The following is a 72089-nucleotide window of genomic DNA, read 5'->3' as shown; positions in this document are numbered from 1 at the left end:
ACCTTTCATGAAGACATTATAGACATCTGAGAGGTGTCTCAAAAAAATATTGGGCTTTTTTGGTGATACAAAAGTAAGGGTTTTGGTTGCTGCAACCCAAGACAGAAATTTTGTCCTACGTGCAGAGTGATTCTTGACAGTGGATTTTGCAGAAAATCTAATAAATTAATGATTTTGAGTTAATGACTGATTTTTGGATATGTCATTAACTTCATATGAATAGATCTGAAAAAAATAAAATAAAAATATATTTCATTTTTTGTAAATCTTGAAGGCTCACACAAATCGTGAAAGATTCAAGATTTGGTAGAAAACCTTGATCTGAAACTGTCTCAGGCAAGGTCCGGTCTAGAAAACCTAGAAAAATCATAAAATAGATTTTTTCAACAAACTCAGATGATTATGAAAGCTAACATACATATCTTTCATGAAAAATTTTGGGAGGACGAAATCTCTCTCAGATTGGGTCTGGTGACTGCTTCTTTGGGAAGCAAGATTTTATTCTGTCAAGAACAGAAAAATAATTTTGGGTCCGTGAATTTTCACGGACAAATGAAATTATTTTTTTTAGATCTACCACTTGGAGTTAAAAGCTAATATCCTTTGACAAGATGGTAAATTTTTATAGAGTTATATCTATTTATTTTGATGGTCTGTTATACTTGTGAACAACATGCAAATTTTGATATTATACAATTCTTGATTTTAGATAATATCTTGACTTATAAAATTTTATCTCTAAAATCATGTGCTTGATTTTGATATGAGATGTTAATCATGCATATGTTAATGTGAAATTTGTCATAAATATGATGTATGTATGCATGTGAATTATTTTGGCATGATGACATATGAGATTGCATATTAAACATGAGAATTAAGCATGATAATTAGACCAAATGGTATGCATGATTATGCATGTATTATCTAATGAAATTTATGGTTCATGCTAAATTGAAATAAGTCTCATGCATCATGGGGTGTGGTATGTGGCATGTGATATATTGTAAGTCATGTGAAGCATGCGTATATGGAGCTCGAATGCGAGTCAGGTTCGATAGAACCAATGGGGTGCTTGTGAGTACCTGGTTTGGCTTTGTTATACATGCTCATATACACTCACACTCTAACTGGACTCTTGGGTATTCTTTAAGTTGAGTACGTACCTTGAGATACTCTTGGGCACTCTTTAATGTGAGTACATACCTTGAGATACTCTTGGGTTCTCCTTAAGTTGAATACATACCTTGAGTTGGGTTCAAATGAGCTATGTTAGGACACCTCAGTGACTATAAGAGGTGTGGATTTTTGCCTTGTGGTCACTATTCCATCTCAGAAAATGAACCTGAAGTTTTGTAACCAGTTCCGATTTTTAGCAGAATTGAGATAGCAAATGAGCATAAAAATTTATAAAAATTGACTGAGATAAACTAGACACAAAATGAAAGAAAACTCTTTTTACGGATTTTGAAAATGACTTTTCATTAGAGAGAACTAATCTAAACAAAATGAGATAAAATCTAAGTAATACCTAATGATATAAAATAACAGGGTTCTGATTTTTTATCTAAATAGAATATGAAATATCTATAAAAATAGTTAAAACAGAAGTAAACTAGACATGCAAAGGAGAAAAATTCTTTTTACAGATATTAAAAATGATCTCCCATTTGGGAGATCCGATCCAATCAAGTTGGCCCAAAACTAGTGTAAAGCCTGACAAAGAAAAATGATAGGGTTCTAGTTTTTTATGTAAATGGCATATGAAAAGAAAATGAAAATTTATGAAAATTGACATGCATAAACTAGACATTCCAAGGAAGAAACTCATTTTTACATATTTAAAAAATGATCTCCCATTAGGGAGATATGATTGCAACAAATCGATTCTGGGTCTGGGCAACGCCTGGGATTGCAAACAGACAGGGTCTCGGTTTTAAATGCAAAATAAATAGAAATCCACCATAAAAATTGATAAAAAAATTACAGAGATGAATTAGACGTACAGATGGGATGAAGAAGATCCTTTTTAGAGATCTTGAAAATGATCGCCCATTAGAGAGATATGCCTCTGACAAAATAGACAAAAATCTGAGCAATTAAAATGACATAGGATGACAAGGTTATGGTTTCCAACCAAAATTAGGCATGAAAATATCATAGAAATTGCTGAAATTTGTCATGAACAAACTAGATTCAATGTCAGAGACACACTTTTTATGGATCGGAGAGATCATCTCTGGTTAGGGAGAATTACTTTGGTCCGCTACTTTTTTCTTTGCATCGCAAAGGTAGGATCCCTAAACTAAATTTGTAGAATGTAAATTCATGTTATTTGGTATTAATCTAATATATTTCAGTACTATGTTGAGTAAGAATTATAGCATAGTACAAATTTAGTAATTCAAGTTAGAATTGCCTAATTAGATGGTTTTGCATGAATTAAATTAGCAATTTTGTTTACTTTGTCATTAGCAAGATTAGTGGTGTATTAACATTGTTAAGCATGTTGCATAATGCCGAAGTTTGAGTATGTCTTGATAATTTCGCTGCACGTGAAGTCTTCGGTGAAATGCTTATATGAGATCGAATCCTAGTTTTTGAATATAGTTTGTGAACAAGGTTTTAAAAAGGGTTTTCACAGGCTGCATACGTATGTTTGAAACTTTGTTTTGAAATAGGTTTTATACATGTTATAGGTAGACTTTTAACTTCGTAGGTGCGTCATAAACATATACTTGAAAGTGTGTGAAAGTGCATAGTTAACCATGTTAACATGCACATCGCTAATTTGGTCTTCGCATGTGCACATGCATAGTTTATGTTCGCAAATGGAATATACTTGGATTAAATCAATAGTTTTGTTGTAATAGTAAATAAATGCTTAGAGATAAATATATTGCATTATGCCAATTGATTTGCAGGTATGAAGATAAAAAAATAAATTGTACTTAATGCTAAGTGTCACTTGCGGCTAGAAAAGCCATGCTCCTTAAAATTAATGCAACTTGCAAATCGGGTATTTACCTGTGGTAGGTACATGGTGCAAATGCATCGCACAATGGATTTACTCTTATTGTATGCAACACTTTTTTGCTCACATGCACCACTTAGTTGTGGATATCTAGGATTGTAGTGATTGTAGTTTGGAGGTCATGCTAAGCATGATTTGAATATATAAGAATAGAAGTGCTTGTATACCACACCATTATATGCTCACACACCCACTTAGTTGTGGATATCTAGGACTCTTGTGACGGTAGTTAAAAAATCATGTTGAGCATGATTTAAATGTATGGGAATAGAAGTGATTTTATTATTATAGTTCAGAGATCATGCCCATCATGATTTTAGATAGTGGAATATAGAGTGTGTTTACTGCAGGTACATGTTTGAGCATGAATTATGTGAAATGAGTGTTGCATGATTGATATGTCTACCATAAATGTTTGTGTAATGTGATAATTTAATAAAGCATGTCACGTATATAAAATAAGAATTTTGAATGGATGCCTTGAAATAAATGAATCATATTGAGAATGCGAATACATTCTAACAAGTATCATGTTTGTGTGTTGAATTATGATGTGACATATAATAAATATGAATTTTTTTTAAGTCATCTATGACATGTTCATGCATAGAAATACATGTGGAAAAATTATGCATAAGGCAAGTTGTAATTATTATCATACATGAAAGCATGTTAAAAATGAATCATACTTAAGAGCATGTGTAGCATAAATCATGACATGATGGGATCATGCATGAAAGTAATTATGATTATATCATGTACATGCATGAGGGCTTGTAAGCTTTAGTCATACATATGGCATAAACTATTTTAGTCATGCTAGAGGTCTTGAATTGTTAATATCATGCATGAGGGCATGAGAAGGTTATCCTGTAAGATAATAACACTTGAATGTGATCTATGACTTGATAATACAGATAACCCTAGACTATGGATCCATTTGAGGCGCAGATGAAGCCGAGCTCTCTGAGATGGCTGGGTTCATCTCGATATCTTATCCTCCCGGGAGAGAGAAGGATGGTGCAAGCCTTATAGGATATATTGAGTTTTTAAGGGCTGAAGGCGCCTCTTGTCTGCATCCTACGAAGGTTACAGGACATGTCTATCAATGAGTCATAGGTGGTAGTTCCACAGCTCTACAAAGTTTGGGATGCATGCCCAATTTTTTGTCGACGATTTTGGTTTGGCGTAGGCCAAGACTTGGGACTTTGGGTTCATTCTCCCAATCTCTGCAATGCATGGTTGAATTGCTCTCGACGAAACTAGTTAAGACATAGGAGGGCAAATAAAATACATAGAATGACAAATACTCCTATCATCGTTTCTAGATGTCTATACCCTCTTTTATACCAAATGGGTTTGAATAAATAAGAGAAACAATGAATTAGATTTTTAGAATCACTGTTATCATATGCATGAACATATAGATGTAAACATGCAGAGACTACTAAGGTTTGCATAGTTATTGCATAGGAATTTTTATATGTAAATGAAAAAGACATGTTTATTTTGGTCATGTGATTGACTTGTTGATACAAGCCATGAGCTTGATTGTTGCACATTGAGGTGCTTGTGTGTGTCAGACACATGGTAAAGGTCGAATCAGGGTCTGTTTCATACTATATCTAAATATTAAAGTGCATAAATATTCTAAGAAATGACATGTGAATTAATAATTTAGATAATGCATATCTTAGTCATTAGTTGGATGTGAGTATGCTTTTTTTTAGGATAAAGAAAGTGAAAGTTTACATTTTTACGAACGGTTGTATTTTACTTTGAAGCATGCTATAAATTGTAAATTCTTATTTATTTATGCGAACACCTATCATGGATATGAATGAATGTAATGTTTAATATCATAGATGAGAATAAATGTGAGTTTGAGTTTTATGCATACAACTTATGCAATTATGAATTCTATCGATTGAATGATGATAAATATGATTGAATGTTATGTGCATGTTTTGATATGGATTCTCTTGAACCTCATTTTTAATGATGAGAATTACACTTTGATTGTACCAATACAAACTTGATATATATTCTCCAAGTCTAGTTTTGGGTTTCCTACGAGAAAGTGGTTGATGCCCTATAACCTTACAGATAACCTCATGGAGGACTGAAGCAAAGTGCGGGTTGTTGTACTCTTACCTATTACGATTCCTGGAGGACCTAGACAATTTTTTATGGTTATAAACTTGTAACAATTTAACCCTTACATGTTTGGATATTTACGTTTGAAGAATTGTAATATTTTGGAATGAGAATATTTCTGAATTCTGTCTTCAGTTATGTAATGGTTATACTTATGGTTTGAAAAATTGAAATCTTTATGTAACTCCTCAATTGTCTTAAACCCTAAATAAATTATGTCTTTCATATTTTTTTACATGTGAGGATCCTTAAAGTAATAACCTCAATCGAGTTGTGTTTATGAATGATTTTGTACTGAATTTGATACTAGAAGACTAATATACACTCGTGCTTACGCTCAGGTGGGCCATCTAGTATTTGAAATGGTTGGAATGTGGTCATGTACAAACTTATTGACTTATTACTTTTGAGAATCATATAAAACTTTATAATGAATAAAAAAGTTTTAAATTTTTCTTAAAATTTTGGGTTTGAGAAAGTTGTAAAAAGTTTGGATTTTTGAGGGATGTTACAATTGGTATCAGAGCAAGGATAAGAGTGACCTCAAGTCGTGAGCAAGACCGCCTTCGCAGGTATGATATCTATTATGTAGATGTTATTGATATGCACATATGTAATATATTGTTATAAATTATGAAAACATGGTTTGATGTTTGCTGAAAACCTAGAAATATGCTATGACTCACTATTGTGTTGGGTGTGGTTGTTTGCCTGTCTAGATGGCATTGGCAGGGTGAGTAAATGACCTCATGGACACTCTGGTCACCGTAGTTGGGGTAGTGCAGAGGCACTTAATAGTTATGGATGCCATGGGGGCCAATTTGCAGAATTTGGCAATTCATCGATAGAATGCAGAAGGAGAGGTCGGATATTAAAAATTCATGGATATGGATCCTCTAATATTCATGGGTAAGGTGGACCCTATTGTAGCTAAGAACTAGATTAAGGAAATCAAAAGAATTTTTCGTGTTCTCCAAGTTTTGGAGAATCAAAAGGTGGACTTTGCCACCTATCTATTGAAGGAACAAGCTTTGCAGTGGTGGGAGACTGTCCACCAAGTCAAGTCAAGAGCAAAGTAGTCACATGGGTGCAGTTCATGAATGTGTTTTTCGAGGCCTACTTCCCAAAGCATGAAAATGCCAAGAAATACAGGAATTTTTGGAACTCAAGCAGAGAGCTATGTCCTTTCCAGACTACATCTCTAAGTTTCAGGAATTAGAGTGCTTCTGCCCTCACATATACGTCACTGACGAGGAGAGAGCAATGAAGTTTATATGAGGTTTGCAGTCTGCACTTCAAACCAAGGTACCTATCAGGGGACCTGAGACCCTCGCCAAAGCCATTGAGGTGGCTATTGTGCTTGAGGAGGATTGGGCAGCCAATTCGAGGGTATAAGGTAGAACTGTGGGGCAGCAGTCTAGGGGAGGACAATATCATCAGAAGAGGAAGTTTCCTGGCAAGCCGGGATTCACATCGCCTGCAAAGAAGCCATTGGTGAGAGCTGGAGGTAAGCAGTAGCAACAATAGACTCTGAGGCAACCTGTTAGTGACGAGAGGTGCAGTGGGTGCCCTCATATTCATGTGGGCAAGTCGTGCCCCGCAACTTCAGCCACTTGCCATTATTGCGGCAAAGGTGGGCATTTCATTTAGAACTGCTTTAAGAAGCAGAACAATGAGAGGAGAGCAGCTGACCAGGTAGTGAAAGGCAAGCAACCTCAACATCAGGGAGAACAGAAGAAGGTAGCTGGTCATATTTACGTAGCATCTGAGAGTGCCCAGCAGGACAGTGATTTGATCCATGGTAGTATTATGATTGTGGGTTGAGTTGCTCTGATATTATTTGATAGTGGAGCTACACATTCATTTATTTATACTTGTTTTGCTAGTCAGTTATAGTTGTTTGTAGAATATTTGAAGCATGTGCTAGATGTTAGTAATCTTGTAAGCGATAACTATATATGTGCTTATTATTTACCGAATTTGTCAGTTGAGTTGGGTGGGCAAAATTTGCCTATCAATCTTGTTGTACTTGACATGATGGCATTCAATGTTATCCTTGGCATGGATTGGCTCTACAAGCACTATGTCATTATCCATTGTTGTGAGGACATAGTGGTCCTATCATGACCTGATTGTCTCGAGATTGCTTATCGTGTATTTAGACCTTCTTTGGGATATCGTGTTGTTTCATCTTTGAAGGCTCAAGAGTATGTGAGCAGAGGAAATATTTCTTTTCTTGTGAGTTTGACTTTTATGGAACCTAAGGTCTCATCTCTAGAGGAGTTGGTGGTAGTGTATGACTACCCAAATATTTTTTTGGATGAATTACCGAAACTTCCTCCACTTCGTGCCGTTGAGTTTGGCATTGAGCTTTTGTTGGGGACCACTCAAGTCTCCAAGCCTCTGTATCGTATGGCGCCAGCTGAGTTGGAGGAGCTGAAGAAGCAACTCTAGGAGCTTTTGGAGCATGGATTTATTCGACCAAGCATATCACCATAGGGAGCACCCGTTCTCTTCCTAAAGAAGAATGATGGATCTATGAGGTTATGCATCGATTATCAAATGCTTAACCAGGTCACCATTATGAATAAATATCCATTACCTCGTATCGAAGATCTCTTTGATCAGTTGCAGAGGGCAAAGGTAAAGTTTTACTTTAGATCTTTGTGTGTATGATTTGTAAGTGATGCTTGCTTGTGTGATTTTGTTGTGATATATGTGTTTTTATGATCTTTAATGTTTTCTCAAAGATTGATTTGAGATTTGGGTATCATCAATTAGGAATTAAGGCAAAGGATATATCCAAGATTGTGTTTCACACTCATTATGGGCATTATGAGTTTGTGGTGATGTCATTTGAACTCACGAATACGCCAACTGCATTTATGAATATGATGAATCGTATTTTCAACCATTCTTGTACTCTTTTGTGATCATATTTATCAATGATATCTCGATCTATTTAGAGAATGAGATTCAGCATCAAGAGCATCTGTGTATTATTTTGGAGATTCTTAAGGAGCACCAACTCTATGCTAAGTTCTCTAAATGCGAGTTTTGGCTCAAGCAAGTCTCTTTCCTTGGCCATGTAATTTTTGTAAATGGCATGGTCGTGAATCCCACCAAAGTTGATGCAGTGTTAGATTGGCAACAATCACAGAATATCTGTGATATTAGGAGTTTTCTTAGTTTGGCTGGTTATTATCGATAATTTATTTAGTTCTTATCTCGTATTGCTTTGCCTATGACGAAACTTCTATGAAAAGGAGTCAAGTTTGAGTGGTCAGAAATGTAACGCCCCAAAATCCCAACTTGGAAAATCCTTTAGATTTTTAGAGTAAATTTTTTTTTTTTTGAAAATATTGCGCAAAGCAAAAAAATATAAGAGAAATTGATTGGAAATTCTGGGCGAGTTACAGGGTGAACAACAAGAACATGAAACATTTTTATTATCACAATTTACAAAATGATACAGGAGAAATATACATCATTTCCCTTTTCAAAAGACAACTGCCAAGATCTCGAGTTCTAGAGTGTAGGTTCAGTCCTCCGCCGCACATCGAGCTCCATCGCACCATGAGAAGTCACTACCTGTATCCCCATAAAATGAAGTCAGTACTCTTGTGAGTTGGTGAGAAATCATCCACGACAGCCATTTGCGAAAATCATAGCATTTATAACATGATATGCATCAAATAACATAATTAACCAGAGAAACAGCACAAGTGAATTTATCATGATGGAATAGGTAAAATATTGTAAGCAATGCATATGTACAAGTGGGCATATATGTGCATCGTAGTGAGACAGTTAGCATATTTGAAGTGATTAAACAAGTGTAACTGCAATAAGTGAAGAAGCAGTACGAATTATTATCAAATGGCTAGCATGACTATGTAATTAACATTAGCAATCAATGGCAATAATGAACATCTCATTAATTATAACTAAGAGCAGAAACATACAACCCTAAAACACAGGATTGATATTAAATAATAAATAACATCATTAGATAGCAAATATGCATCTAGGTGCATAACTAAGGTTACTTGAGCATTTTAGCCCTTAAGCAATTATGTAAATAAGCAATTGAACAATTTAAGCAATTATGATGGTGGAAATCATTATATCATAAATCAATTGTTAATCTTAATTAGGCATATCTAGCAACATTCCCTATTTTTGAGGTACTTAGGCCCATCCAGCTTTGTTTTCCCCACAGGGCAACACGATCAAAATGTTGAGGTCACACTCGAACATTTAAGAGCTCTGGCTCTACAAACCAAAAGGAGTACTTTGTCGGTGAAGGCGATAACAATCATTTAACATTCAGAGTGTGATACTCTTAGATAAGTGTGCTTAGTTCACAACATGGGTCCATCGCCCATGCTTACTCGCCATAGAGTTCAAACATTCCACAACTGTCAAACCAATGTCAGAACACTAATATGAGGATTTATGAAACGTATCACACAAGATGTGAAAGTACGTGTAACCACTCATTTCTAACATAAGTGAGCTTGACTCATGAGGTGGGTCCACCGCCCACACTAACTTGCCACGGAGTTTCTGACATTCAAACAAGTCTCAGAAAACATAGCATTTATAACATAACATGCATTCATTAACATAAATGATCAAAGTAGCAAGACAAGCGAACATATATATGTGCATCATGGTGAGACAGTTAGAATATTTGAAATGATTAATCAAGTGCAACTACATCAAGTAACGAGGCAGTAATGGATAATGCTAAGTAATAAGCGACAATGCCAAGTACTAACATACTTAAATGGTAACATCAAATATTTAAGCAAATGAGTAAGGAAGATACTATTCTTGCATCATGATAAAAAACAAACAGTGTGTTCATGATAAAGTAACTAATAGGATTATGGAATTGACATTAGCATTCAACAATGAATATTTCATTAATTATATATCCAAAGTATGACACCTCTAGAATCATATCATATCAGATGTACTAAGAAGGAAAGTACATGTAACCACACATTTCTGACATAAGTGAGCTCGACTCACGAGGTGGATCCATCACCCACATTAACTCACCACGGAGAGTCTGTCATACAATCAAGTCTCAAGGATAAATATATTTCTACAATATGCTTCAAGTCCCCTTTGTACTTACGGAACAGATCAGGTGTCAAGGGTGAATTGTGCGTACAATGCAACCGTACACGAAAACATTCAATCATTCGTTGAATGCTAAGACACTTGAATTATTAACGTAATTCATTCAATACATCTAAATTTGGTGACAAGATGTGCAAGTGGAACGTATTCATTTGTGCCATAACATTGATATCACATTGTTTTCATGTAGTGCGTAAGCATACATAAATCAAAGCAATACGAGCATGATATCGCATGTTGGCTAATCAAAATTCAACCATACTTAATGATAAACAATCTTAATTAAGCCATTTGAGTTCAGTGACAAGGTATACCACGGTACACATGAACTCTTTATTCTATCAAGCATACTACCAAATTTTTGAAATGCCAAAGTGCGAACTACGTGCATTGAACATGTTCCATACACGTTTGACATAGAAACATCCGTTAAAAACTTGCAGTTTTACCAAAAACCATTTTATATATTTTTTTTTTATTCAAAGGCAGGTATGTAACTAAGCAAACCCAATGTGTTGGGTTGCTTGGTGTCTCAGCTGGAATGCACCCAACTCGGCCCTGTTATCATCATAAAATTTTTCCCTCCCTCTACAAGAGAGAGAAATGATTCTGCGAGTCAAACTCGACCAAAGTTTTGAAAATAGTTTTTGACAATAACTCGCCTCCATTTTTGAAATTTGTGGGAAAATTCTGTAGAATGGGACTCGTCTGTCGGTACGAGGTTCAACCGTTCCTGGCGCCTTTACCAGAGGTAATTGAACCAAGGATCAAAAGTGTGCTCAGCTATGCTCAAATATTTAATCATGCGCTATTTCCTAAAATGCACAGAGAATCAGGCATGTGCTATGAGATTTTGAAATATGCACATTTTGAGAAATATGATGTTTGCTTGGAATACTGGAAATATACTTGGAAAAATGCTTGAAAAATACTTGGGAAAAGTGATGATTCTGGGAAAATGATGAATTTCATTGGAAAATAACTTTTGAATGGAAAATGGATTCTCAGGAAAATTGGAACTTTAAAAATTTGATTTTTTTGGAATTTGATTTGAATGTTCTTTCTGAGGAAATTAATTTTTGAAGAAGATTTGGGAATTCTGAGAAAACCAGTTTCATAGATAATTCAAAGATTTTGAGAAAATCGATTTCTGAAAACTTGGGATTTTGAAATTGAGAACGTAAAAACATTGAAAAATCATGATTTGAACTGAGAAAATATGCTTAAAAAATCATTTGAAAACTCTAAATTTTGAGAAAATCAATTTCTGAGGACTTAAAAAAAATTGAGAAAATCAATTTTTCTGAATTGAAATAAAAGCATATGATTGTTTGAAATACTTTCATGATGCAAATTGAATGAAATGAATGAATGAATATGGATTTGAAAGATATTTTCTGAGGAAATTGAGAAAATCCTTTTATATTTTTGGGAAATGCAGTGTATTTTGAAGTTAGCCTAAGAGTGTAGGTTGAATGTGGCTAATATAAAGATCACAAATATGGGTTTCATTCATATTCTGACTATGGCCATAAATACGAATTCCACCGAGTTTGTCAACTCTCTAAGAGATTGTGCATGTCTCATTCGTGTTAACCATAGTGGATTTGGAAAAATATGCACATGCATCATACATCAGATATTGAAATTGCAAAGGCAAACTATATGCAATGCATCCTATTCTAAGCATAAATGTAAATCTTATTCCAAATATTATATTTGATATTTACATTGAATTGAATAATTGAATAATTGAAAAAGAAATAAAAGAGCTAAGTCTTCCACTTGAATAATCCTGCAAAACTAGAAAACAAGTTAGCACAGAAATGTAGGTTTATCTGGATTTATCCAAAAATATTGGAAAATTATCGAATATTATTTAGATGTAAACCCTGATTCATACCTCCCTGATATAAACATAAATGATGAAAATGGATGAAAAATATGAAAATAAGATTTGAATATTCGAAATTGGAGTGAAAATGACCAAAATGCCCATGATAACAAGACTATGGCCTTGAAATCAAGTTTTTTAGAAAGATATTTTATAAAAATAAGGATTTTGAAATTTAAATAAAGATAAAATCAAACTCAATATGATATGATATGATGAAAATATAAAAATTAAAGTTTGGAAATTCAAAATTGGGGTAAAAATGACCCTAATAGCAAGACTATGGCCTTGAAATCAGGGTTTTCAAAAATATTTTTTTGTAAAAATAAAATTTTGAAATTCTAATAGATGAAAATGATATGGAAATCAACTATAATATGATATGAGATGACAATATGTATATTAAAACCCTAAAAATACAAAAATATCATGAAGACACTGAATTATGCCTGAATTTCGCTTTTGATTTGGCAATTGAACTAACACATATGACAAATGAACTTGAAATTGAACCAAAATTGGCATGGACACCTAGACTAACCCTAATAACCGAATGGAATTTTAACATATATTTTTTTGATATTTTCTAATATGGGAATTCAATAAAAAAACTAAAAAAACGATGATTTTGCCTTTTAACCTAGACCTTAGACTAATAAAAACCTAATTTCAAATAGAAACCTACCATGGAAAAACACCAAATTTTAGGGGGTGACAGAGGACAGTTAGTAAAGGATTTTTTTCATTTACATATTTGGGATTCAACCTATGGTCGAAGATTTACAACTCCAGCAAGTTCGGTCAGAATCCGGTGACTCTAGAATTGGGGAAAGACTGATAGGTTTTCACAAAAAATCAGGTAAAAATGGCAAACAGTGGCAAAAATGGTTGAAATTTTAGGGAAATGTTACTGACAAACAAAGGAACAATTCCTCTTTTGACAGTTTTGGCATTAGACCTATGGTTATAGAGGACGCAAGGGATTATCAGACCTCTAATTATGATAAACTGGAACTAGCAGGGAATTGACAGGTGAGTATGTAAAAACTAAAAATAATAGAATCTAAATCCTAAAACTCTGAGAAATGATAGAGGAGTTCATGAGAAACAACTCCTCTTTTGATGGTTAAAGCATCCGACCTACGGATTGGAGTGTCGCAGCAGATTAAGGTCGGTCTAGACCCTGACAAGTCTGTAATAATCTTTTCACAGAGGTCTTCAAAACCAAAATTTTAACAGGGACTAAATCTTTCTAGAAAAATCCCAAAAAATACAGGAAAACAATAGATTTAATCATGAATCTACTATACTTTTTTTTAGTGAATCGGATCTCCCATGGGGGAGATCCCGAGTCCACAAGTCTGCTACAAGAATATTTGATATTTCCAGAGGGTTTAAGAATCTGGTTTGGTCTTGGATTTTTTTAATGGGATTTTAAAACCCAAATGGACTCAGATTTTTGGCAGGAAACCAATGACATGTGAACCTATTTACTATAAATTTTCTAAGATTTATTGACAAAAAAAATCACATGAAATAACAAATACACTGTACGCATGAAATAAAAACCATAATTTACTAAGCAAACATTAATTAGACTAAATAAACTACTTATATTAAAATTAATTAACTAAAATGCCTATAATATGCATCTAACATAAAAACAAAAGCCATCAGGGATATATGCATGATTTTTTTTTATGTGGCTATGGGAAGAGAGATTTGATCCACTCATTGGATGGATCTCTTCTTCATATAGCATCCTTATGAATCAAACAAAGGTTCATATTTTCCCTTTTTTTTTTAGATTCAATAATCCAAAACTCATATTATCACATACGCGAACATCAAGTTGGAGATTGAAGGCTAAAGATCTTCACCAAAAAGCCTATAACTCAAATGTAAAAAAAAATATTGGCAGGTAGACATGCTTAATAGGATTAGGCATATGCATAGCTGCACATCCTAACCAAACAATGGGCACCTCTCTTGCATTGGTGGTGGCCACTTCCGCCATGTATTGGATTCGACAAGAGATGAACACACTGAGACTTCAACAAAGACTAGTGAGAAACATGTAGCAAGAGGGCAATGGCTTACCTTGGGACCTTGTTGCGACAAGTGAAGGAGATGGCGTTGGACCGGCTGGAGCAAAGGTGTGAGCTGCAGTTAAGCTTGCTGCTTTGATGTGGAGAAGTTGGAGGTACTGTTGAACGTGATGGAGATGATGCTATTGTGGTGGTGGCTGTCACCGATTGGAGGAGGCTGCTGCTTCGAAGTTGAAGGAGATGGGGGAAGTGCTACAAGCTGGAGCAAGGTGTTGCCAAGGAAGGCTGAAGGTACTGTGCTTCACTTGTTAGAGAAGATAGAGCAGAGCTGGGTGTGTGATGGAGGTGGATCGGCTGCACCAGCTGGAGCTCCTGGAGGTTGGAGATGTAGCAGCAAGGTGGCTGGCTGCTGCTGTAGTGAGGTTGCAGCAAGGTGACTCCTTGGTGGAGGATGCTGCTAGGCGTGAAGGAGGAGTGGTCCCTTTGTTGCCTTGGTGAAAATGAAGAACCAAGAAAGGTTTGGTGGCTGGATCCAAAGAGGGATCAAGAGAGAGAGGAGAAAGAGAGTCAATGAGAGGAAAGGTAGAGTTTCAGCCGTGTAATGCCTTAGGGCTTTGGAAAGTGTAGAAGGGATCTTATGGTGTGGGTTGGACCAAGGAGGGAAAGGAAGGAAGGAGGGAAAGAAAGAAGGAAAGAAAAGGGAGAAGAAGAAAAGAAAGAAGGAAGAAAGGGAAAAGGAAAGAAAGAAGAGAGGGAAGAAGGAAGGAAGAGAAGAAGAAAAGAGGAAAGAAAGGGGGGTCGACCAAGGGGATGAAGAAAGAAGGAAAAGGAAGGAAGAAAGGGAAGGAAGAAAGAAAGGAAAGAAAGAACAAGAAGAAAAGGGAAGAAGAAAGGAAAGAAAAAGAGGAGGGAAAAGAAAAGGGAAGAAAAAGAGGAAAAAGGAAAAAGAAAGGAAAGAAGGGGGAAGAGGGGGTCGACCCCCTTGTGGGTCCCACCTCTCTAAAAAAAATAAAATGAAAATAATAAAGAAAAAGAAAAACAAATAAAAAGTAAAGATTTTTTTTTATTAAAAGGAAATGCAAATGGTGAAGCCATCTTGGAGTGGGCCCACTTTCAATTTTGAAATTTATTTTGAAGGCCAGGGGGTAGAATGGTCTTTAAGAAATTTTTTGTATAAAATGAGCTAGTTTTTTACAGTTTTTTAAATAAGCTCAGAATTCGAAGTTTCATACCCCGTTAAGGAGCAAATCCAGTTTGAAATTTAAAAAATCAAGTTCCAAAAGAATCCAAATTATTTTCTCAGGAAAATATTTCCAAATTTAGAATCCTGGGGGTAAAAATGTCAATTTTGGAAACCCAGAGTTTGAAATTGATTTTGAAAAGCTTTAAAACTCAAGTCCGGATTGAAATTTTCAAAACTGGAGTTCTGGATCTCGAAAATGAAAATGAAATGTGATGAAATGTTATGAAATGATAAAAAATGATGAGAAATGACGAGAAATGATATGAAATGCCATGCGAAATGCTAACTCTGAATGAAGAATTTTGGATATTAGACCCCGATTGGCAGTTGTACAAGTTTAGAAAGTGTTAAAATTGATAAAAATGGGCTAAATGATTCAAGAAATGATTTTTGTCTCTGTCGGGCCTAGAGTGGCACTAAAATTTTAGGTTTGAGCTGAATTGAACTGGATTGAGCTGGGTTCTAGGGTTTCAGAATTCAAATGGACTGACAAGACACTGACTCAACTGAACTCCTCGACTGAATTATCAAGAAAAGCTGTCATTTTTAGAGAAATGGTGAAAAATGGTCACTAGAGTGAAGTGAATTATGAACACGAGCTGGGTTTGAGTTGGAACAAAGGTCAGTAATACTGAGATGGACTAAAACTGAAGCTCAAATACTAGCTCAACTGACTGGACTCATCTCAATTTCAGTTAAATGAGCTGAAATGGGCTAAAATGGGCTCCTAAATACTTGAAAATGGATTTAAACTAAAACTAGAGCACTTAAACTTTTGATGAGCTCAAGCTAGACTTAGAGGAATATGACTGACTCGAAGACAAGTGGCTCAGATTTGAACTAGAAATGAGCTCATTTCTGAGGAAATAAACTCATTTTGGCAGGGATGACCAGAAATGGACATGACCTGCTCACTGTGAGCTTAGATGAGCTAGAAATGATTGACATTCTAATTGTTCTGAGCTTAAGAATAAGCTTGGTCGACTCTGACTGACATGGTTCTAGGATGACTTAGGGATAAAATGGTAATTTTCCTAATGAAAATGGGTAAAGTGGTAATTTTCTAAGACAGACTCGGGGTTAGACTCCTATACTGACCTACCAGAGTTGGCATCTGCATAAAGGGGTGTGACTAAGAATGGATGAGGAAAATTTGGGGTGTTTACAGATGCCCCTCTTTGCTACTAAGCCGGTTTAGGGCCGAGCTTAGTGACAAAGAAAAACACATCAAATTTGGTCTATATATATAAAAAATGCTCCAGTTAGAAGGATCTGACTGGTTACGAGAAGATTAGCCCTGATGAGAATGGTATATATGAAATGGAGAATGACGAAGAGAGATTCACTTCGTAGAAGTGAGGTTTAGGTTTTGCCCTTAACCTAGATGGGATGAAAAACACCTCGTGTAGAAATGAGGGATCGCAAAGATGGCAATAAAAATGATTTTTCCTAAAAGCTTTTAGAAAAATGAGTGATTTGGGCGTCTTATGACTGAGACTGAATAGCTTTTGAAAAATGGCCTTTTGCGAAGAGTGGCTCAGGCTTAGCCCTTACCCTGAAGGGGAGAATGAAATACTTCATCAGAATGAGGCTCAGGTTTAACCCTTAACCTGATTGGAAAATGATGGAATCCTCGAAAGAAGCGACCATGATGGAACCTTCGAACTTCCACACAATGAATCTGATAGGGGTTTTGCAAAAAGATGAAATTGGGGGTCCCTAAAGCTTGAAAAGGGGTTGATTTTGGGTGTCTCATTGTCGAGATTAAATAACTTTTGAAATTGATGACCTTTTGCAAGAAAATGATTGGTGGCTTAACCTCAATTCGAAATTGGACTGTCTATGGTGGGACAGTGGGGACACTGGGAAGTATGCGAATCTGAGAGCCCAGGCACTCAGATTATACCAAAGAAGGAAAAGAATCTTGAAAACTCTCGTTATCAAGTCCTAACAAGGGATGACAAATGACGCCAAGATGTGTCAAAAGCGGACAACAAGCTCTCACTTCACGTCAGGATAGCTAGAAAATATTGTCAAAATGTTGAAAATTGTTGTTGATTCAAAATAATTGAAAATGATGAAAATATTTCCTCTTTTCTACCTGAAGTATTACCTCCGATTGGGCTTAACTCCGTAGAATCAAGATTTGAATTCAAATTGCTTGCAATTGACTTTCTTTCAAGGAGGCTATCAATTTCCTTGATATGAACGGAGAAGAAAGAATTCTCATTGTGAAAGCAATTGGTGAAAAGATATTGATAAAAGAATTTCACAAAATTTAAAGAAGATTCTTGGCAGATTTGGCAGTTTGATATCCTGGATTTTTCTCATGATGATCTTTTTGCGGTCTTTTTTAGACATTGAGCTTTTTTGGGTCTTTGGGGAGTTTATTACATCATCCTTCATTTTGGAGATGTCCTGACTTTTCTTTCTTTTTTGGAAGGGTATGTCACAAACTTCTTCAATTTGGAGATATTCCGATCCTTCTACTTTTTTTTTTTTGAAAGGTTACGTCACAAACTCCTTCAACTTGGAGATGTTTCGAGCCTTCTTTATCTCAGGAATTATATTAATGACATTGTCTCTTTGATTGAAATCTCTTTTGATGATAGCATTGATTAGATATCTTTTAAGGATTGGCGGGAGGTTCATTGCATTTGCCTTCAACTTGACGATGATTTGAACTTTTTCTGGAAGGACCCGTCACAAACTCCTTCAACTTGGAGATGTTTCAAATCTTCTTTGCCCCTGGGGGTCTAACGCGTCCACTGTCTTCAACTTGACAATGATTGAGAGATCCCTTTTGCAGACAAATAATTGCAACTTGGTATTTATTGAAGACATATTAAAATTGAATGGATTTTTCTTTATCACCCAGGATATTTTCAATGCCTTATTTCCACAAGAATGATCTTTAAAAATGTGCCATTAACTGCGATCAATATCACTCACTTATGGCTTTGCGACAACAATGAATTTTCTTTGCTGACCATATCAAGGATTTATTCTTCATCCTTTTGGTTAGCCAATAAAAAGATTTTGAATTTTGAATCCTTCTTCATGAAAGCTTTGCTCTTTCGGAAGTAATGCTGAAGGTATTCTGAGGTAAAGATTTTGTGCAATAAGAGTTTTGAATCAACAAGTATTTTTGGTAACATAATGACAATATATGTTTTGGAATCCTTTTGTGAGAGAGTTTACTTGATGTCGGTTTGATAAATCCATGGCTAGAGTTTGGACCTTGAAGTTTGACCGGTGGGTAGACTGGATTTTGTTTTGACAGACCAGCTCGAAACCAGGATTTTTGTTTTAACTTACCAGCTCGAAAAACATCATTTCAAAACTCTGAATTTTGATAAAATCAATTTCTGAGGACTTAGAAAATTTTGAGAAAATCAATTTTTCTGAATTGAAATAAAAGCATATGATTGTTTGAAATACTTTCATGATGCAAATTGAATGAAATGAATGAATATGGATTTGAAAGATATTTTCTGAGGAAATTCAGAAAATCCTTTTGTATTTTTGGGAAATGCGGTGCATTTTGAAGTTAGCCTAAGAGTGTAGGCTGAATGTGTCTAATATAAAGATCACAAATTTGGGTTTCATTCGTATTCTAAATATGGCCATAAATACGAATTTCACCGAGTTTGTCACCATGACCAAGATGTTTAAGGATTTTCATGGCATGAAGAGAGATATTGAGTTTATGTTTTGAAGTGTTTGACTTGCCATCAAGTCAAGATCGAGCATCAGAGACTTGGTAGTCTATTGCAGCCTATAGAGATTCTGCAGTGAAAATGGGAGGAGATCACTATAGATTTTGTTGTGGGACTACCCAAGACTCGTCATCAGCACGATGTCATTTGAGTAATCATGGATAGATTGATCAAGTCAACGCATTTCTTGCCTATTCATGTGACTCAAACTCCCAAAATCTTACAAATCTTGATATCAAGGAAGTAGTTCATTTACATGGCGTACCTATATTGATTATATCTAATTGTGATACCCGCTTCACTTTGCATTTTTGGGGTCTGTTTCAACAAGCTTTGGATACGAAGTTGAAGTTTAGCACAGCATCTCATCCTCAGACGGATGGTCAGTACGAGAAGACCATTAGGACTGTCGAGGATATGCTTCGAGCATGCACCTTAGATTGAAAAGGCGATTGAGATAGTCACGTGATCCTCGCAGAGTTCGCATATAACAATAGTTATCATGCAAGCATTGACATGGAACCATATGAGGCACTCTATGGGAGGTCATATAGATCGCCTCTTTATTGGGATGATATTGGCAATCACAGTGTTGAGTCACCTATGGCAGTTCAACATTATATAGATCAAGTGTGGGTTATTCGTGATCATTTGTATACAATATAGAGTCATTAGAAGAGCTATGTTGATCGTCATCGTAGGAAGCTTACTTTTGAGATAGATGACCTTGTGTTCGTCAAGATCTCTCCTACCAAGAGTGTATTCTATTTTGGCAAAAAAGGTAAACTTAGTCCAAGGTATGTTGGTCCTTTCAGAGTCTTAAAAAGGATTAGCAAGGCAGCCTATCGCGTGGAGTTACCACCATAGTACTCACAGATTCATGATATATTTTATGTAACAATGCTTAGAAAGTATGTTCACGACTCTTCTCACGTCATTCAATATGAGGATGTGGATATTCAGGAGAATCTATCCATTATTGAGAGGCCAATTCGGATTATTGATAAGAAGGAACAGGTTCTGCGGACTAGGACCATTCCTTTTGTCAAAGTCCTTTGGCAGCATTATGGTACCGAGGAGTGCACATAGGAACCCGAAGCAGGTATGCGAGAAAAGTACCCTCAGTTATTTGTACCTGAGTAAAAATTTTGAGGACAAAATTTCTTTTAAGGAAGGTAGGATGTAAAACCTATAGATTTTTTAGATTTAAATAAATAAAGAATTCAGCTTTATCGATGAATTAGTGATGTATTCTCATTTTTTTTATTTGCAAGTATTGGTATTATACATGCTAAATTACTCAATTATGGCTAATAAGGGTAAAATAGTCATTTCAAGTATTAATTTAGACAAAATATTGATTAAAACATTTAAATTATTATTAAAACTTATTATTTTAGTAAGTCACAACTCATCTAGATATTTTGAGGTGTTTTGAACTGAACAAGACATATTTTAATGGTTTTCAAAAAAAAATCTTAAAAAGGGTATTTTGGTCATAAAATAATTTACAAGAAATACTCTAATCAATAAACTACTATTTTAGAAAATACCAAAACCCTTGAAATATTTAAAATTAGATGAGTATTTAATTCGAATAAAATGTGAGAAACTAAATTGAAAAAAAAATTGGAATTTTATAATGGATCCAGATGCTATACCGGTTGGACCTAGACGGATCGATCCAAACAAAAAATTTTAAAGATTTTATGCAATAAAATGAGTATTATATACTATTTTTTATCATGGCTTTGTTTTAAAACAATTTTTTGTCTAAAAATAACTATTATTAGTTAATTAAGTTTGAGTTTTAATTGTGTTTTAGAAATAAGTGTAGTTGGATCCAAACCGGATCCAAATAGGACCCGATTTACACTGTGGGCCTATGAGGGGCTGGGTGGGGCCCACTAGAGCACCCGACCCACGCTTCTCTTCATTTTCTTTTTCTCACACAGCTGAAACTCCATCTAGCGTAAACCCTTCTTTCTCTTCTCACCTAAGCCGACCCCCCACTGCCACTCATCACCTCTTCCCTCTCATTTATGATGGTTGTCTAGGCGACCACCCTTTTCATGCCTTTCCCCCTTCATTTCCTTCTTCCTCATGTTCAGGCACCGACCAGAGGCCGACCACCATCCTCTCCCTTCAGCGCCAACCACAAGGCCAGGTGACGAGTTGTTATAGCCAAGGCAGGGCCAGCCGAATCTTCGTCGGCAACCCAGCAACTGCATGACACCTCCTTCCCATTTCTCCACTGCCAAAGGCACTACGGGGGTTGTTTCCTCTTCTTCTTCTTCTTCTTCTTCGTTGGACGGCCACCCCCCCCCCCCCCGGTTTCCCTCTTTCTGCCGGATACCAGGGCCACAGCCGGAACCCTGCGCCACTTTGCTTGGAGCAACGAGTTCAACTTCCAAAATCCGTCTTCGGCGAGTCCCTTCTCAGTACCTCCTTATTTTTCCCCTTTGTTTCCCTCTTTTCTCTATTACTTTTGGGATAATTGATGATTAACTGATTTTGGTGTTTCCCTAATGTTTGGGTGCCACTTTCCGACCACCATCGACAGCCTCTGTGTGTTTGGATCTGGACTGCCCTATCAAATATACCCTATACTTTTCGGACTGCCCTATGTAAAAGTCTTTTTTTATGTATAATTCTAGCCAATTTCTATTCTTGTCATTGCCTCATTTTGCATGCTCAATTTCCAGTATTGGGAATCATACTGGGCTGTTGTCGGCATCACTATTAGCCATGACAGCAAGTGTATCCCTGGCTTCGCTAGCATTTCTTTATGTGTTTTCCCAGCTTTGGATTGGATTTGTAAGGGGATACAACTTTTCTCTTGAAATCATGGGCCTCGATTTTTGTGTCATCGATATGGTGATGCATTGGACAGCGTGCAAACCTATGGAGATACTCCACACCATTGTCCAAACATGTTTTGGACTTTTGGCATTTTGTTCCATGGTTTTTGCTAATCGGGTTACCGATTTATATTATAAATTTTGTCGCTTATAGCAAAAACAAATTTTGATAAGTTTTTCGTTATGTGTGCAGCACTATAGCACTCTTCCACTGTGAGAGGACGCCTAGCTGACCCTATTCTAGTGTTTTCACTTTGTGTTGTGTATCGTGCACCAAGTATTTGGTGTTTGGCCTACGCGGCCAATTGGTTGCAATTTTCTCTGGACTTCGTGGGTTTTTACTTCCACTACTTTTTTCTTTATATCACAAAGGTAGGATCTCTAAACTAAATTTGTAAAATGTAAATTTTTTTTGTTTTGTATTAATCTAATGACCATTGTAAATTTCTCTCTCGATTAAAGACCGCTTCAATGGATGTTTAGCCTGGCTCTTCGAATTGATGGGTTAATTAAAATACATAGTATAATAAACCCCCATATGATTGTTGTGTTAGGATTAGGTCATGAATGTGTACCCTTTAGGAAAGAAAAGAAAAACAATGCATTGGATTAGGTTCACTAGTAGTTAAATGATTCATTGAATATTGACATAAATTTTTATGCATGTCATGTGTAATTTCTAGTTCCTGCATATGTTGACATACATGAACCCTTTTATTATTGTTTATTGACTAATGATTATGTAGGTATATCACTTTATGGTAAGATTAAATTATTTTGAAATCTTGCATGATTAAATTATTAGTGTCGTGATCTTTAATTGTGCTAAGTTTATATGATATGGCATGCTATGATTTGAGTGTATTGGGAAAGATGTATGTTTTATGAATTTGTCTTCTTTCTCTACTTATGTGTAGGGTGTTTTCTTACTGAGACTATGGCTAATGCTCTTATATTTTAATATTTTAGGTAACGAATAAGCTAGAGGGCGATGACAGGAGGCTCAAGGTGGTGTCAAGAGACTCACATTCCTTTAGGCTTGTTGGAGGGACTAAATGAATTTATTTACTTTATTATTTTTCTTTAGTCCTGTAAACTCTGATGTTTGAAAGACTCGTATTTGATTATTGCAATTTAATTAATGATTTAGTTTAATCATTTTAGTCTTTCAAGTGTGTGTTGGTAACTGTAACCTGCTCAAGGTTTGAACCAAATCTAAAAAGAGTTTTTGTTGTGTTCTTAAAAACTGTGTAAAGGGATTTTAAAAAAAAATCCCCAAAATTTTCGGATTAAAAAATTGGGGTGTTACATACCAAATTACAGCTATATTTTCTTTATAGGCTTTGCGATAATAGGTGCATGTGTGCGTGAGTGAATGAACTAATTGCACGTATTTAATACTTTAGAACATTGATGCATACTTGCTCCTTTTTATCTTTTAGGAAGGAAGAATAATTTAAAAACAAGCAATATCATTAAATAACTAATAGGCATGGAAGTATAATGCAAACTATCGGTATGCACATTTTCTTTTTGTTTCATTCTTTGAATATTGTTTAAATCAAACAAAAACACCCAAATATTATCATGCACCAAATATAAATTGTAAAACCATTTTTTTTACAACTCTCTACACAACTCGGATCACACGCAAAGTGGTGTGATTCAATGTGACACCTAATATGTCACCGATAATATTCACATTCATTGAACCAGTTTAGGTGTGATCGGGACCCAATCAAGCTATTTCAATGTCAGTACAAAGGAACGATCAGATCTGCCAATGATGACAGATCAGATCCGGCTTCCACGCAGATCATACTGCCGCAGTGTGCACTCTAAACATTAAAAACAGCAAGTACTACGCAATAGCAACTATATGATGTTGAAATAGTTTTACGCTATTCTATATGCAACAAAACTGCATAAAATAACCTACACTATATGCAATGCAAGAACGCGATTTTATGCATTAAATAAAATAAAATAAATCTAAACTAAATGCAAAACAAATAAAGATGTGAAGGAAAAGAAGCAAACCTCGAAGCCGCTTTCGATGGAGGGGTCGAGAAAAAGTGGTCATTCTGACGGTTGAAACACACGCTTCGAAAACAGGATAAGAAGCATCGACGATAGTAAGGATCAGAAGAAAGATGAAATCAAGGAGGAAGAGATGGGAAAGAACCGGTGATAGAAGGAAAAGAGAGAAGGAAAGAGAAGAGAAGAGAGAGAGAAGGGGCTCGCATTTTTCCCTGGTTGGACGACGACCCCCTTCTCTATAATGCTATTTATAAAACAAAATTAAGTTAAACTAATTATTTTATAAACACTCTACCTATTTTTTGAAAATTCCTAAAACTACCTTTTCTAAAAAATATTTTCAAAAAAAAAAAGCTATTAAAAAATCAAAAATTCAAAAACACTCAGGTAAACTTGTTTTGTGCCATTTTCTTCTTTTTGCAAATTAATCAATGCCCTGAAAAAGGTTGATAAGTCTAAGTATTTATTTCATTTTTTTTATGAATCATGCATAAAAACGTGACTCTAATATCCATAAACTGTGCATGATCGGAGGCCAACTCATTGTCTGAAAAAAAAGCTGCATCCACTGCTAGGCCAATGATTTGCACCATATATCACATATTTTTTTTTATACAAGCATTGAAATCCTTGGATTAGAAATAGGACTGATTCTCATAAAAAACTGAATTATCATAAAAATTTTAAAATATTACCAAACTGAAAAATGTCTGATAGCAAGTTGATAATATAATTCAATAAGAAATGGGAGTGACTGGTTCTTGGTGATATAATTCAATGAATGAATCTTCAAGTTCAACCAACGGAATATCCAGTTTGATAAATAAGAATCATGAGGAAGTGTTTCATCTACCCATCATTAACGGAAACAATCTCATCTAGAATCAATGAACGTAACATAGCTCAAACTCATTCCAGTGAATATACCCCAAACTCCCTAGAAATTCTTAACTAAGCACCACAAATGGTCTCAAAGTCTCCACAGGAATGCAAAATCTTCCATTACAGCAAATAAACATATAATTAGAAGCCATGATCTACATGAGAAATTCCAACAAAATGTTAATGTGTTCACAGACGAACTCCCTGATCAAACTAAATCCTGATGTACCAAATGCTACAATGCTAAGAGGGCCTCAATCTTTGCAATCTGATCTTCTTCATTCTTTGGCGGACTCCTGTTTGCTTCATCAAAAAGATCGTGTTTCCACTTTTCAACCCGGGGCCCAAAAGAAGAGTTCTGGTTCCTATCAACTCTGTTATAACTTCCACTATATCTGTCTCTTGCCCTGATGCCACTGCTGAAACGGAAACCGCTCTTTCGTTCGTCTCTTGCATTTCTTCCCTCCTGTTCTGAATACTGCCTGTTCAGCTCCTCAAGTCCATGCAGATCTTGGGCTCCCCTATTCTCCTCTCTCCTCACACGAGAAATTTGAGACAGATCTGATGGGTTTGGGTTATCGTTTGCATGTACATCAGCCCGAGGATCATCTGCTACTGGCAGCTGCTTCGTTTCTCTGAATGCAGGTCTTTTCCTTGAAGCAGGCGGTGGTGCTGCAGTTTGCAATTCGAAGAAGCCATCATGGCACCAAACATTGTTATCTTCTTGCTCTTGAACATTGTCATTCCTTGGTCTCTTATCAGACGAGGCCATGGCTTCTCCAGGTTTATCACTGAATCTTTCCTTCGTATCTGTATGCCTCCCACGCTCTGAGAGAGGAAGAGAAAGTATAAGAGGAACACCCAAGAAAACAATTATAGATTCATCTGATAAAACAGAAGGATCACTGATGTGAATAGATGCATCACCATAAGGCCCGCGCATGAAGCTTCGACCACCTTGGCCAGCACTGCCTCGTTCATCGTGCTGTGTAAGACAAGCATAGGCAGCCCGAGATAGTTACATATTGAGGCAACTGAAGGTGAAGATTGAAACAATCCCGCTAGAGAAGGGGAAAAAAAGGTTTTGCATTCACTGAATAACATCAATGAGATTTGAATCAACAAGGAATATCATAATCAATACTATGATCATGCAGACTTAAAGAAACAAATGGACTCAAAGGATCAAATAGATCCAGCATCAAAGAGGAAGGTAGAGTGGTGCATCATTAATTTCAGGTATTTGTGCCCCGGCGAATAAGTATTTATCCTTTTCTTTCCACAAAACTAATTGCATAAATCAGTCAGGCAAAGCTGTAAACATGACTTTTTTCTATATAGGCAGACCTAGCAACCACATAAAACATAACAGAAACAAAAAGGAAAAATAAACACCCGACACTGATACTAATTAAGGTTATCTGCCACTGCCCACAGACATGCTTTCGCACATTGTGACTCATTTTTCTTCCAAGAAACAAAGATAATAGGTTGACAACCTGTTTATGAGGCAGAAACATGGAACAGTTGTGGTCTACAAATTCTCAACTGGTGTTTGGATGTATTTGCAAGCAGGTGGAGTTTTTTTGTGTTTTTTTTTTCTTTTTTTGGATAGACGAGCTGGGGTGACGCAGACCCTAACCATAAAGCTCAGATATTACAATAAAACTCAAGCTTCACCCTCTGAAGGGAACCAATATGGGGATTTATCCTTCCACGGCCGATCACAGCCTAGGACTCCTAATAAAGCTAGCCATCTAGGAATATAATTATATTCTTTAGGAATCAATGTACAACAAACAAAAATATTCAGATTTATAGAAAATCAAATGATATTATCATCCACCATGACTGCATGAAATCTTGCATCCATTGCACTGGAAATCACCTGTACCACATTACACCTTAACAATCCCAATATCAGCTTGGAAACAGGAAGGTCAGTTAATAGCTCTTGCCACCAGATCCATTATCAAACATCATGTTTGGTTGGTCATAATTACCACCCAACCTTGAGGAAGGTACCCGTGTGATCCCTGATAGGGAATTCAATCTGCCATTGATGGAACATATATGCTGTAAATTGACAGCATCATCCAATCTACAGGAGGTGGTTTCCAACTCTGTACATAATGCCATTTATCATGTGCGGAGTGATTAGCCCCTTGGAGAGTAGGTAACATAATTCTCTAATGCCACTGATAATTTTTGCAATGATTTGCTCTGGCTGGCCTATCTTGAAAAATAGGAGAGTTAGGCAGCTTCCATACGTTACAGATTACCATCTAGAATGTCACTGCCAACTGACGCAGACATGCTTAATTGTTATATGAACACTGCCCCATCTATGTAGATGTTGCTCTGGTGTGCACCAAACACCACATAGTCTGCATATGCACCACAATACCTTCCACTGTTCCACGCTACACAGCAATCTATGAAGAGGTGGCGAGTAGATCCCACCTCCTTAAGGCAGAGACAGCATTTGAATAGTAATCTGGAAACCAAGATGCTGTAAACTCTCGTGAGTAAGCAGCCTATTAAAAAGTGCCAGACTGAGGGTTGATGGTACCCTTTGAATATGGTTCTTGTTCCACACATACTTAAGATGGCGTTTTTAACATATTTTAAATAAAGGTTGTAGCAATGTTTGGAAGCACTAATATTGTTTAGTGTTTAGAAATTTTACTTGAAAATAAACAGAAAATCTTCCTTTTAAAAAAATAAGGGAAGAGTGTTTTTTACCTCTATCTATTTGGTACTGATGGACTGATTCTTCTTCTCCATGTTCCCTCTCCTCTACCTACTACCTGCCATAACCCTCCCTCGTCACAGACCATTGATATGGTTTTCTTCCTATGGCCCATCCCCCACCACCACCACCATCTCTCCTCCCTGTCCACTCTCATCTGGCCACTACCACCATCACCCTCAATCACTACTCACTAACACAATCCTCGATTTACTGCGACCACTATGTGATCATTCACCATTTCTGCCATATTTTCCTTCAGCCCATTATCCTCTACCACCACCATCCTCTTCACTCTCTGACCACCTCTGGCCACTACCACCATCTCTCACTCCCCAACCACCACCATCGTCTTCTTCCTCTTGACACCACCAACATCCCCATCTTTCCACCAACCATTGCCATTCTCTTCTCGCGGACAAGATCCCCCTTTCTCCATCCATCATCCATAATCACCATCTTCTTCTCCCTTTTGACACTGCCACCATCCCTCACTCCCCAACCACCACCATCGTCTTCTTCCTTTTGACACTATCTCTTTCTCTCCACCGACCATTGCCATTGTCTTCTCACTATGCACATTGCCAAGATCCCCCTTTATTCCTACCCATCTTCCTCTTGACACTTCCACAGTCCCCCTTGTAAGGAAATGAGGACCTTTCAGGAAAGTGCAAATGCTTGTATTAAATACACTACAATCATGACCCACAAAAGGGTATAAATGAAATAACACAAAGATAAAATAATAAACTTTATTTCATTCACATGAAAATGCTTAAGAAGCATTTATACAAAGAGAGGGGAAACACCTCTATTTAAATACATTGAGAGAGGGAGAGAGAAAGGCTTAAAGAAGACTTAAGAGAGTCATTGGAGCTACTCCAAAGGGCTCTAATTGTAGCTGTTGAACTAGCTCCAATGGCTATTTCAAAACTAGTCAAAGGTTTGACTAGTTTTGAGTCTAGTTCAATATAAACTAGATTTGCCTAAAATTACAAAACTAAATAAAAAAGAAAAATAAATAAATAAATATAATTATTATATATAATAAAATATATTATATTATATATAATTATATACACTTTTTAACACTTCCCCTTAAACTTACGGTATAATAAGCAAAAGTTTGTTTAAGAAGAAATGAAATCTAAGAGCAGCAAGAGGTTTGGTGAAGAAATCTATTAATTGGTATTCCGATGTAACATACAGCAAATCAATGGTTCCATGTAGACACTCTTCTCTGACATAGTGACAATCCATTTCAATATGTTTGGTGTGTTCATGAAATGTTCTGTTGCTGACAATATAAATCGCACTCTTGTTGTCACAGCACATGCGTGAAGCTTGTGTCACTTCATATAATGCCTCAATTTTTTAAACCGAAAATTTAGAAAAAAAAAAAAATTTAACCCCTATACACGATTTTCATGAAACACAGCGGAACTATTTTTAAATACGATTCAAGCCTTTGGCAGGTTAGAAATACAACACACATAAAAAGACTAAAATAACTAAATCAAACCATTGTTTGCATTTAAAATAAATCAAATACTAGTGTCAAACATTATCAGATTTAATTAAATAAACAAATAATAAAATATCAAGTCCTCTCAAAGCAGTAAAGAATCATGACTCTTTTGGTGTCACCCCTTCCAACCTACTTATTACCTAAATATTATAAATAGAGGCATACGTCCACAGTCTCAATAGGTAATCACCAAAACACGTGAACACAATTATTTCAATCACATAAATAGGCATTGATACAATTTCAGATATCATCTAAATCATGCAACATCACCACATCAGAATTAAGCACAATTTACATCTACATAACTAATCATGATTGCATTCATTTTACAGGATAAACATGCTACAATGCATCATGCCAATGAAATAACAATTTATGCACAAACTGAAATATTTCAATGATTCCATTTTGATTTCTTATGTTTCACTTTTACTCCTACCCGAAGATAAACTCTCGGGTTCCTAACTTCGAATCAACAAATCCAATAAGAGGTACATTATGAAATATATTTTATTAAACTCATTGAACTGAAAAATCTGCAACCTTACACCGAGGTTCCACTGGAGCGATCCGTAACCGAGAGAAACTCTCAGTGATCCTGCGCGAAATCGATTCCTATTCTTCAAAGATTTTGAGCATACCACTTAGGACACATGGTAGTCCGAGCCCCCTACGACCGGAGACAGAGGACCAAAAGACGTCGTCGCTCTCCAAAATAAACAACGGTCAACCGATCGTGTGTACTCTTATTCTATCCAAAATGGGCCTTAGTCCAAAGGACTTGTTCCGAACAGGTCATGGGTGTTATTTAATTATTAGGCTCATAAATTAAATTACATGTGTTAACCGCATACGCGCTCGGGCTCACAAGCCCAATCTCCCTACTGGCGATTCCATAAGTTTATTTTGACCCATCTAGATCCCACAGTTAACATTGTAAGCACGGCCTCCACGAGGCAAATTATGTGATTATGTGCATAGATATCTCTTTTGTTACCCATAGGTTCCACCGAACCCTGGTTCACACCAAGCCACACATGCTCATATCACACATCATTATCACCATGTCATATGTTAATATACATAAATAAAAGTTGCAACCATGTGCAATTCATGATCATGATTAAACAAGCAACAACAAGTGTTATAAATCAAGAATAACATGGAATACATTAAGTTTGCATGTATATCAGCTCAAATTTCAAGATAAACATTCATAACCATGCATAATGTAAAATACACTTAAGCATCCATATATGTCATAATGTGTAAATTCGGATCCCTGTTAACCCATTTTTGAAAAACGCACCGAAAATCACAGGAACCGAATTGCACTTTCCCAATTTTACAGGAGATGCCCCCATGTCTCAGGAAAACAGTCCATGAAACAGAACCGAAAAATTCATTGTAATAAAATCAGAAAAAAATTTGAGACAAAACCCTGTTCAGGAAAAATATAAGACAGATCCTGTCAACTGCAGAAATTTATCTCGGTTTGGGAAATTTCTCCAGAGCTTCAAAAAAATCTTTTGACAAAACCCTTTTTACAAGATCTTCTTATACATATTACCTTTCACCCAAATTTTTCTCAATTTATTTTGATCAGTCTTTGTTGGGTCTTTAGAACCATCAAAATCGTGGGTCGGAACAGTCCTGCAAACAAGGCAGAAAAGTTGTGCTCTGTTGCAATAGATGTTTCAGCATCAATATTGATCCAAACGAAGTTAAACAAGATTCTAAATTCAAGCTCTAGATGTATAGAACACTCCAGTATTTTTATTTTAATTTATTGACTTCGTTTTCATAGGGATATTTTTTTCTGAAACAGGTCAAAATCAAAATGAAAGTGCAAATGCTTGTAATCGGTGTCTATTAAATACACTACAATCATAACCCATAAAAGGGAATAAATGAAATAACACAGATAAAATAATAAACTTTATTTCATTCATATGAAAATGCTTAAGAAGCATTGATACAAAGAGAGGGGAAACACTCCTATTTATATACATTGAGAGAGGGAGAGAGAGAGGCTTAAAGAAGACTTAAGAGAGTCGTTGGAGCTAGTCCAACGGCTCTAATTGTAGCCGTTAGACTAGCTCCAACGGTTATTTCAAAACTAGTCAAAGGTTTGACTAGTTTTGAGTCTAATTCAATATGAACTAGACTAGCCTAAAATTACAGAAATAAATACAAAATAAAAAGAAAAAGAAAAAATAAATAAATATAATTATTATATATAATATAATATATAATATAATATATTATATTATATATAATTATATACACTTTTTAATAACCCTATCTTCCAACCCACTGCCATCCTCATCTTCATCTGTCCCACTACCAATATTGTCATCTTTCTTCAAAACTGTGAGAAAGGTGTGTATGTATGTAAGGGTATTAGAGTCTTTTGAGTTATAAGACTCAATTGTCCTTTTGTATATGTATCAAGGGTATTCTTGTAATTGATCTCATGTTTTAATATATAAGGAGGGGCGACCCATATGAAAAGTGTATCGACTATCGACCCATTCAAACCTCTTTCTTTCTTTCTCGTTTCTTCTGCTTTCTTGTACCACAGGGCACAGCTCCCAAGGGGACTCTTTCACATGGTATCATAACGGGTCGAAAGTAAGTCATCATAAAGTCTTGGCTGCCAACATCTTCTTACTTTTTCTCGTTCTCTCTTTTTTTCTTTATTCTTTCTATACTCTTTCTCTTTCTATTCTTTTTCTATTGGAAGCTAGAGGTTTTAAGTTGAGTAAGAGTAAGACTGAATATATGGAATGTCGGTTTAGTAAGCAACGAAGTAGTGATGGGAGTGTAGTGAAGCTTGGTGAGCAAGAAATACCGGTGAATGATTATTTCAAATATTTGGGATCCATCATTCAAAAGTATGGAGAAATTGATGGAGATGTAAATCATAGGATAAAGGTTGGGTGGATGAAATGGAAAAGTGCAACTGGAGTGTTGTGCGATCGTAGAATGCCATTGCGGTTGAAGGGAAAGTTTTATAGGACGACTATTAGGCCCGCTTTACTATATGGTACGGAATGTTGGGCTGCCAAGAGACATCATATTCAAAAAATGAGTGTAGCTGAGATGCGGATGCTTAGATGGATGTGTGGTAATACAATAAAAGATAAGATTCGGAACGAGGAGATACGTAAGAAGGTAGGTGTTTCACCCATTGAAAATAAGATGCGAGAGAATCGTTTACGGTGGTTTGGACATATTCGGCGAAGGCCTAATGATGCTCCAGTTAGAAGGTTGGAGAAATGGGAAAATATATTAGTTAAAAGAGGTCGGGGTAGGCCTAGGAAGACTTGGATGGAGATGATAGGAAAGGATATGAATGCTTTGAACCTCACCGAGGACATGGCATTGGATAGAAATGATTGGAGGAAAAGGATTCATGTGGAAGACCCAAAATGAATTTCTTTTTTTGGTTCATATCGCTGACCCCAATTGTTTTGGGATGAAGGCGTAGTTGTTGTTGTTGTTGTTGTTGTATTGTCTATCTCTCTTTAACATCCTTTTATTCTCTTACCCAAGCACATCTATAATATTTACTCTCCTTGTGATCATCAATATTTCTGTTTTCGTGACCAAAGTCTGTATTTGTTTAGATCTGATTGTCATATTCATATCTGAACAATTCAGATTCAAATCAGGTCATCGTTCTTCATATTGGATTTGCTTTATTGTCAAGTTAATGGTTTCATATCTGATGACTGAGTTCAGATTTGATTAATCAGTTTTATTGTTTCCCAAAATCAGGAAGAAAAAGGAGACGATACTCATATCTGTTGCTTTTTTTATCAAAAAAAGGGTTTACCTTGCTGACATCATCTGATGATGCCAGCATCTTTACAATTTGTTGCATCGATCTGAACTGCTCTATTGTTGTTTACCTTTCAGATTTTTCTTGTTTATTTTCTTCCTTTTCTTGCTTTTCCTGTCGATTTCATTTTCATGGCTTCATCTAGTCCTATCAGCTCTTCCTTCTTGAGTCAGTTAGTCATAGAACATCTTGACGAAACCAATTTTATCACCTAGAAGAAACAGATTATTCCTTTCATTAGCAGTCATGATTTGATGAGACACCTCGACGGGTCTGTGTTGGCTCCTTCGGAATTCATGCTTAAGGTTCAAGAAGGATCTAATGAGAAAGAGAAAGATGAGGATAAAGGTGGTGCTCCAAGATCAGCCATCTATGTCAAAAATCCAGCTTATGTTTCATGGCACAAGAATGATCAAACAGTAGTTGCATTCATTACAGCAACTCGCTCAAGGCAGGTGCTCCTTCACATTCCTACTGGTGTTTTCGCGCGTGATTTGCGGCAAATCTTACACCAATGGTGCGAGCAGATTTTCAAGCCCAAAGTACCTCAAGTCTGAATTTGGAGCTCTAAAGAGGGGCAACTCTAGTGCTATTGAGTTTCTGAATAAAATGTGGTAGATCAACTTGCTGCAATTGGGATTCCAATTTCAGATGAAGATATTTGCTCTTTATGGCAGCAACCCATCACAAACTAGTGAACGTTTTCATGAAAATCATAACAGCACCAATCATATCAGAGCTAATAAAAATATTCAGCAATCAACAGATTCAGAAAATATTCAGCAGCCAACAGGTCCATTTAGGTTCTATCCTAATGTCTATCAAAGGCGTAAACCAGTCACACTGCAGTAGAGTCTGGTAGTCAATCAGATTCAACATTGAAGGTGCCTTCACAGGAACAGGATAATGTCTAGTTAGAAGGGCAGTTGAGGGCTGATCCAAGACAAGAATTGAATATGCAGACAGATTCTTGCAGATGTTACTTCCACTTCCAGGCAGGTTACAAGATCAACAAGGCTCAAACATCCTTTGCAACAGTGGGTAAGCTAAGAGTCCTTTACCGTAGATTTTCAAGTTTTTGCAGCCACATTGAATGATCAAAAGGAGTCTAGGTTCTATATGGAATCATGTAATGACCCTAAGTGGGTTAATGCCATCAATGAGGAGATATCGGCAGTCCATGAATGTGATACATGGGAAGTTGTGCCTCGTCCTAATGATAAAAATGTAATGGGTTGTCGATGTATGTATAGAATAAAGTACAATGCAGATAGCAACGTTGAAAGATTTAAAGTTCGCGTTATGGCGAAAGGATATACTAAAAAATATGAGTTAAATTTTGATGAAACATTTAGTTCTGTTGTCTGAATGGAAACCATTAGAGTTGTCCTCACATTAGTGATTGCGCATGGCTAGGAGTTGAGTTAGATGGATGTAAAGAACGCCTTTTTACATGGTGATCTACACGATGAAGTTTACATGGAGCATCTTCAAGGGTATCCAGAAGGAGATGTCCATTTCACGGTTCTTCGCTTGAAAAAGGCCATCTATGGCCTTAGGCAAGCTTCTCGTGCATGGTTTCAGACTTTCAGTGCAGTTGTCAGGTCTTTGGGCTTCATTCGGAGTCAATGTAATTATTCTTTATTTGTTTACTGTGATGAGCTGCATATTGCTGTTATACTTGTTTATGTTGATGATATAGTGATCATAGGAAGTGACTGTGGGAGAATATGGAGACTGAAAGACATGTTGGGCAGCAAGTTTCATTTGAAGGATTTAGCCGTGTTGAGATATGTCCTTGGTGTGGAAGTAGATCATGATGAGAATGCTTTGGTTATCACACCACAAATATGCTATTAATTTGCCCACCAAATTCGGTATGATTGATTGCAAACTTTACCAAACTCCTATAATCATGAATGTCAAGTTGATTAATGACCAACTAGGAAATGAGTAGTTGGACCAACCAAAAAAGTACAAAAGTTTGATCGGGGCTCTACAATATCTTACTTTCACTCACCCAAACTTGGCTTATACAGCAAACCAAATCTCAGATTTCATGCACTATCCATGAAAGAGTCATATGGAAGCAACTAAGGATATCTTGAGGTACATAACGGGAAAGGTTAGTTTATAAAAGGTCATTGAGAGATAAGTCTCGTGATGTATCATTGGTTGTGGTTGCATATTCGGATGCCAATTGGGCCAACTCTTCTACCAAGAAATCTGTGCCAGGATATGTGGTATTTTTGGGGAGTCATCTTGTTTCATGGTCCAACAGAAAGCAAAAGACAATTACTCGATCGAGTATAGAAGCAGAATATAGAGCAATGGCAGCAATGCCTGCTGAGGTTCCGTGGATACAACATTTGCTTATTGCTTTGCATCAAAAGATCATTTGGTCACTACTATTTTGTGATAATAGAAGTGTTGTTGCCATCGCTATTAATCCTATTCAGCATGGGAAAATGGAACATGTTGAATAAGAACAACATTTTGTGAGAGAAAAGGTGAAGAGCAAGGCCAGATATTGCACATGTCGTACACTCTGCGAGTCAATTTCAACATGCGCTCACGACAGTCCACATGAGTACAATATTAAGAATAGTTCGATACATCAAGAAAACCATATCTAAAGGGATATTCTTATCATCTTCCTCGTCCTAGAATCTTATTGCTTATATTGATTCTGACTGAGGAGGAGATCACAATAACCGTCACTTAACGACTGTCTTTTGTATATTTTTATGTGATTCCCTCATTTCTTGGCGATGCAAAAACAACAGAAAGTATCTTTATCCTCTACGGAAGCTAGGACAGGACAATGGCTACCACAACTACTGAAGTCGTGTGGATAAGAGAACTCCTTTTTAATATGGGTGTTGATGTCTCTGAATCTTCAAAACTATGTTGCGATAACAAAAGTGTCATCTATATAGCCAGTGAAACATATTGAGATGGATTGTCACTATGTTCGCGAAGAATATTTGAAGGGGACTATTATGTTGCCTTATGTCCATTCTGAATTTCATGATTGGAGACTTCTTCACCAAAGTTCTCCCACTGCCCCGATTTTTGTATCTTCTTAGCAAACTTTCAGTGATTTCACCGTAAGTTTGAGTAGTGTTAAAATTATATGTATACAAATACCCAACAAGGGTATTTTTGTTTTTTTGTATGTAGTACAGTCCACTGGGGACTTAAGTATAATATTTCTTTTTCTTTTTAGTTTTTTGTTTTTCTAAAACTATGTAACAGTCATATTATGACTGTTGGGAGACCGTCCTCACTCCCTAATTGAATTACAATGCTCTTTGAAGCAATTTGGTATTATATATAAAGGCTCTCCCTCTCTTTTCCAATAGGTTGTTTATGCCTTTTGTTGTTTTATATTTCATCTCGTATGAGATTGTAATTAGTTTATTTGAACCTCAATTCATGTGTGTATAAGCCCTTTGTTGGCATTATATTTGTTCACCCTTATTTTATTTCAGTACATCCATCCTATGCAAAGGGCTCAAGCCTTTCACGTGTTTTCTTTCAAAGATCCAAGAAAGCTACACTGCCCGGGAAAGCGATTTAGAAGTCTCTGCAATCATGGCCCTGTTGTACAACTTTCTCTGAAGCCTAACTCAAGTACTCAACCCTAACTCTTTTATATTAGTTTCCTAGACCTAAGCAAACATTAGGTTGCATTAGATTACTTTTCTTAACCTTAGAACCAAAACCGCATCTACCCAATTAACCTGAAAAGTCTTGTTTTCACTGTTTGACCTTCTCAGTCTTTCAACGACCTTTTCATTGTTTGACCTTCTCAGTCTTTCAACGACCTATTTTACTATTTCATGACCTATTGCAGCCTATACTAACCCTGACACACATCCCTAAGTGACCAACAAGCACTTGGTTCAATCTATATCAGATCGAAACTGAACTCTCTCCCGAGAGGCCTCTAGGGCCGTTTTTAGCCTACCCCGATTTCCCTATTTTTGTTAGACTTTTCCTACGGTTACTCGTAGACCATTGTCCCATCGTGTCCAACAAGGATCCGCACCCCAGACACGTCAAGTCAGCCTCAGAGGGCCAAGAACGTCAAGTTTGATCCTCTCACTTCTGTCAAGCTGAGACTAGAGTACCCATCTGTTGCTAGTCTGAGGCCCCCTTCTAATCAAAGTTCAAAACCTTCAAAACTGGATCTAGAGGAGGGCGTAACAATAACTAAATCAAGGTACTTCTAGGTTCAATAAAAGAGGCCCAACATGGTCTTGGAACAAACAAAGTAAGAGCAAGTCTTTTAGCCACTTTTTCCAATAGGAACCGACATGTGAGCTTTAAAAGCATAGTTACCAATATCACCAATGTTTTGAAAATACATATTATAAGGCTTTTATGGTAGCCGATAAAAACTTCAAAATGTCACAATATTGTTACGACAATGAAGCCGTACACGATACTTCAAGTACAAGGTTTTGATGATGAACAAGTGAATCAACTGCATTTCAGCTAAGGCAATGAAGAAAGATACAAGAATTGAAGAATTCAATGAAGAATCTTTGTGCAAATGTAAATTTCATTAAATGTCTTAGATTCTTGTAAGAGCCTTACTTAGAGTGCATATTTCACCTAAAGAGTTTTTAGAAAAACTTTTCTAAAAGAACCCTTGATGAAAATCATTTTAGAGAACTCTTTACTTAATTTTTCATGTTTATTAGTCGACCAACAGACTCACCAGTCGACCAACTTTTTCGCGCCAAATTTTTCTAAGCGAAAACATCAACTTTCTGAATTAGTCGACTAATCGACTCTTAGTCAACCGGACAGAATGTCTGTTTTCTGAAAAATTTAGCAGCAGTCGACTGAAAGGTTTTTCAGTCTACTGATGATTTTATCAATCGACTAACTTTTTCTTTAGTTAACTAAGTTTCAAACTTTAGATTTTCAAAGGATTTTGTTAAACACGATAACTGTCAGTCTGCTAATATTTGATTTCATTCAACTAACTATGGTTCCAGTCGACTAATTTTATCGTTTTTCTGTAACTTTTAAAAGGTGTGTCTTTTCATTTTTTTAAACGAATTGACCGTTCAAAAGTAACTGTTTTGACACCCTTTCGTACCCTCAACGTATGGGATGTTTCAACTATAAATATGAGTGCATTCCACACTTAAAAATATCAAATCCAATCGAATTACATTGAATTATTCTTTGCTTTTCACTCATATTTGTTTTCTCACTCACTTGATATTTTCACTCCAGTTTTTCACTCAAATTCTTTTGAGAGATAGTGAATTCGTGAGTTGGGTATTTCAACAACCTCAAAAGCCAATTGCATTTCATTTGCATTCATAAGAAGGGCTCGTAGGTTGATTGTAAGTTGATTATTTCATTTTTCTATAAAAGGAAATGACTCCTTGGTTTAAAGGAGTTGTTTGCCTTCAGTAGGGTTGTTACTGAAAGTGAGACCGGATTTTGTCTGTTCTTGTGATTACACAAGGTTGATAGTGAAAATCTCAAGCGGGTTTTGCTTGTGGACTGGATGTAGGTCTGGAAGACCGAACCAGGATAAATTTTTGTGTTCTTTGTGTGATTGCTTTGCGAATCTCAAAATCTTTCAAAATTTCAAAGACGTTATTTAAAAGCACTATTCACCCTCCTCTAACGCTCGTTGCCTCGATCCTACAGCACTTTCATTTGATATCAGAGCAGGTTTTGTTATATTTTGATCTTACCATCATCTAGCATGGCAACAACATCATCTCAGTACAAAGAAGGATGCTCATTTGTTCGTCCTCCTCTCTTCGACGGAACAAACTATGGATATTGAAACGTAAGAATGACAATATTCCTACAATCCATGAATCTTGAAATTTGGAGAGTTGTTTCAGAGAAGTACCAAACACCATCAACTGATTTCAACCTATGGACCGATGAAGAAAAGAAGACTGCTTCACTCAATGCCAAAGCTATGAATACGTTATATTGTGTCGTTGACAAGGTAGAGTTCAATCGCATCTCTCAATGTTCCACAGCAAATGAAATTTAGCATACTCTTCTCGTTACTCATGAAGGTACGTCAAAGGTAAAAGAATTCAAGATTGCTTCTTTAGTTCATAAATTTGAATGGTTTAAAATGAAGCAAAATGAGTCTATATCGGACATGGTAATAAGAATGACTGATATTACTAACACTTTAAAATTCCTTGGAAAAGAATATTCAGAAGTGGATTTAGTTAGAAAAATCCTAAGGCGTTAAACTCCTGAATAGGAGAGAAAAACCACAGCAATAGATGAAGCAAATGATTTAAGCACCCTTTCTCTTGAAGATTTGATTGGTAACTTAATGGCATATGAAGTCCAACTTCACGATAGACAAGAAAAAGAACCCAAGAAGAAATCTCTTGCTTTCAAGACCACTTCTGACTCTGAAGATTCAGAATGAAGATGAAGATATTGCCCCCATCACTAGGCAATTCAAAAAATTCATCAAAAAGGAAAGATTTCAAAGGAAAGTAAAGAAAACTGATTCTTCCAATCCTAATGAAGTCAAGTGTTTTAACTGCAAAAAAGCTGGACACATCAAGAAAGATTGTTCTCTTCTCAAAATCAAGCTCAAAGACCAAATAAAGAAGAAAAAGGCATTTCAAGCAAGTTGGGATGATAGTGACTCCTCTTCCGATGAAGAATCTAATAAAGAAATCGCCAATATGTGCTTTGTAGCACAAGAAAAATCGATAAGTCAATTTGAGTATGATGATTTATTAGAAGCATTTAATGATTTATATGTTAAATTTAAGAGTCTAAGTTCTAAAAACAAAGAGTTAAAAACTGAAAATTCAACTCTTGACTCTCAAAACAAAGTGTTACTTCAAGAGATAGAAGATCTCAAAAAGGAAAACTCTTGTCAAGCATCTGAGATAAAAAAAATTGGAATTAGAACCAATATCTTACAAGAAGAAATATCAAGTCTGAAAGAAAAATCAAATGATCTTCTTTCTATAGTGACCAAGTTCACTAATGGCCAAGATAATCTAGAAAGACTTCTTGGTTCTCAAAGATGCTCGGTTAACAAAACCGGATTGGGATATAGCTTCTTTGATACTCAAAAGAGACCAAACTATGTGGTGAAGAATCAAAGACAAAATTCTCAATCATTGATTCAAAGAACTCAATTTTCTAGTCATAATAGAAATGCATCTAATCATGGTACTTATAAAGCTTATAAGCCTAGACATGATTATTTTAAAAATGATAAATCTTTTTATAGAAAGAATATTTATTCTCAAAGGAAACCAAAATCCAAATAGATATGGGTTCCTAAGACTAACTCTCATGGACCCGAAAATAGAAAGGGGTCAAATGCTTTGTCTTCCAATTTTGTTGTAGGTATACAAAATAAAAAGCAAATGGATCTTGGACAGCGGTTGTTCCAAACATATAACTGGAAGGCCGGAGTTATTTTTCACCCTCCAAAGTAAGGATGGAGGAACCGTCACCTTTGGTGACAATAACAAGGGAAAAGTAATCAGTATTGGTAATATTGGTAATCCAAAATTTCTCTTGATAGAAAATGTTCTTTTAGTAGATAATTTAATGCATAATTTATTATCCATTAGTCAATTATGTGATAAAGGTTTTCTCATTTCTTTTGAACATGATTTATGCTTAATTTCTGGTTTTCATTCTAAAAAAATCATTTTTAAAGGTAAAAGAAGGAATAATGTATATGAACTTTATCTAGATGAGTTACCCAGTTTTAATGAAAAATGTTTTATTGTTTTAAATAAAATTCAATGGTTATGGCACAAGAGACTTGGACATGTTAATTTTAAATTAATTTCTAAGTTATCCAAGAATGATCTTGTTAGAGGCTTACCTAGAATACCATATAAGAAGGATCACTTATGTGATGCTTGCCAAATGGGTAAACAAATCAAAAGTTCTTTCAAAGCAAAAGATATAGTTTCAACAAAGCGTCCTCTTAAACTTTTACATTTAGATCTATTTGGACCATCTAGAATTCAAAGTTTGAATGGTAGCAAATATGTTTTTATTATAGTAGATGATTATTCTCGATTTACTTGGGTAATTTTTCTAAAAAGCAAAAATGATGCTTTTTTCTGAATTTTCTAAACTTTGTAAAAGAATTACAAATGAAAAATCTATATCTATTATTACAATTCGTAGTGATCATGGTGGTGAATTTGAAAATGAATCTTTTCTAAAGTTTTGTGATTTACATGGTATATCTCACAACTTTGCTTTTCCTAGAGCGGCTCCACAAAATAGAGTTGTTGAAAGAAAGAAAAGAACTTTGCAAGAATGTGCTAGAACCATACTTCAAGATAAAAATTTACCAAAATACTTTTGGGTTGAAGCAGTAAATACAGCATGTTATGTTCTAAACGGTGTTCTCATTCGACCATTCTTACATAAAACATGCTTTGAATTGTATTATGATCGTATACCAAAGATCTCATATTTCAAAAATTTTGGTAGTAAATACTTTTTGTTAAATACCAAAGATAATCTTGATAAATTTGATTCAAAATCAGACGAAGCAATATTTCTTGGATATTCTTCTAGAAGCAAAGTTTATCGTGTTTTTAATAAAAGAACATCTTGCATTGAAAAATCTTTATATGTTGCATTTGATGAGAATTATGAGCAAATTATACCTTTAAGCGAAGGAGAAGAAGTCATACTTCAAGGAGAACCTTTGATAGAGAGAACTTCTCAAGAAAATATTTTTCTTCCATTGGTTTGGAAAGAAGTTCCCAATCATCCACATGAGCATATTATTGGAGAAATAAAGAGTGGTATTCAAACTAGAAGGCAATTGCAATATATTGCAAATATTGCTTTCATATCTAAAATAGAACCAAAGAATATCAATTACGCTTGTGATGATGAATTTTGGCTTTTAGCCATGTTTGAAGAACTTAACCAATTTACTATGAATGATGTATGGGATCTAGTTGATAGACCAAAAGATCATCCGGTAATTGGAACAAGATGGGTATTCCGAAATAAGCTGGACGAAAATGGCGAAGTCATTCGAAACAAAGCAAGGCTAGTAGCATAAGGCTATAATCAAGAAGGCATAGATTTTGATTAAACCTATGCATCAGTGGCTCGATTAGAGTCAATTCGAATGATGCTTGCTTTTGCTAGTTACATGAATTTTAAGTTATATCAAATTGATGTTAAGAGTGCATTCTTAAATGGATACATCAATAAAGAAGTTTATATAGAGCAACCTCCAGGATTTGAAAATGAGAAACGCTTTGTACGAACTCAAACAAGCACTAAAAGCGGGACATGAAAGACTATGAAATTTTCTAAAACAATATAGTTTTTCCATTAGTCGGGTAGACTCCACTTTATTTATTAAAAATCTAGATTCAGATATTCTTATTGTGTAAATTTATGTTGATGACATAATATTTGGTTCTACTAATAATTCTCTTTATAAAGAATTTGCTAAAGCTATGCAGGAAGAGTTCGAAATGAGCTTGATGGGCGAATTGAACTACTTCCTTTGACTTCAAATAAAGCAAACTGAAGAAGGAATTTTTATCAACCAGGCTAAGTATACAAAAGAACTTAAAAGATTTGGCATGGACTCATCGAAATCAAGAAGAAATCCTATAAGCAGAACTACTTCTCTTGACAAAGATTAAAATGGTAAAAATGTAGATACTAAGCTCTATAGAGGTATGATCGGATCTCTATTATACTTAACTGTTGGTCGACCCGATATAATGTTAAGTGTTTGTATATGTGCTAGATTTCAAGCTAATCCGAAAGAATCTCACTTAACTGCAGTAAAACAAATTTTTTGATACTTGAAAGATACTTCAGATTTTGGTTTGTTTTACCCGAAATCATCTTCCTTCGATTTAGTTTCATATAGTGATGCAGATTTTGCTGAAAGCAAATCTGATCGCAAGAGTACTAGTGGAACTTGTCATTTCTTAGGACATTCCTTAGTCTCTTAGTTTACTAAAAAGCAAAATTCAGTGTCACTCTCGACAACTGAAGCGGAATATATAGTGGCTAGTTTAGCGTGTTCACAAGTACTATGGATGAAACAAACTTTAAAAGATTTTGGTTTGAATTACTCCACAACAACTATTTATTGTGATAACACTAGTGCTATAAATCTTTCAAAAAATCCTGTTCAGCACTTAAGAACTAAGCATATTGAAGTGAGACATCATTTCTTATGGGATTATGTGTTAAAAGAAGATATTTCTTTAAATTTTATACACACTAATGCACAACATGCCGATATCTTCACTAAACCACTTAAAAATGAAGATTTTATGAGAATTAGGAGAGAACTAGGCATTTGCTCATTTTTAGATTTATAAATTTATTTTTTAAAACATTTTGTTTTTGAAAAATCTCAAAATCGGATTTTTTTAGTCGACTGATGGTTATTTTTTAAAAAAATTTAAATTGAAGGGACCTGATACCCCTTGGTTTTGTTTAAAAGGGGCAATCGTTATTTTTTTACGCCCGTGTTGTTTTTCCCCTCTTCAAAAGTCGAACACTCCCTCTCCTCTGTCATTTATATCCATCTTCTACAAACCCTAAATGTGTCGGACAAACTCCTCGCTGAAACCCTCTTGCCGCGACTTGGTGCTTCTACAGCAACTCACGTCTGCGATGCCTGACGACTATTTCTCTGCACCAGCAGCCAGACGACATATGTTGCAGCGTTGGAAAGCCGTCATCCACAGCATCTTCGCCTGCTCTTCTCTGAGACCTCGTCGATCTCTGTAACAGTCGAACCCTCTACTGCCTATTTCCTAAAACCCTTGGAAATTTGATATCCCTCTTCCGGTGGACTGCCCTCGGTGCTTGTTTTGGCCACTAATAGAGACCATGATCGTAGAAGGCATATTGTCCGCATTGCACGAAAGCCACTCCAGTCTCTTCGGCAGCAAGTTACCATCTTCCACTCACCAGAATCTTCTTGACTCGTCTGACATCCTCACTGCCTCGTCAGAAGCCATCCTCAACAGCATCTCACCCTAGTCGATCAGTCATTCCCTGCGGCACCCATTACCTTTGACAGGTTCATCCATTTCATTTTGTTTCTTGACAACGATGCCTCGTCAGAAAATAGCCTCCGCACAAGGTTTCCCTCCATCTACACCACAAGCACGTCATGGATTTTCTCTTAGACTACTCAGAAATCCCCTTCTATACAATACTTTTGGATCGATTTATGCACTTCCTATATTACCCGGTAGAAATGTTTTTTTCCACCTATTTTCTTGATACAATATAAAAGAACTATTCACAGGCATTTCACATCTTTTTGACACCGGTTCCGACCGATTTCATTATCCTTTATTGATCCATTTGTTTTACACTAATTTACAAATTGATCATGAAATTGGATTTCTTTCCTCTCTTGTTCGCGATATTGAAATTGAGTTTGATTCTAAACTTCTTGGACAAATCATACATATTCCACCTTCAGAAACTCTTTTCAATACTATTGAACTTAATGATGAAAGAATTTTTGAACAAATTCTTATTCCCGGTACACCTCATTGTCCTCCCTTCAAGAATATCAATCTTCAAACTCGCGCTCGCATTGCTGGACGAATTCTTGCCCACAATGTCCTACCTAAAACTGGATCTTTTGATTACTATTTCACAGATATCTCTATGGCTCTTTACGTCTTATTTGGAAATATTTCTTTAAATTGGGCCAACATGTATTTTACTACATTGTGGAAGCAAAAAACCTTTGTTCCATATGGATGTCTTCTTCCCGTATTTTCAAATATTTCGAAGTACCCCTAACCAATGAAAAATCTATTGAACAAAAGGAATACTTTGATCAAAAGGAATACTTTGATCAAACTGCTTTTAAACGAATGAAACTCACCTATCTACCTCCTGCAAATTTTGGATCTCCTGAATCCTCTGAACCATCACCAACTCCTATGACACCCCCATCTCAAGTAAAACGAAAGAAAGTCACTATTGATCAAGATCATAATGAAGTTTTGCAATGAATAGAAGCTTTGGAGCTACGTCAACACACTTTTCGTGAGGATGTGACTCAACAACTTTCGTCAATTCAGAATGATATTGTTGAACTCAAAGAGAAGATCAAGCAACACTTCTCTTGAACTTTGTTTACTGTTATTACTTTGATAAAACAACATTTCTTTTGTTGAACTTTTATAATTTCTGGGTTGTAATATTTTGGACTTGAATTTGCGTTTTGCTTATGCTATGACTGCACTTACTCCTTTTAATTATGACAAAGGTGGAGAAAAAAAAATTGCATGTGAAAGCATTGAAAATTGCAATGCATGAAGTAATGATGGAAATGCAAAACAATCAATAATGTGATATATATATATATATATATATATGTATATGTTGATTGTGCTAACTTCTTATGTTTTGCAGCATATTGATAGGAAGAGTAAAATCTTCATCTATGCATCTAAATGCTTCATCTTTGACTAATTTGTCATCATCAAAAAGGGAGAGATTGCTACGACAATGAAGCCATACACGATACTTCAAGTACAAGGTTTTGATGATGAACAAGTGAATCAACTGCATTTCAGCTACGGTAATGAAGAAATATGACCAGAATTGAAGAATTCGATGAAGAATCTGTGAAGACTAGTGTGCAAATGTAAATTTCATTAAATGTCTTAGATTCTTGTAAGAGCCTTACTTAGAGTGCATATTTCAATTGCATTTCGCCTAAAAAGTCTTTAGAAAAACTTTTCTAAAAGAACCCTTGATGAAAATCATTTTAGAAAACTCTTTACTTAATTTTTCATGTTTATTAGTCGACCAACAGACTCGCCAGCCGACCAACTTTTTCGCGCCAAATTTTTCTAAGCTAAAATGTCAACTTTCTAAATTAGTCGACCGGACAGAATGTCTATTTTCTGGAAAATTTAGCAGCAATCGATTGAAGGTTTTATCAGTCGACCGGACAGAATGTTTGTTTTCAGAAAATTTAGCAGCAGTCGACTGAAAGGTTTTTCAGTCTACTGATGATTTTATCAGTCGACTAACTTTTTTTTAGTCGACTAAGTTTCAAACTTCATATTTTCAAATGGTTCTGTTAAACACATTAGTCAACCGACGATAACAGTCAGTCGGCTAATATTTGATTTCAATCGACTAACTATTGTTCCAGTCGACTAATTTTGTCGTTTTTCTGTAACTTTTAAAAGGTGTGTCTTTTCATTTTTTTTAAACGAATTGACCGTTCAAAAGTGATTGTTTTGACACCCTTTCATACCCTCAACGTATGGGATGTTTCAACTATAAATATGAGTGCATTCCACACTCAAAAACATCAAATCCAATCGAATTACATTGAATTATTCTTTATTTTTCACTCATATTTGTTTTTTCACTCACTTGATATTTTGAGATAGCGAATTCGTGAGTTGAGTATTTCAACAACCTCAAAAGTCAATTGCATTTCATTTGCATTCATAAGAAGGGCTCGTAGGTTGATTGTAAGTTGATTATTTCATTTTTCTGTAAAAGGAAAGGACTTCTTGGTTTAAAGGAGTTGTTTGCTTTCATTAGGGTTGTTACTGAAAGTGAGACCGGATTTAGTCTGTATGTTCTTGTGATTACACAAGGTTGATAGTGGAAATCTCAAACGGGTTTTGCTTGGTGACTGGACGTAGGTCTGGAAGACCGAACCAGGATAAATTCTTGTGTTCTTTGTGTGCGAATCTCAAAATCCTTCAAAATTCCAAAGACGTTATTTAAAAGCATTATTCACCCCCCCCCTCTAGTGCTCGTTGCCTAGATCCTACAGCACTTTCAAATATTTGAAAAATACTAGTGATAATATAAATACAGTGACAATGTCAGGATATTTTAAACAATTATTATTTGTTTTAATTATATATTTTTCTGATTTTAATTGGTTTATTTTATTTTAAAAAAATCTGACTGACTATTTATATTTTCATAAAAAAATAGTATTAAAACCTATTCTTTCTTATTCTTTTTAATTTTTAAAATATTCAACATTTTTCCGATATTTTCCAGAGGAAAACCAATTAAAAAAAACTCCTGAGAAAAGCCCAGCTGAGAAATTCCTAAGAACGAGATTGGTGACGGTAAAACATATGCCAGACTTTGTCAGACAAAACAGAGAAACAAAAAAAAGAAGAGGGGAAGCAGACTTTGTCTGAGCACAAACAGAAACATAGAGAACCTTATTCCTTTTTTCGCTAAGGAATAATTACTATATGAAAATGATAAATCTAAGTAGAAAATAACTATAGGCCAAATAAACATGAACCTGAAAATATGATCGAGACCGAGGTACTTCAGTTGGATCAGATGAATGCTTAAATCCATCAACTACTTGATCAGGCTTCTCGTTGACAAATCCTTTTACAGAAGCATCAGACTGTGCCTTAGAATCAGGTGTTTCAATTGCAGCCTCAAGGGGTAAAGCATCCTGTAACCGTCTGCGATGTGTCTGACCCCTTTCTGTATGGTCTATAAGCTCCAAATTTTGATTATTATATGATGATCTTTCTGGTGCAGGCTTCCCATCTCTCCTTGGCCTTTTTGGACTATAAACAGCATATTGAAACACAAGCAACATTTGCAAATAAGCATTGGAAAAGAATGGCCAGATTTTCCAAGAATAGATATTCTCAGCTTGCAACATGATCAGAAAGGTACTAAAGAATCACATGGAAAAGATATTTCATATTGAGATATTATTCAATGTTTGATATATTGACAAGCATATAAGATACCGTGCAACTTTTCTGGAGGAACAAGAAGCTATAACATCTCACGCTATCAGCATTTCAAAAGACACTGAACTGTAAACCTCCACATGACGTTAACATTTCAAGACTCACAAGTGCAGGCAAAAGAAGAATTAGTAAAAAACTAGTAAAAGTACACTCCACAAATTGAATGTTAGCTTATACAATGTCTGATTATAGATGGGTGGAATCAGGATGATACAAAAGGAAGAAATAATATCAAACCAACAGCTCCAATCATGCACTCCTCTCACCAAACTAGATATGAAGGGCCGCCTTATAAGAATACCATGTCATAAGAGGAAAATATCATCATCCATTATGTAAGAAAGAACTGAAGATGAAAACTGTAAGATACAACAAATAAGTACACTTAATGTCCACACAAATGGAACAACATCGCAAGGAGATAACTACATAATCTGAAAATTACTAAATTTAGATATGTCAAATAAGCTTAGGTCACGTGTGGCGCCCTGTCCTGGACTCAGGAAGATCTTCCAGGACATGGGCCCCACGTTTTCTAGATGGGAAGGCGTTTGGAAGCCTTAAATAAAACTCCTTCCCATCTATAACAGTGATCCAGGAATGAGATTTCAGGAAGGAGAAAAAAGCTCCTTCCCGTAGGAAGGAGCGGGATGAAAGTTTTTTCATCGTCAGGATGGAGCGATAATGACGAGCTTGGACATCATTCCCATTAATTACCTATATGCCACATATAAAAATGTGGCATTAGGGTTACTTTCATGGATGCTTCTCATGTCTTGCTTGTGTGAACACCATTGACCGCAGCCCCACCATCGTCTTCCCTGTGTGAACACCATTGTCGCCTCCTCGACACTTCACCATTGACGGCAGCCCCACCATTGATCTCGTCTTCCATGTTTGAACACCATCGTCGCCTCCTCGACACTTCACCATCGACGGCAGCCCCACCATCATCCTCCCCGTGTGAACACCATTGACAGCAGCCCCACCATCGTCTTCCCTGTGTGACCACCATCGTCGCCTCCTCGACACTTCACCATCAACGGCAGGGTGAGCTTCATACTCTCTCTCTCTCTCTCTCTCTCTCTCTCTCTCTCTCTCTCTCTCTCTGGTTAGGGGTTTTTTTTATTTTGTTTGGGGTTTTTACTAGTTTTGCTGACTTTCTACAGGGAGCAGAAGATCTCTAGGTCAAACATTCTAAAGTCCAAGCCTCATAGAAGAGGAAACTCATCTTGTAGAGCTATCCAAAAGGTTAGCTTACACTAGTTGTGGCTTGGATTTTTTGGTATCTGTAATGTACGGTACTGTGAGTTGTATCATGAGATGTGCTTATGAAATTTATTTGATTTTTAATTTTGATTTCCCTCAAGTTGTTTATTTAACATGTACGGCTTAGAGAAGCAGGCTTTTTGGTTTTACTAATATATTGGTTTTAAGAGGGCATAGACACTTTGTCCTCTATCAAGTTTGCATATCATTAAATTGGATCTCTGATAAAGCTGGAGGGTTTTGATTAGTTCTATAAACATATAAAACATGCATCACATTTTTCATTTTCTGTACTGGTATATTCTTATAATAGTGTGATGTTTGATAAATGCCCTAAACATAAATTTGATTGGTCTCGAATGGTTGATTCTGTAAGCAGATAGGTTTATTCTATGTTATGTTTCTTCAGTCAGTTTACAGTCTTTGGGTAGGCAGAACCATAGTTAGATCCATTTCGAATCGTAGATCACGTAGGAGATCTGTTTTATCGAATTTGGATATCGTTTGGTTCAGAAAATGCATTTTTCTGATTTGACCAGCCTCTATTTTTGGGTCTTCTTTTATTTGGATCGGACTCGACCCACTTCGGTTATAATTGGACTGATGTTAATATGGATCTGGACCTAGTCCAGGATCCATATTGACTAGTGCCAGGTATGGGCTAAGATCCAATTGGAAATGGATATGGATTTAGATCATGGGTCCAACCCAGACCCATAACCAATCCATACTTTTTTTTAAAAAAAACAAAAATGTATTTAAACTTTAAGAACATGAAAGTGAAATAAATATGTATTTTAAAGTGGACCTGATAAGGTAGAGTTCTACCTTGGGTAGAACTCTACCCCACTTGTATTTATCTAGTAGGGGGCATCCCCCCTTATGTGAAAACTTTCACAAGATAAGATAGAAAAAAAAATAAAATATAAAATATAAGATAATTATGATAAGAGGTAGGTAGAGTTCTATACCCCTACCCATCTAGAAGGGGGTGTCACCCCTAAAGATCCCTCTCCATTATAAGGAGAGAGACTCTCTCTCTAAAATTGTCACTTAGAGAGAGAGAGAGAGAGAGAAAAAGGAAAGAGAAAAAAAACATTAATAGAGGGAGAGGAAGAAAGAGAAGAAAAAGAAGAAGAAGAAGAAGCCTTTAACGTTTTTCGCGAATCTTCAAATCAAGGTACAGGTTTTTCTTTCTATTCTTATGAGTGGGAAGAGTAGCATGGATTAAATCAAGTATGGATTTGAAGGCAAATCAAATCTATATATTTTCATACAGATTCATGAATTTTTACAAATCTCAAATTATTTTTAGTTGGGTCGATTTTCCCTTCCGGCATATATATATACATATATATAGATGATGTCTATGTCACACGGACTCGGCTAGGGAGGTGCCGCACCCGAGTCGACACGCCTCGACACGGTTGTTGCTTAGGACACGGCCCGGACTCGGTCAACGCTGAGTCGGACTCAGTCAGCGAGTCGAGGCCGAGTCAGTCCTCATTTTGGACTTGGTCAACGTTGACCGAGTCCAAAAATGTCCATTTTTGAAATATGTTTTGGGTCTGGACCCGACCCAGATCCAAATTTTCTTTCGAACCCTAAAAGGGGTTTACGACAAGGGGAGGGGGCTTACCCTGTCGATTTTGCCTCCCCCCTATCCCCTGCAGCTTCCTAACGCCGGCGATCCACTCCGACGACCATAACCGCAGGCGACGCCAGCAACCGTCTCCCCCTTTCCTGCGTCAACAGGTATGCCCCCCATTCCCACTCTCTCCTCTTCATCCGGCAGGGAGCTCCCCTTCCTCATTTTTCAGCAGGTGGCGGAGCCCCTTGCCTCCGCCCCCTGCCGGGAAAAAAAACGAGGGTGGGTGCTTCCCCCACTCCTCCTTCTTACACCTGTCGGGCACCCCTGCCAGAAAAAATAACGAGGCAGCAGGCTCTGCCCCTGCCTCGTTCTTATTTTTCGACAGCCCCCCCCCCCTCCCTGCACCCTCTGCTCGCAGAAGAGGGGCTCGGCAAGGTTCAGCAGGGGCTTGAATTAGAAGATTCTATTTTATTTACTTATTTTCTTTTCAATTTTCACTTTTCAGATATAATGGCAAGTTCTAGCGGTAGTGTCAATACATTTGGTTCAAGTTCTAACCCAGAATTAGAAGATTCTCAACCACTTTGGAGGCTTGTGACAAAAGGGATGAAAGCTGGTGGTGGTGGTGGTGGGAATGTGCAGTTTCATTGTAATCTATGTAAGACTTTTTTCACAGGTTCTTATACGCGTGTGAAAGCACATCTTTTGCATATTCGTGGTCAAGGAATTATGGTGCATTCTGGGGTTGACAAATACATGTTAAAGCAATTAAAGAAAGAACAAGAGGAAGCTGAAAAGAAGAAAATTGCAGAGATCAGAAATGATTCGATTAATTTGTCTTTTCCTATTGCTAGTGATATACAAGAAGATCTTTTAAAGAAAAGAAAGATGGAAAGCAATAAAATAATACAAGCGTCATTCAAAAACATGGCAAGAGCAGAAATTGATAAAAAGATTGGTCGATTCTTTTACTCAAACTCAATTCCTTTTAATGTAGCTAGAAGTCCGTACTGAAAAAATATGATTACATCTTTGGCTAATTGTAATTTGAGTGGTTATGTGCCTCCTAGTTCAGAAAAACTAAGAACAATCATTCTTGCAGAGGAAAAAAATAGAATTGAAGACTTGTTAGAGACCCAAAAATTTGCATGGAAACGATATGGAGTGTCGATTGTTTCTGATGGGTGGACTGATATACAAAGGCGACATAAACTTCATTGCTTACTCACTTAATGGGTCAATCTTTCTGAAGATTGTTGATGCATCTGGAGAGTATAAAGATGTTGAATATTTAAAGAGATTATTTGTCGAAGTGATAAAAGAAGTGGGTGAAGAAAGTGTGGTGCAAATCATTACTGACAATGCTCCAGTTTACAGTCGTGCAGGAATGAATTTGGCAAGTGAAGATACATATTCACATATTTTTTGGACTCCTTATGCAGCACACAGTTTAAATTTGGCACTTAAGAGTATATGCAATCCATCAAAAGATGATGCACATGCACATGAAATGTGCTTATGGATTGAGGAAATAGAGTATGATGTTCGAAATATTAGAAATTTTGTTGTAAACCATCATCATTCCCTTTCTATATTTACTGAAAGTTGCTGAAACTCATTTTGTTTCTCTCATTGTTATGATGAAAAGAATTAAGCAACTCAAGAATGCATTGATGATGATGGTGGCTGATCAAGATTGAGATTTTTATCGTACTGAAGATGATGTCAAGGCTCAAGCTATCAAAAAATGCTTCTGTGATGATTTTTAGTGAAATAAAATTACATATTTTGTTGAATTTACAGAGCCTATTTGGGAAATGTTGAGAGAAGTTGACAGAGATGTACCCATGCTTCATAGAATTTATGAAATATGGGATAATATGATTGAAAAAGTTCAAAGTATTATTTTTAAGCATGAGAAAAAAGATATTACACTTGATAATTCAGAATTTTACAATCATGTACATTCAATTTTAGTGAGAAGATGGGATCAAAGCAATACACACTTGCATTGCATGGCACACTCTCTCAATCTAAAATACTATGCAAAAAAATGGTTGACAGCAGGTGTTGGTCGTGTTTCTCCAAATAAAGATCCTGAGATATCAAAAAATAGAATGATATGTTTGAGAAGACTTTTTAATGATCCTCACATGTTTAAAGTTGTAAATAGTGAGTTTGGCAAGTTTTCTACTGGGAGATTTGATTCTTTAGCAGCACTCATGGCAAGGGACGAGGAAGATCCCCTTAATTGGTGGGCAACATATGGATCAGAGACACCAAATCTGCAACGTCTTGCAATGAAGTTGTTATCCCAACCTGCTACATCATCTTGTTGTGAAAGAAATTGGAGTACATATGCTCAAATTCACAACATTAAAAGAAGCAAACTCACTAGTAAAAGAGAAGAGGATTTGGTTTATGTTCACTCTAATCTACGATTACTTTCTCGCAGCACCAAAGAAGAGTATAGGTACTTTTTTTTCTTTGTATTCAAAGTTTGTATTTAAATATTTTTATTCAAAATTTTAAGTTAGATACTAATATAGTCATTTTTTTATGCAGTTGTGGACCATCCAAGAATTGAGATGTAAATCCAGAAGATTTTGACTTGGAGGAAGAACATAATTTGCATACTCTCAACATGGACTACATCGATCATGTTCTTCCCTCAAATTCAGACGATGAGGCAAATTTATGATAAGTTTTGTTGTTTATCACACTCACAAGCTTCTTTATGTGTTATATTTTGGTAAGTTTGTGTTGTTAAGAATTGTTTTTTTATTTTTGCTTTAAAATTTACAATCTTTATGTGTTAATTTATTGTTATATATATAATTATATATATTTAAAATATACTTTTTTTTAATATATATATATAGCTGAGTCCCCGTGTCCGAATTTTTTGAAATTGCGCTGCACCCGCACCCATGTGACATAGGATGACGTTAATTCCAGCCATCGATTGGCATAGACATGATTTTTTTTAAGTTGCATGTTTTCGAGATGGCATAACGCAAGGGTTTATGGACTCTAATTTGCGTTTCTTTTTCTTGAATCGGATCCACGATCCTTAAAGTTGAATCATTAGTTGTTTTTGTATTAAATTTTCTGGTATCGTTGCTTCGCATGATCAGATTTAAATTCATATGAGATTGTGTGTTGTCTTATCTGCCGATCATGTGGATGAACCATGATGTTCTATAAATATTAAATGAGAAATCCATCTTGAAAGTGAAAATTGAAATGTAAATAATGAATAACAAATAATAAAAGAAAAAGGAAAAAACTAGAAACAAAGGATCAAGAACATAGAAAAAAGCAATGAAGTCAGAGATATAATGGTGAACATGCCCAATGCAAGTTTGACCATGGCAATTGAGTGTTGAGACACGTCCATTGTTTGCATCAATGTCTTGTTGTGTTGACACAAGACCTACATTACATGCTAAGTGTCCATGTAACACAGCTGAGATAAGCTAGGTCATGGTCATGGACCACCACCTCAACCATCCCATAGGGAAATAAACTCAAGTATCATGCCTCACTAAGCAACATATGCTCTGGGAGAATGCCACCAAATCTCAAAAAGGTCATCTTCTTCTTCTCAAACACCACAACAACAATGAAACATCGACGGCTAGTGCAAAATGAATAGTTTTTGATGGTCTAATATGAGTTATTTAACCAGGATAACAGTATAGTAATACCAAACATCAGTAAAGCAACTGATGTCTTAAATGAAAAAACACAAACAAATGATTTTGCATCTGTGGTTTTATATCCTTATTGGCTGTATGTGGTACTGAATGAATATTCCTCTTATTGATATTCTTCCTTTGCATTTGATGGTTTCTCCTCTAACAGCCGTAAAGGTCTTGTGGAGAAAGCAAAAACTAGTCCTCCTCTGCTTATGATTTCCGTTGTATCCATGAAGTTTCTCTCACAATCACACTTATCAAACACCCCACACTAAATCATTTGTCCATATAACGAACCCCAAGCGACTTACTCCGAAATCCAGCGTAGCCAACTCATCAAACAAGAAAACATTGGTCAGCATTTTTCATGTCATCCAGGATGGAATTGCGTATGTTTATATTTTTCTCCTTTGACTAACACTTGGAAGGAAAGATCAATTAAAAATAGCAACAAAGTCATCCATGCTACATTACAGCCAATCTTCTGAATGTATTGATGAAATTTACACCGAAATTGTGTCAGTTGCATGCCATCTCCTGTACAATGCCAGTAAGATGCACAAAACCACACACCTCTGAAGTCCTATTGTAATATCAACTCTGCAAAGCTCATCTGAGCTCAACACTTAAACACAAATGATTACTAATCAAAAAAAGAAAAAACATTTACCGTATTTTCTCCATAAAACAAAGACAATGTCTTAATTTTAAGCCAAAACCTATATCGGCTACCACTAACTAAATGTTCAAGTAACGAACCATTTTCGTCTTCTCATCTATCTTCGCTTCCAAATCTCTCGTACTGTACTTCTCAGAAGGCAATTCCACCATCCATGAAACAATAAGGGAATGATAGCACAACCATCATGCAAAAAACCATTACTTCTTTGTTGGGCATGGTCTAATCTGAAGAATCAAAGCAAAAAAGTACCCAAAAACCAGCTAACGAAGAAATTGAACGAGATTCAGAGATTGTTACGCGCTATTTTCATTATACAGAGAGAGAGCACCACCTGGGCTCCCTTTCGAGCCTCCTCGGCTGCTGCGGGCGTCTGCTCTGCGCCACTCGACTCTCCCGTCGCGACATCGCCCACCACCACCTTTCCCCTCTCAATCTTTCCTAGGGCTCTCTCAACTCCTCAGCCGGATATTTATGTTTTCCGAGTCGAATGCCATGAATCGGAATTATCCGTGTTTTTTCTTCTTTGGTCGACTCTGGGAAATCTATGGGCCGGGTATTCAACCGATCAAGGTGCACTTGGGTTCAACTTCGAGTCCGGGTCAAATACGAGCTGTTTGCTCCGGGTCAAAACCGAAAATATATTCGTTACAATCTTTTGTATGGATAAATGACTTAGCAAATCTTTTTTTTTTTTAATAAATCTGATACCATAAATGCAATTTACATGGGCCGTTTAGCAAAGCATTTGGATCGTGGGATGCACTCAAAGCAGGTTTTGTTTTTGTTGGTGACTGAAGAATCAACACTCATAAAATGCATCAAATATTTGTTATTTAAAAAAATATATTTTTATAAAATAATACGAATTAAAGGTTAGACATTGAAGAGATTGACCTTGCTAAACACATCTACAGGAGTGAAACAACTCGCAATATGAAATACTATAGCAAATATATTCCCTTTAAAACTTGAACCAAAATATATGTGTGTCACTGTGAATCAGTCAGATTGGGTTGGATATTAGCCAAAACGATCATTTGCTCAAACGTAACTCACTTGTTAGTGGGGCTGGCTTCGGTTCAAACCAAGGGTCAATACTTTTGTACCCGTACTTGGATTACTAGGTTCTCATTGGTTTGGGTTCCTAGCACGAACCCTACTCATTGACATCGACCCGCACCCCACTCCTTGGATCAGCATTGTTGCATGACCCAACTTATGGTTGAAAATTGATTTAGCTTTGGTCTGACCTCTAACCCAATTCCAACAGGTTATTTTCATATATATGAATCTTATTGTATCATTCCTCGGAGGATTGAACCCGCTTTGATCAAGATTTTTCGGGAGTTCTTATGGAACGGAAATTCTAAGACCAAGAAACCAACCAGTTATCGTTTCTTGGGAGTTATCGTTTCTTGGGATGTGGTTTCTTCTCAAAAGGATCGCGGCCGGTGGTTTGGGAATCAGATCGATCAAGGAGCAGAGCTTTGCATTGATTAAGAAACGGTGGATTGCTATGGCCTTGGGTGACGATTATGTGTACACTCTTTTTTCCAGAAGGACGGAAAACCACCTTTGGGGATCAAAGACCTAGTCACCCTCGTGACCCATCACTCGGTTTGTCCCTGATTGACTCGTGACTTGGGCTGGGGTTATGTTAACTTTATAATTTATATAAACTATGTAAATATATATATATATATATATATATATATATATTATGTATATTTTATAATATGTTGCCAATATATTGCATGTAATATGCATTACATGGTATTTTTTATAATATTTATTAATATATGTATAACCATATTTTTACATATAATATATATAATATTTATATAATATTTCATATAATATATGTAATTATATAAAAAAATATAATATATATGTATGACTCGGCTGAGTCATGCTAAATCTGGGCTGACTTAACCCAGTTTTGTCATTTTTGCATCATTCATTAGGTTGACCCAATAAATGACCGAGTCAAAGCGAGGCGTTGAGCCTGCGCTTCGCCTCTGAGGCGTACGCCTCTCACAACTGGTATGAAAGTGAAGCGGTGGGAGGGGAGGCAGTAGGAGAAGGACCACGTGCCCAGCTGGTACGGAAGTGAGGGATATGCCGGTCGTCCGGTGGTCGGAGAAGACTGAGCAGCACAGCAACTCCGGTGGTCGGTGGTCACAACTGGTCGGAGGTTGATGAGGGGCAATTTGCGCATCACAGCAACGCCTCAGTACCTTGAGCGTGCGCCTCGCCTCTGAGGCGTACGCTTCAGGTACTGAGGCGTACGCCTCTCACAACACTGCCCGTGACACATCTCTTTTCTTATTAAAGGGAAATATAACTTGATGGGCGACGTCTTGGATCGGGAACCCTCTGGTTCTTCTCTTTCAACATTTATTATTTGGAAGCTAATAGCGTAAAGTTTGGCCTCTTTTTTTTTTAAAGGCTCTAGTCCAATTCAAATTCAGAAGCAAAATGGAAGTGTTCCAAAGATTGGTAAGTTGTCGGTTTCTTCATTTTATCATTCTCTTAGGGTATGTTTGATGATTTATCGAGGATTTGATGAAATGAACAAAAAAGATAAAACAGAACACTGGTTTTGTTGGTTCTGTAACAACTGTACCAAGTCCAACGTTTGTTTAGACCGTACTCAGATGTTGTGTTCCAAATGTTCATTGTTTGATAAGGATGCGTAGACAATGATACTATTCCATTAAATAATGAAGGAAACTCATGTAAAATTTTCAGAATTTTGTTGATTATTTCTCTCCTAGAATCCTTATTAGTTCTATATACTAAACCAAATGGATGATTAGTGAAATGAATAGGAATTCACTGAATTAACAATAGATCACGTAAAATGAATGGAAAATTACAAGAACTATGGAATTTATAAGAAACAAACAAAAAAATTGGAGCCTGAATGCCTTTACCTCATTGACAAAACTCAGAATTATGCCTAAACCTTTCTTCCTTCCTTTTTTGGCTACTTCACAATACAAAAATTGATTTTTCTGATCGATGGGAGTGGTTTGTTTAGAGGTGGTGGCATGGTCAGTGGCGACGAGCAGCTGTGAAACGACTGGGCAGGAGGCGGAGTGCAAGGACAAGACGGCAACACTGTGGTTGAAGAGCGCAGTCATCCTCATCATCCTAGTGGCAGGAGCGGTGGGCTTCTCCTGACAAACGACAACCTCTTCGTCTACGTGAAGGCTTTCACCATTGGTGTCATCCTCACCCCCGGCATCATCCTCGCCACCAGCTTCATGCACATGCTCCCCGATGTCGATCAATCAATCCAACCCAACTATCACTTCCTTCTTCCTCTTCCTCTTCCTCTTCCTCTTCTTCTTCCCCTTCTTCTTCTTCTTCTTCTTCTTCTTCTTCTTCTTCTTCTTCTTCTTCTTCTTCTTCTTCTTATTCTTTCATTCTTCTTTGCATAGAAACGACTGAGAGAGGGGTTCTTGTTGTTTGTGTGTCACATCTGGTAGAAGAACCAAATCGATGATGATGGTAGGCAACGCCGGCTTCTCTTCCCCCCTCTGTTGATGGCCACGCCTCGTTGACCTCGCTTCCCCCCTCTATCGACTGCCACCCCTTCATTGGCCTCGCCTCCCCCTCCACCGATCGTCGCTGCATAGGACAAGGGGTAGGATGAAAATAACAAGATAATGTGAATGCGATGAATGATGTTCTTCATGTCCACTGCATCCCATGTTTATTAAAAAAACATAAATATTAACCTTTTCGTTATACATGACTCAACTTAGATTAGATCCTAGGTTCGACTTAAGAGTCTAAACCCACTAGAGAAGAGAACAGAAAGATAGCTCGTATAAGTTGAGCATAGGAGAGTAGGGAATTCACCTGTGATATAAGCGAGAACTTAGAGCTCTAAGAAACATACAATAAAAAAGGGGAGAGAGAGAGAGGATCAAACTCATGGGAAGAGTAGAGAGGAGAGGAGAGTTGTGATTGAGAAAATCAGAGAGTGTTGGGATATATATAGACCCCAACCCAACAACTAGTAATCAAGGCTTATAAGGAGCATTTATAGAGTCCAAAAAGCTAGCCACAGCTAAAGAAAACAAAGGGCTAAAGGTCTTGGTCAACAAGATAAACATGGCCTTATTGAGGTAAAAAAATTCAGAATCTAGTGCAGGGTCAAAGGGCTTCGGCAGTATATGAACGTTGGAGCATTCAATACTCATGTTGGTGAAATTCCATTAGAGGGGGGGGGGGGTGAATAGTGAAATATGATAAAGATCGATAAAATAAAAATTAGAGGCAATAAGGCACAACACATAAAACACAGGATTTATACTGGTTTGGTCAAGTTACTGACCTACATCTAGTCTCCAAGTAAAACACTTGAGCTTTTCACTATAACATCCGTGTTACGGGATAAATAGCACAACACCCTCTTCCTCAGAGGTCTACTTCTCTCAACAGAGAAGGGAAACACCCTCTTTCCCAGAGGTCTACTTCTCTCAACAGAGAAGGGAACACACCCTCTTTCACAGAGGTCTACTTCTCTCAACAGAGAAGGGAACAACAGAAAACAGAAAGTTACAATACTTTCCTATAGAACTTTCAGAATGATATGAATGCACGAATGAAGATTCTCATAATGTTCTTTTCTTTTCACACACACAGTAGATTCTTTTGTCAAAGAGTTTTTCTTGACTTTTTCTCTTTCATTTCTCTTTCTTTTTCTAAGCTCTCTTTTTCGAATATTGAATACGAGTTTTTCTCTTTTTAAGCTCACATCTGTATGTCTATTTGAAAGACTATTTTGTTTGTATATTTATAGTCTTGAGAAAATAGTTGTTGCCTTTTTTAAATGATTGTCCTTTTGGGATGTGAGGTGTCAGGTCATTTCAAAAACAATTTTGTGTGAAATGATAAGTGTACTATATTGCTTTTTCAAAAAGTCTTATTTTCACAAGTGTAGCATTTGGGGTACACTATTCATTGTTGCTTTTTAAATAAGATATAATTTGTAATGGGTATTTTCTCATAATAAATGGTTTGTAGTACATTGAACGTTGGAGTGTAATCTATCATGTAATTTTGTCTTTACTCAATTTAATGATTTGTAGTATATTAATATTTTTCTTACAAATCGTCACTTCTTTAGTTAAATACATGTAAGTACAATCAATGCTTTGTTAAGTACTTTATTTATAAATGGTCATTTCTCAAATGCTTTTTTAGATGACATTTAATGTTTACAGAAAGAATGATGGGTTTAAGTAAGTCGACATTCTTGAGTGTATATAAAATAAATAAAAGGTTGTTTCAAAACTTAATTGTCTTGTTTAAACAATAAGTAGTTTTGTATATAAAATAGTATTTGTTTTCTCAATTTGTCAATTCAAGATAGACGATTGTATATTATGAGTTAATTCATTTTGTCTTTTTCTTTCATACTTGAAATCATTAGCTTTTATATCTTTTCAAGTTTGTCTTTTTCATAAATGCTTGTAAGAAAGTACAATGATTTGTTTTAAAAATATGTTTTTGAAATATCGTATTATTTTTATGAAAGCTTTGCTTTTTGTAACTAGATGGCTTGTATGATATTTAAAGCATGTAACATGAAATATGCAATATTCATGCTTCTGAAGGTTTTGTTACATATGACTCTAAAGAAGAAAAAAAGTCTTCATCTTGAAGTAACCGATCTTCTAGGATAGACTTTATGAATGTATGACCCATCAAGCTTTTTCTTCAGAGAGTATGATTTCATCAACTAGTTGTACCTGATCAGGTTGTCTCCATTCTTTTTAGGGAAAATAACCTTGCATCAAATACTCGTTAAATGCATGACAAATCATATTCAGTCATAATATAACATTTTCATGAAGGCATATCATCATATCATATTAAGGCATGTATGACAGCATATCATCATATCATATTATGTATCATCAAAACATAGTTTCTCAACATTCTCCCCCTTTTTGATGATGACAATATATGCTCCCCCTGTCAAAAAGTCATATGCATAATAATAATGATATCATAAAAAATGCATAAAAAAGTAAAAGTAGAGTAGAAGTTTTGAGTTTAAGAAAACGAATTTCTCCAACATAGGAGAGACAGGTTTATTTTCTCCCCCTTTGTCATAGACAAAAAGGAGGGGATCAAAGTATAAAAAGTATTATTACAGACCAAAAAAAAGTTCATTCTGAATCGGATGAGTGATTAAACTTTCGGAGTAGAGCATCTTGGCCGATCTTCAATGATTGAAAGGCTTGGTGCATAGAAGCTTGGTTCCTTAGTAGGAGATCCTGAGAGTTCTGTACATCGACAAGGGCTGAGAATATGTCTAGTTCAGAAGTTGTTGCCGGATCTGCCTCACCATGACCTTCGTCATCAGAGTGGTGTAGAGGTGACTCTTCTTCGGGGAAGTAGGAGTCATCAAATGCATGAATGGAATAAGAGACGACATCATTTTGAAGTGGCACTTTGAAATACTTAAGAATATGGGTGATAAAATAGCCGAATGGGAGAGAACGAAAGGTACGAAAGTTAATCATGTTATTGAAAATGATGTTGGACCAGTTTATGGGGAAGTTACAGAAGATCGCATAGATGAGAAGAGAGATTTTGTTTGCCACGAATCCCTTGGATGGTTGTTTGGGGAAGACATTGGAGGAGAGGATTTGTGACAACAGCAGAGCATGAGGTTTCAGATTGCTCATATGCCACGGGAAGTGGGTGGATCAAGTAGAGTGGAGGACCTTTTGAAACACAGTACGATCTATAGGTACTATGTTTGGTAGTTCGATTTCATAGGAAGAAATGTTAAGAATACAACCTAACATGGGAATGTCAAAAGAAATTATTTTACCATGGACCATAGATGTGATAGTTGATTGGTCATGGTTGACAGAGAGGTTGGTGTAAAAAATTTTGATTAGATGAGGATAATAGGACATAGAGTTGGACGATCCTAAGATATAAACAAAGTCTTGAAGGGAGGTTTATAGGTCGAAGGAGGTGAATGCTTCAAAGTGGACTAGCTCACCAGTTTGGATCGGCAGAGAGTTAATGGAGTGGAAGTGATGAATGAGATCAGGATATCTCAAATCAGCACCCTCAATCATGTTGACATCAGAAGATCTTGAAGAAGATGTCATTGCAAGTAACTTGAGAGAATAAAAGCTTGAAGAGAATGAGAACTTGGAGAGAATAAGAGCTTGTAGGTTGATAGAAATTTTTGAATGAATTCGTGAAGAGTGAATCATTTCATTAAATAGAGGAATGAAATTTATTATAATAACAAGTGAATGACAATTGAAGTGAAGGAAGTTTGGATTTTAGTTAAGTTGAGAACTCGTGAATGTTAACTTAAGGCACTTGTGAATGATAGGTTGAATCACTCTTTGGAAGAGTGTGTTGATGAGAGTATATTATATTATAATAGATGACAATAAGAACATAGTTTCAAAAATTATTTTTCTATATAAGGAAATTTTAATATAGGAGAGTCCATCGTATTGTGAAATTTGTCATGGTTTGAGTATTGAGTGCTCTTTGGAGGTATAGTGTGTAATTGAAAATGGATGGATAAAAGAGGAGAAATGAATGGAACCAAGGAGGTGAGTTGCACGATGTAAATAATGATCCATAAATTTGAAGATTTCCATTAAAGAGGTGATGAGATGTGAAGACCCTTGGAATAAAATAAAAAATATCGTGACAAGAAAGTGTGTAAGAGTATCATGTGAGATGGAAGATGAATAATGGCCTAATAAGACAAACAACAAGTTAAAAAATTTTACTTAAAGAGGATAGATTCTATATTCGTAAGAGATGTATTTAGAAAGAGACAAAAGAGACTTATGAGAGAAGAGAGCAAGAGTAGTCAAAGAAAAGAGTGATGACATACATGGATTTTCGAATAAGACATGTATGGAGAAGAGGACAAAAATAATTTATGATTGACATGAGATGAAAGACATAAAGAAATGTCATGATTGTCTTGAATTAATGTTTATAGCTCATAGATTGTTAAAGGTCATTTTTAAAGACAAGAGGAACTCGACATAGGAGAGTCTATTGTTTTGGATAATAATAAAAAATGAGGTTGTCAAATCTTGTCAAAGAGCCAAATCCATGGTTTCAAAAGGTGGATTCAAATTTCGTATAAGAGAGAGAAAGATGGGACCAATGAAAAAGGACAATTAATACTTAATTGATTTAAAAAAATATATAAGAAGAGAGACATGATTGCCGAGACTGAGTTTTGTATGGATTTTTATAGAGATGTGTAAAAGAGGTGATTGGACATAAAGTTGAGTGTACTTTGAAAGATATGATATATTGAAAAAGAAGAGTGACATAAAACATTTGTTTTTGTGTTAAAGAGCTTGTGGTGTACGTGAATACGTGAAAGACACTTTTTGGCTTTGAAAAAAGGAAAAAGGTGATAAAAGGGAATGAAAACAAAACATGAAAAGAATATAAATATAAACACTCGAGTATAAATAAAGATGATAGTCTAAAATGTAATACGTAAATGAGTGTGGCAAAGACAAAAGATGATGTGACATAAAGTGTTTTTGACATCCTTACATGTTAAGCTTTATTTAAGATACATTTTGTGAAGGAAAGTTTGTAGTAAAATTATAGTTTAACATTTGAAAAGGTGAACTCGTATAGAATAATTTTACTATATCTCAATTAGTTATATGAATTAAATTTATAAATCACTTAATTTACAGATTCCTAATTCTCTTCTAATTCTTATAAAGTCTTCATTTTTTAAAGGTTTAGTGAAAATATCTGCTAATTGTTTATTAGTGGGTATAAATTCCAGTTTGATTATGTTGTTTATGACTTGTTCTCTTAAAAGTGGTGTCTAATTTGAATGTGCTTAGTTCGTGAGTGAAGAATAGGATTTTTAGACAAATCTATAGCACTTGTATTATCACATAAAATAGTAGTATTTTCAAATTTTACACCAAAATCTTTTAAAGTCTGTTTCATCGAGATGACTTGTGTACATGCTAGGCTTGCAGCTATGTATTCAGCTTCAGTAGTTGACAATGATACACAGTTTTGTTTCTTACTGAACCATGAAACTAGTGAGTGCCCTAGCATATGACATGTTTCACTTGTGCTTTTTCTGTCAGATTTACTTCCACCGAAGTCAGCATCACTGTATGAGATTAAATCAAATGTAGATGATTTTGAATAAAATAACCCAAAATCAACTGTGCCATTTAGATATCTCATTATTCTTTTTACAGCTTTAAGATGTGATTCCTTTGGATTTGATTGAAATCTAGCACACAAGCAAACACTGAACATGATATCTGAACGACTAGCAGTTAAATAAAGTAGTGATCCTATCATACCTCTGAATAACTTTGTATCCACAGTCTTACCATCTTGATCTTTGTCCAATACAGTAGTTGTGCTCATAGGGGTATTCTTTGAAGCAGTTGAGTTCATGTTGAACCTCTTCAGAAGTTCATGAGCATATTTAGACTGATTGATGAAGACTCCATCCTTGGTTTGCTTAATATGCAGTCCAAGAAAGTAGGTGAGTTCTCCCATCATACTCATTTCGAATTCTTTTTGCATGGACTTAGAAAAATCTTCACAAAGACTGTTGTTAGTAGATCCAAAGATGATATCGTCCACATATATTTGAACGATTAAGGTATGATCATTCACTATTTTTACAAATAAAGTTGGATCTGCTTTGCCTACAGAAAATCTGGTTTTTAATAAAAAGGTTTTAAGCCTATCATACCAAGCACGGGGTGCTTGTTTTAAACCATATAAGGCACGTTTTAGTTTAAAGACATGATCCAGAAATTGTTCATCTTCAAAACCTGGAGGTTGTTTTACATAAACTTCTTCATTTATAAAACCGTTTAGAAAAGTACTTTTAACATCCATTTGGTATAGTTTGAAATCCATATAGCTTGCATATGCTGAAAACATTCTTATAGATTCATGTCTAGCAACAAGAGCAAATGTTTCATCAAAATCAATACCTTTCTCCTGATTGTATCCTTGAAACACTAGCCTTGCCTTATTTCTTATAACATTACCTGTTTTATCCAGCTTGTTTCTGAAGATCCATCTTATCCCAATGATTTGATGATCTCTTGGTCTTGGTACAAGATCCCATACATCATTTCTTTAGAACTGATTCAGTTCTTCAGTCATGGCTAGCATCCAGAACTCGTCAATGATGGCTTCATCAATCTTCTTTGGTTCAAGTTGAGAAATGAATGACATATTTGCAATCCGTTTCAGCTGAGCTCTAGTTTGAACCCCTTTAGTCAGGTCTCCCAAAATCTGCTTTTGAGGATGATCTCTGATTTCAGCAAATGTTCTTTGAAGATCATCTTCATTTGGTTTAGCTGTGTTATCTAAGAAAAAATTTGTACTTTCAAGATCATCATCGTTAGTCTGCTTATGAACAGATTGATCAATAGATTCACAAAAACTGACATGCATAGATTCTTCAATAGTATTTGAACTCTTATTAAAAACTTTGTATGCTTTACTATGACTTGAGTATCCTAAGAATATGCCTTCAACAAATTTAACATCAAATTTATCAAGGCTATCTTTTGTGTTAAGGATAAAGCATTTACACCCAAAGACTTTGAAGTAGTCTATTCTTGGAGTTCTGTCATAGAATAGTTCATAGGGAGTTTTATTCAATAAGGGCCTGATAAGAACTCTATTTGAGATATAGCATGCAGTGTTAACAACTTCAGCCCAAAAATATTTAGCAAGATTATTATGTTGGAGCATAGTTCTAGCAGATTCTTGAAGGGTTCTATTCTTTCTTTCTACTACACCATTTTGAGGTGCATCTCTAGGAAAGGCAAAGTTATGAGAGATACCATGCAAGTTACAGAAATTTACAAAAAGGTCATTATCAAATTCTCCTCCATGGTCGCTACGAATTTTGATAATTGTAGAAGATTTTTCATTTTGTAACTTTTTACATAAAATTTCAAATTCATAAAACGTATCACTTTTATTTTTTAAAAATATTACCCAAGTAAATCTTGAGTAATCATCTATAATGACAAAAGCATATTTATTATGATTAAGACTAGCTACTCTAGAAGGACCAAAAAGATCCAAGTGGAGAAGCTCTAAAGGTCTTTTACTTGAAACAATATTTTTTGATTTGAAAGATGATTTTGACAATTTTCCTAATTGACATGCATCACAAAAATAGTCATTTTTAAATGATATTTTAGGTAACCCACGTACCAAGTTGTTCTTAGCTAATTTAGACATAAATTTAGAGTTAACATGACCCATTCTCATGTGCCATAAATTTTGAGAGTCATTATTAGCTATAAGACAGTATTCAGTAATATTCTCTAGGTATAATTCATATATATTATTTTTTCTTATACATTTTAAAATAATATTTTCGTTGGTGTTTGCTATGAGACATGCATCATGTTTGAAGCTAACGTTATAACCTGTGTCACACATTTGACATATACTTAAGAGGTTATGTTTTAAACCTTTAACAAGGAGAACATCTTTGATAAGAGGTTTATCGATATTACCAATATTGCCAATACCAATTATCAACCCTTTGTTGTTATCTCAAAAGGTGACAGTTCCTCCTTCTTTATGATGAAGAACAACAAAAAGATCTGGATGTCCTGTCATATGTTTTGAACATCCACTGTCTAGTATCCATCTGTTCTTCTTCTTTAGAGCCTGCAACAGATCAAGTAAAACTTCTTTTTGGTACCCGATCGGGTCCCTTTTTCTTAGACTTTGGAACCCATATCCATTTAGATTTGGGTTTGTCTACAGATTTAGAGGAGTACATGGTATTAAAATTGAAGTTGTAATACTCCTGTTTAGGCTCAGCAGAACCTTTGACAAATGTAGTCTTTTGATTCATACAAGAAGGTTTATTTAGATGAGAGTAACCAATACCATTCTTGTAAAAAGAGAATTTTTGAGAGGATAGGAGTTTATCCAGGTTCTCTTTCCCTTTGGTAAACTTGAAAACCGTTTTCATATAGTTTTCAGTTTTGCTTTTTAATTCTGAAATTTCTACTTGAAGATTTTTTGTCTTGGAACTAGTAGAACTGATTTCAGAAGTAAGAATAAAATTTTTCTTTTTCAACTTAGAAATTTCAACACTGAGTTCTTCATTTTTCTGGAGAAGCTCTAGATTTTCAGATTTTAAAATTTTGTTTTTGAGAATCATTTTTCTTGATTCTTCAAAAAATTCTTGAAAAGCATTTTGAAGTTCTTCAAAAGAAAAATCAAAAGATTCACTTACAGAGCTTTCTTCTGCCATGAAGCACATGTTAGCTGTTTCGGCTTCATCATCACTTGACTCTTCACTTGTGGATGGTTCTGAATCATCCCATTGAGCATGCAGAGCCTTCTTCTTGAAGAACCTTTTCTTTGGTTCCTCGGTTTTGGATTTTCTTTTTAGAAGAGGACAGTCACGTCTCATGTGACATGGCTTATTACATTGATAGCACATGGTATCTTCCTTAGAATCTTTCTTTTCCTTGTGCTTATTTAATAGCCTGTTCTTTCTCATGAAGCGCTGAAATTTTCGAGTAAGCAGCGCAATTTCAGATTCCTTTTCTGAGTCCTCATTCTAAAAAATGGCTGGGAAGGCGAGATTTTTCTTCGTCGGTTGTTCCTCTTCCCTTCTTTTCTTCATATGAACTTCATAGGCCATAAGATTGCCTATTAAGTCATCCAGAGTAAGCTTGGATAAATCTTGAACTTCTTCAATAGCTGTTGTCTTTTTCTCCCAATCAGTTGTGAGAGATCTCAAGATTTTATTCACCTTATCGGTCTGGAAATAGGTTTCTCCCAGAGATTTAAGATCGTTGGTGATGTTGGTGAGTCTTGTAAACATCTCTGTGATGGGTTCATCTTTATTCATTTTGAATAACTCATATTTTTGAACAAGAGATGAGATCTTAGCTTCCTTTACTTTGTTGGTTCATTCATGGATAACCTCCAGAGAGTGCCAAATATCATATGCAGATTCGCAGACTGATATTCTGTTGAATTCATTTTGATCAATGACACAGTACAAAGCATTCATGGCCTTTGCATTAAGATTAGCCATCTTCTTTTCTTCATCAGACCATAAGCTATAGTCTGAAGATAGAGATGTGTATGGACTTTCAACAATTTTCCATACAGCAAAGTCTATAGATTTGAGAAATATGGTCATCCTGCATTTCCAATATCCATAGTTGGAGCCGTTGAAGAAAGGAGGGCGAGATGCGTGTTGTTCTTCGATGTCACAAGCATAAGAAGTTGATGCCATTAGTGCTGGAAGACTTGTTAGGTTGAAACCAGCAAAACCTGCTCTGATACCAAATAAAATTCCACTAGAGAGGGGGTGAATAGTGAAATATGATAAAGATCGATAAAATAAAAATTAGAGGCAATAAGGCACAACACATAAAACACAAGATTTATACTGGTTTGGTCGAGTTACTGACCTACATCTAGTCCCCAAGTAAAACACTTGAGCTTTTCACTATAACATCCGTGTTACGGGATAAATAGCACAACACCCTCTTCCTCAGAGGTCTACTTCTCTCAACAGAGAAGGGAAACACCCTCTTTCCCAGAGGTCTACTTCTCTCAACAGAGAAGGGAACACACCCTCTTTCACAGAGGTCTACTTCTCTCAACAGAAAAGGGAACAATAGAAAACATAAAGTTACAATACTTTCCTATAGAACCTTCAGAATGATATGAATGCACGAATGAAGATTCTAAGAATGTTCTTTTCTTTTCACACACACACAGTAGATTTTTTTGTCAAAGAGCTTTTCTTGACTTTTTCTCTTTCATTTCTCTTTCTTTTTCTAAGCTCTCTTTTTCGAATATTGAATACGAATTTTTCTCTTTTTAAGCTCACATCTGTATGTCTGTTTGAAAGGCTATTTTGTTTGTATATTTATAGTCTTGAGAAAATAGTCATTGCCTTTTTTAAATGATTGTCCTTTTGGGATATGAGGTGTCAGGTCATTTCAAAAACAACTTTGTGTGAAATGATAAGTGTACTATATTGCTTTTTCAAAAAGTCTTATTTCCACAAGTGTAGCATTTGGGGTACACTATTCGTTGTTGCTTTTTAAATAAGATATAATTTGTAATGGGTCTTTTCTCATAATAAATGGTTTGTAGTACATTGAACGTTGGAGTGTAATCTATCATGTAATTTTGTCTTTACTCAATTTAATGATTTGTAGTATATTAATATTTTTCTTACAAATCGTCACTTCTTTAGTTAAATACATGTAAGTACAATCAATGCTTTGTTAAGTACTTTATTTATAAATGGTCATTTCTCAAATGCTTTTTTAGATGGCATTTAATGTTTATAGAAAGAATGATGGTTTTAAGTAAGTCGACATTCTTGAGTGTATATAAAATAAATAAAAGGTCATTTCAAAACTTAATTGTCTTGTTTAAACAATAAGTAGTTTTGTATATAAAATAGTATTTGTTTTCTCAATTTGTCAATTCAAGATAGACGATTGTATATTATGAGTTAATTCATTTTGTCTTTTTCTTTCATACTTGAAATCATTAGCTTTTATATCTTTTCAAGTTTGTCTTTTTCATAAATGCTTGCAAGAAAGTACAATGATTTGTTTTAAAAAGATGTTTTTGAAATATCGTATTCTTTTTATGAAAGATTTGCTTTTTGTAACTAGATGGCTTGTATGATATTTAAAGCATGTAATATGAAATATGCAATATGCATGCTTCTGAAGGTTCTGTTACATATGACTCTAAAGAAGAAAAAAAGTCTTCATCTTGAAGTAGCCGATCTTCTAGGATAGACTTTATGAATGTATGACCCATCAAGCTTTTTCTTCAGAGAGTATGATTTCATCAACTAGTTGTACCTGATCAGATTGTCTCCATTCTTCTTAGGAAAAATAACCTTGCATCAAATACTCGTTAAATGCATGACAAATCATATTCAGTCATAATATAACATTTTCATAAAGGCATATCATCATATCATATTAAGGCATGTATGACAGCATATCATCATATCATATTATGTATCATCAAAACATAGTTTCTCAACAGTTGGGACGTTGGGTCAAGGTCATGGGTTGGTTCAAGGCTCATAAATGAGTCAATCTAGGCTTAAAATGGTTGGTCAATGTGGTTAGTCTAAGACTTGAGGGATAAAATCATTCTAAGTACTAGAAGAATGGTTAAAGACTAAATCAAACCTATCTAAGCCGTACATAATATGACTAAACCAAAACTAAAACCCAAACCTAAATCCAAAGTCTAATGTCCCAAGTCCAAAGTTCAAAGTTTAATTGATATGCCCCCAATGAGCCTTGCCCATAAAATGAATTCCTCGCCAAATAAAGCCAAGTGAGGTTCTCACACTCTTCAATGTGAGACTAAACTTGTAAGAATAAATGAACACCCATGAACTTAAGTACATGTATGATGATAGGTAGGCAAACTTAGATCCTAGCTTGATCATTTTGAGCCAAAACCCCCAACAATACCCTACGTGGATCAAAACTATAGAAATGACTCATAAGGCTATTCATGAGGATCCAATGCATGAATATTGATACCTTTTGGGTTTGAACCTCCACATTAATGTTACTTAGTCACAGTTAGTTTGGCACCCTAATACCATTATCTTTAAATTGAGAATCCTAATTGGCTTTTCAAACACCATAACACATTCACTTCAGGTGGTTATAGTTTATCTACCATTATACAAAAGCCGCACATCAAAGGTCATATATTGTATCCTAGTTTTATTAGTGCTATAGAGACAAAGTCCAAGTCCCATAGAAAGCGAACCCCACCTTCACACCTACATAGGTAAGTGTGAACACCCCAAAATTTTCAAAATCTTTTAAATATTCCCTTTTTGCCCCTGATATCATTTTCTGAGCATTTGAGTCATTTTTAAATCTAAATTCCAGTTCATTTCTCAAGTTTTACTGAAATTAAATTCATTTTATATGTTTAAATTGATTTTGGATCCGGATCCATTGTCCAGATCCAAATCTGAGTCTCATTGTCCAACTTTTAAATTAAAATTGCAGAAAATACCAAAAATAGGTTTTAAATAGCTCAGACAGTCCATCCGATATCCGTTTGGATCCATCATGTTGTATTTCTCGATTCGAGTGTCAAAACTCGAACATTTTCTCAAAAATCTGGGTCCAAAACCCATTCTTTTGAATAAATTTCCCCAAAATAACCTTGATTTTTCAGAAAAACCCTCTTTTGTAAATATTTCTCGAAAATACAAAAAATTAGTTTTAAATCTTTGATTTTAGGGTTTCATTCTAAAAATGTCAAAAAAATATATATAAAATGTCAAGAAAGAAACAAAAAAAAATAAATAGAAAAAAAAAGCACAAAAAGTGACCTTTTGAAAATCAAGTTTTATCAAAACACTTTTTAGCAAAAACTGTTAAAGACCCCCTTTCCGTGAAAATATTGAAAATATGAAGGGACCCGATTAGAAAATTTTCTAACGGCTTCCCGTTATAAGAAAGGAGCCGCAGGCCTCCATTTCTTCATCCATTATCCATCGACTCCAGCCGCTTCTTCTCCTTCCTCTCTACGATCCGTCTCCTACCTCTCCACGGCATCTCCACTTCGTCAATTCCGCACCTCCTTTCTTCCTCCTTCCTCCCGATTCAAGAAGGGAGCTCCACGAGAGAGGAAAAGGAGGATTCCCTCCTTCAGAGTCTCTGCAAACTACGAGTTACAGAGAGTGCTCCTTCCCCCTCCAAAATTCTGAGGTTCGCGGTAAGTACCTCCTCCTTCCTCCTTCGACCTTCGGTGAAAATCTCTCTTTAGGTCTTGTTATATAT

The 72089-nt window shown here is 35.7% G+C and overlaps 1 protein-coding gene across 2 annotated transcripts; it reads right to left on the bottom strand.

Moving 5' to 3' along the window:
- Nucleotides 1–25003: 25003 nt before the first annotated feature.
- Nucleotides 25004–55658, bottom strand: LOC149849096 (uncharacterized). Of its 2 annotated transcripts, none has more exons than XM_089998483.1 (4): nucleotides 55532–55658; nucleotides 47486–47765; nucleotides 25960–26017; nucleotides 25004–25860 (listed from the first exon to the last, which is right to left on the bottom strand). In XM_089998483.1, the coding sequence occupies exons 1-4, from the start codon at nucleotides 55603–55605 to the stop codon at nucleotides 25268–25270; spliced, it is 1005 nt and encodes a 334-aa protein (XP_089854609.1). In that variant the 5' UTR covers nucleotides 55606–55658; the 3' UTR covers nucleotides 25004–25267. The 2 variants fall into 2 exon arrangements, with proteins under 2 accessions (XP_089854609.1, XP_089854610.1); XM_089998484.1 differs by having other exon boundaries at nucleotides 55278–55654.
- Between the last annotated feature and the right edge of the window lie 16431 nt (nucleotides 55659–72089).

The sequence above is a fragment of the Nuphar pumila genome, chromosome 1 (assembly GCF_984573655.1).
Source record: "Nuphar pumila chromosome 1, dmNupPumi1.hap1.1, whole genome shotgun sequence".
NCBI classification, from domain to species: Eukaryota; Viridiplantae; Streptophyta; class Magnoliopsida; order Nymphaeales; family Nymphaeaceae; genus Nuphar; species Nuphar pumila.
Note: the sequence above shows the minus strand (reverse complement) of the source record. Positions and strands in the feature narration are given on the sequence as shown.

Bases quoted from the DNA above. Each gene is read 5' to 3' on its own strand.
- LOC149849096 (XM_089998483.1), bottom strand. From the start codon at position 55,605: ATGTCGCGACGGGAGAGTCGAGTGGCGCAGAGCAGACGCCCGCAGCAG. The intron at 47,766-55,531 runs GTGGTGCTCTCT...TGCTGTTTATAG, and splicing joins AGGCTCGAAAGGGAGCCCAG to TCCAAAAAGGCCAAGGAGAG. The intron at 26,018-47,485 runs GTTCATGTTTAT...TGTCTTACACAG, and splicing joins GGTCTCGATCATATTTTCAG to CACGATGAACGAGGCAGTGC.